This window comes from Dipodomys merriami, unplaced genomic scaffold, assembly GCF_024711535.1.
Source record: "Dipodomys merriami isolate MVZ:Mamm:240054 unplaced genomic scaffold, mDipMer1.0.p SCAF_669, whole genome shotgun sequence".
Classification (NCBI taxonomy): Eukaryota; Metazoa; Chordata; class Mammalia; order Rodentia; family Heteromyidae; genus Dipodomys; species Dipodomys merriami.
Window position 1 is genome coordinate 117,672 of NW_027206256.1, and position 72,089 is coordinate 189,760.

General features: G+C 39.2%; 1 protein-coding gene and 1 non-coding gene across 2 annotated transcripts; one reads left to right on the plus strand and one right to left on the minus strand.

Moving 5' to 3' along the window:
- Positions 1-9,990: 9,990 nt before the first annotated feature.
- LOC138815776 (U6 spliceosomal RNA) lies at positions 9,991-10,097 on the plus strand. Its single transcript, XR_011368465.1, has one exon. It is a non-coding gene; the product is annotated as a U6 spliceosomal RNA (small nuclear RNA).
- Positions 10,098-13,622: 3,525 nt separating this feature from the next.
- Positions 13,623-27,296, minus strand: LOC138815773 (putative uncharacterized protein DDB_G0286901). Its single transcript, XM_070005147.1, has 4 exons — positions 27,265-27,296; positions 15,871-15,997; positions 14,380-14,751; positions 13,623-14,240 (listed from the first exon to the last, which is right to left on the minus strand). Exons 1-4 carry the CDS (start codon positions 27,294-27,296, stop codon positions 13,623-13,625), a joined length of 1,149 nt encoding a protein of 382 aa, XP_069861248.1.
- Positions 27,297-72,089: the final 44,793 nt, after the last annotated feature.

Genomic DNA, 72,089 nt, shown 5'->3' on the forward strand with positions numbered 1-72,089 from the left:
ACCGGCAGAATGCTTGACAATATACAGCAAGGAACAGCACCGTCCAATTCAAGTTCCAGAATCCCCTGGATCTACCAGCTAGACCACAAATCCTCAGATATTTGCATTAACTAAAGACTTTTTTAGATCAAGGTTATCAATTTCTTTTTTTTTTGGGGGGGGGTCTGGTTGTAGGGCTTGAACTCTGGGCCTGGGCGCTGTCCCTCAGATCTTCAGCTCAAGGCAAGCGCTCTACCACTGAGCCACCTTCCCAGCACCAAGGTTACCAATTTCTTAAGTGACCAGTAATCACACAACTGTCAATTATCACTCATAGAAATATTTTAACACCAAAAAGAATATAGAGGACCTCTCCTCAGTAGACAGGGCTTGTTGAGAAGGGTAGTATACAATATAGAGCTCTAAGGAACACTAACTCCATCACTAAGCAGGCCAGTTCACAGAAACCTCCTCTGTTCCCTTGCTCATCTGCATTAGGACATCACTGCAGAATGGCTCCAGACATGGAGGGGAAGGAGATAAGAAGAGGAGTTGAAGACAAAGCCAGGGAGAGGTCTGGTAGAGCAGTCATTGCAGAGGTATGCAGGACAGCACAGGTTCCCTCCCCTCCTTCAGGCCCAGAGACCTAGTCTCAACTGGGACTGAGCCCACCCACCCCACCCCCAGCCCTAGAATCTGGACTCCTCCAGGGGGCCTTCCCACTTTGTAAGCATTCCCAAGAACTTGAAGTTAAACAGAACTTAAATCAGGGCAAACACGTAGATGGAATCACTGCACAGTACACAAATGGCTCCAAAGGCTGATGTGGTGAAAAGCCCAGTCCTGCTTCTCCACCTGGTTTTCTCACAGTGCTGATGGGGACCTATGGTTACAACATATCCTCCTCATGAAAGAGAAAGACACACTGATGCTCCTCCTCCCAGTGTGTCCAAGAATGTCATCAGCATCCACTAGTCCATGAGTGGGAGCACAATGTTGAGCACTCAACCAAGAGGAAAGCAGTCACTAAGAGAGGATACGCACCAGGAGGCGAGCACTCACTCACCAGGAAAAGGGCACTCATGAGGAAAAGAGCACTCACCAGGGTGAGGAAACCGTTGTAACAATGGTTTACAGGATTCCCTGGCCTCCTATAATCACCCCAAATATGTCAGCATACCAGGATGAGAACTGGAGGACAGATAGCTGCCTCAATGACATAGTATGGGAACAAGCCCTACTTAGGTCAAAGTGTCTCCCTAGACATCACCCTTACCAGCCTATCCTTCTGGGCTGCTTACCTGAGCTATTCAGGACTTGACCAGGCCTCTCTGCGCCCAGGTATCTACCAGACACCTCACAAGGCACATACAGTTCACCTGCCTGTTCTGCTGCTACTGCATCTGTAGAGAACTTCTGGAACAGAAGTAGAAAAGTCCTTCCACTGTCTAAGAAATGAAGTTCAAGTCCTCATGTTGGAAAAGATGGTAGTGTTTATCCCCAAGTTTTCCATGGCCAACATCTTTCTCGAAGGCAAGGAAAGTTCAGAGCCAACCTCCCACACCCCATCAACTCTTGAAGACAACAGAGTTTTGCATAAACTCTTCCCCTAAACCCCGTGTGAGCCCACAGGCACAATCTGCAGTTATTTGAGCCAGAACTGTTTCCAAAGAGAAATGGGGCATATGAGCATGCCACCAAGTCCATGTGAGAGCTGGCCTGCACCCAAGCACAGAACGAGCCTGGTGGCACAACCCCCACAGGAACACCCACAAAAAGTATGGCCTCTGCGAATCAGAAACAAGACATTCAAAGGCAGGACAAGGGCAGCGGTTAAACATGAACAATAGCCAGTCCACCACTCCTTCTGACTTACAGCTACATATCCACGATCAACAAGCCTCAAAAAAACTAAACCTCAGATGAAGATTAAGGTAATTCTAGAACATAAGGAAGACTTCAAGATTCAGGCATTGGAACAGTGAAATGTTCCAAATCCAACAACGATCAAAGCAAAGGAATCCCTGCTTCTGACTCACTGAATGGTATTAACACTTAAGTGGTATGACATCCTAAAAATGGCCACAACAAAGAAAAAATTGACACAAATATCAATCTTTGCGAGAAAAGTGATCTTTGTTATCGCTGTTGAGGTCAAAGGCAAACTTCCATGCCTAATTTATGGCTCTGTCTTAAAAGAAATGGAAAAAGCCAATCTAGGGCATAATTCAAGCTCAAAGCAGGCTAAAGAGAGGTAGATGTAGAGAAGAAAGAAGAGAGCTAAGTTCAGATGTATAAGATCTTGCAGCCATTGTAGGATCTGGTTATTCCTTCTGGCTTTGTCTGATAAATTAATGAAAACAATCAGAAAGCAAAAGAAGGTAGGCTAATCAGCAAGCTTAGAGTAAAATACAAAGAATCTCGTCCTAAAATCTTCTTTCACAAGGAAATTTCAAAAGATTTTAAAAATTGGACTCCTTTGAGTATGATAGCTCATTCCTGTAATCTGATGTCCTTGGAAGATATAGGTAGAAGGAAGGGGGAAGTGAGAACCTATCAGAAAAATAAAGCAAAAAGAGCCAAGGTGGAAGGTGTGGCTCAGAGATTGAAGTGCCTGTATACCAAGAGCAATGCCCTGGGTTCAAACCCCAGTACTGCCAAAAATTAAAATAAATGAGCCAGGCACCCCATAATCCAAGCACTCGGGAAGAAGATGCAGGAGGAAAGCTAGTCCAAAGCCCAGCCTAAAGCACACAGCAAGACCTGTTCTCAAGGTACTTAAGAGAAAAATGTTTATTTACCTCTGAATTCCCATTTAACAAGGGCTATAGCATCAGTTCCCTATACACAACACAAAGAAATAAATGGGGTGGGAAGAGAGGATGGACACATGAACACATGTATGTGGTCAGAGGCAACTGAACTCTGTCAACCTACCCCCACTTCTAAGCCTAAATCCATTCAGTTGTCAAGACCGGATGAGAAGCAAATTTTCAGTCCTCCCCTCCTACATAATGTTGACACCTGCCTGGGGTAACCCACCAGAACATAACACTGTGCATGTTAAAATTCTGGGAACCTGATGCCTTCAGTCTAGCAACAAAGTGCCAGGGCAGGCTGCACACCCACTTCATCAACTTACAGGCATTTTGGCTGCTCCTGTCCACTGCCAACTACCAAGGCATTTCCTCAGCAACACACTGGGAGTTAGGCACAGGGCCCCTCTAACATGGCAAAGAAATTACCCCAATGTGGCAGTGACCTCAGGAGGAAAGTAAGTTGAAGGATGGCCTGGGCTTGATTAAGACACTGTTTCATTTCTCACAAAATAAAACAAAATGTCCTTTTGAGAAGACATCTACACATTGCTAGGAAGCCTGCCACCCAAAAGCCTGGCCACACCAGTACCCTCATGAGTCTACCTACTAGAGAGAAGCTCCTAGTGGGCCACCCTGAGCCCCAAGGGAAACCCTTCAAGGTGGAGTGCACAGCTCAGAACATGCTGAGCCTCTAAGGGGGGGGGGATTGCAAATGGCAGGGTGTCTGGGCAGACCAGGTCTAGGGGCAGAGGGCCGGACATGTTCTGGGTGAGGGGCCAAGAGCCAGCTGGCTGAGGCTGGGAAAATCCCGGGGCGAGGGACCAAAGGTTGGCCAGCCCTGGTGATAAGGAGGTCAGGTGCCAAGTGCCACACAGGGTCTCAAGGCAACCTGGACAGAGGGGCTGGGGTCCACATAGGGTCTTGGGCCACCCAGGGTGAGTGGCCCAGGGCTGGCGGGCAGGATCTGCAGGCATATCGAGATGAGTGGCCAGGGCCAACAGGGGTCCCTGGGCAGCTGTAATGAGGGGCTGAGGGCTGGGCCGGGGTCTCAGGCAGCCGGGACAAGGTGACAGGGTTCCCAGAAAATCCATGAGGATGTGCACAGGTCCAGCACGTCTCAGGAACAGCCATGCTAGGTCCAACAGTCAGCCTTTTACTTTCCTTCCCAGGACCAGTACTCTACTGCATGCACATGCCATGTTATCCATGTACACTCCACTATGTGTCAATCCTCCACTGCATACACATGCCATGTTCTCTGTATACAGTCCACTATGTGTCAATACTCCACTGCATGTACATGTTGTGTTCTCCATGTACAGTCCACTCTGTGTAAATACTCTACTGTGTGCACCTGCTGTATTCCCATGTACAGTCCACAGTGTGTAAATACTACACTGCATTCACAAGCTGTGTTCTCCATGTACAATCCACTGTGTGTAAACACTCCACTATGTGCACAAATTGTGTTCCCTGTGTACAGTCCATTGTATGTAAATACTCCACTGTGTGCACATGCTGTGTTCCCATGTACAGTCCACTATGTGTAAATAGTCCACTGTGTGTGCATGCCATGTTCTCTGTGTACAGCCCACTATGTGTCAGTACCCTACTGTGTGCACATGTTGTAAATCCCATAGTGTGGAAATACTCCACTGCATATTCATGTGGTATTCTCTGTGTACAATCACCTGCCAAGAGGTCCTTAGGTTGCTTCTGGCTTCTTTGACTATGGTGCACAATGATTTATGAACATAGGTGGGTCTGTCCCTACCTTCTGTTGGCATACACTTGAGAACTAGAGGTGTGTACCATCTCCCCACGCCACCATTTGGGGACCAAGCCACTGCTCTGTAAACCTCTGAGACACTCTAAGCACATCACCTCTTAGAATATAGCACAATTAGTCCTTTTCATTTTTGTCACTTTAATAAGTTTGAAATTTATTTTGATCCACTTTTTCCTAATCACCAGTGTTGGGCATCTTCTCCTTGTACCTTTCATGATATCCACAGGGCCTTTTGTGACCCTGGATGCATTTTGCCCAATTTTGACAATGCGTGTTATTGTTACCTTCAAATAGTTTTACAGAAGAGTTTTGATTTAACGTGTCCATTTATGTGCACAGCATATCTTGTACAAGCATTCTCCCTCCATCAGTTTCACTTCCTCCAAATATCCCAAACCCACCTATATCATTCAATTTCCAAGTTCCATTTTCACATACATATATTGAGACTGATATGTGCATCCTCCCACCATTCTTCTCTCTATTCACTTCCCCTACCATTAGTATCCACATGCTCTAGTCAAGACACATTTCAGTTTCCTGATATTCATTTTTATTAAACTATTAGCTTTTTGATGGGGTTATGCCATGGAATCTCACTCCAGCCTATGCCATACTTTAGTCAGTTTGGTATGGCATACACACACCCACATCCACACACACACACATATATTTATATATATGTTTATGCTCTAGATATATGTCATGCTAGCTTATTCCATACTTTAGTCAGTTTGGTATGACCAGTATGTTTGTTTTAGGTATAAGATCCACATGTGTTCCATGGACTAGTGGCTCATGCCCATAATTCTAGTCACTTGGGAGACTGAGGACTGATTCTAGTTCAAAGCCAGTCAGGCAAGAAAATCTGTAATATTTTTATCTCCAATTAACCAAGCAAAAGCTAGGAATGGAGCTGTAGCTCAAGTGGTAGAGGGCTATCCTTCAGTGAAAACACTAATGGACAGCACCCTGAGTTCTAGACCCTGTACTGGCAACAAAAAAAAGTTAAAAAGATTTGCATATGAGAGGCGACATGAGCTCCTTATCTTTCTGAGCTTGGTTGCTTCACTTCAGATCCATCCACTGCCCAGCAACAACAAAAAATTCTTCTCTGTCTGTCTGTCTGTCTGTCTGTCTGTCTGTCTGTCTGTCTGTCTCTGTCTTTCTCTGTCTCTCTGTTTGTGTGTGTGTGTGGGGGGGTGTAATGGTCCCGGGGCTTACTCAAGGCCTGGATACTATCCCTGAGCTTTTATGCACAAGATTAGCATTCTACCACTTGACTCATCTCTGTTTCTGGCTTTTTAGTGGTTAATTGAAGAAAAGAGTCTCACTGAGTTTCCTGCCCAGGCTACCTTTGAATCACAAGCAGCATCAGATCTCAGCCTCCTGAGTAGCTAGTATTACAGATGTGAGCATCAGAACCCAGAAGAAGTATGTATGGTTTTACTTTGTCTTTTTTATTTTTTTTACAGGAGTCTAAAGTTCCCTGAGTCTTATAAAAGGCTTTACATTCAGACTCTTGACCATTGTTGGAACTTTTAAGACTTTGGAGAGTCTTAAGATTTTGCCTTTTGAGAGGAACATGATCCTGAAGGGTCCAGGGGCAGAATGTTATACCCTTAAAATGAAATGTCCCCCACCAGCTCATATTTTCAAGGCATACTGCCCAACTGATGCTGCTATTTTGTGAGAGTATGGAAACTTTGGGAGGGTAGACTGGCTGAAGGAAGTAGGTTAAGGGGGGGACTTTGAAGGTTATACAGGGTCTCCAGTTCCCTTTCCTTTCTCTGCTTCCTGGCCTTCGTGATGTGGGCTGCTCTACTCTACCCCACCCTCAACCATGATGAACTAACAGCTCTAATCCCATAAGCCAAAACAGACAATTCCTTCCTTTGTTCCTGCGAAGTATTTGGCTATAACTATACAAAAATGACCAATGCAGCTATCTCAGCAATACATGATGATTGGGCTTCCAAAAGATGGTACTGACAGATCCAAATGCTGACTTTGTTTTTTTTACTCTAGCTCAAAGCTTCTCAAGTTTTACAGACCACAGGAATTTCCTAGGGATGCTATAAAGTATAAATTCATATTTAGCAGCTCTAAGGCAGGCCTGAAGTTCTGCTGGTCAACAAATCATCCTTGGAGGAGGAAGGTATTAGCTTACTTCTGAATTCAAATTTGAAATAGAAGTAGATTGGCAGCCATATTTCAGCATCTTAGACAACCCAGCTTTATCAGATATCAAAACAAAATTTTGGAGGATCTATGTATCTTGTCTGTCCCCACTAGCTCCTTTATATAATTTGGATTACTGATAGAATTATAGATCTATACAGAATTCTGCTTCGAAAGTGTTTCTGAAAACCAGTACCTCCAGCTAACAACATTGTTAGTTCCTTGCTTACATAGTTCTTCTTCCTCCTTCTCCTTCTTCTCCTTTTCCTCCTCCTGCTCTAGCCCCTTCTCCTCCTCCTGCTCCTGCTCCTCCTCCTCCTCCTCCTCCTCCTCCTGCTCTAGCCCCTTCTCCTCCTCCTGCTCCTGCTCCTCCTCCTCCTCCTCCTCCTCCTCTTCCTCCTCTTCCTCCTCTTCCTCCTTCTTTTCTATTTTTATTTTTTGGTTGGTTGTGGGGCTTTACCTTTTTTTTCAAGGTGGTATTCTAACACTTGAGCCATACTTCGTTTTCTGTTTTTTTTTTTTTTATGGTTAATTGGAGATAAGAGATTCATGGACTTGTCTGCACAAGCTGGCTTCGAACTGCAATCCTCAGATCTCAGCCTCCTAAGTAGCTAGGAATACAGGCTTGACCACTGGGTCCCACTATTACTGTAAATAGGTCTTTAAGAAGAGATTGCCCTACTAAAACCCCAACTTTTAGCTCAGTGCTTATCACTAAAGCACCAGGTTAGGAGAACAGACTCAGGACACTCTTCCTGGACTGACAGACCTAGCTCTTCCTCTTAGAACACTCATGCCACTGAACATGGGGAAATGAAGGCATGCATGCCATTAAGGAGATACATGGATTACACAAGCACGTCACAAGGGCAACTGGCACTTAGTAGGCACTGTTTAAGATTGAGCTGCAATAACGAGTAAAAATAAACAGTATCATATCCACTTGATCTTGTGACATATCTTGTTTGTCATATATTAATTTGTTGAATTTTTATGTTCTTTTTGCCTGTCCTTGTGTTTCAACTCAGGATCTGGGTGCTGTCCCTGAGCTTTTGTGCTCAAGACTAGTGCTCTACCACTTGAGCCACAACTCCATTTTTGGCTTTTTGTGGTTAATCGGAGATAAGAATCTCATGGCCATTCCTGCATGGGCTAGCTTTGAACCTTAAACCTCAGATCTCAGCCTACTTTGTAACTAGGATTACAGGAATGTGTCACAGGCACCTAACCATTTATATAATTTTAACACATTAAAAATATTTGCCTTGAGCAAAGACACACAAACAAGAAATTGTTCATCCAGACAATAAATAATTACAGAATGAAAGGTGACTTTCAAGGTAATGAAGCTGCTCTTCTTTGGCTTCACCAAGATGTAATCGAAAGGAGTAATTACTGAGAGTTGAACTTTCAATTGAATTAAATTCTAAGTCTATCTGAAGATTATGGCACCCAGGGTTGAATGTAGGGCCTTGGCACTGTCCCTAAGCTTTTCAGTATAAGACTTGAGCCATGGCTCCCTTGGGGCATTTTTGGTGGTTGATTGGAAATGAGAGTCTCAGATACTTTCTGCCATTGGCTGGCTTTGAAATAAAATCCTTAGATCTCAGCTTCCTGAATAGCTATGACTATAGGCATGAGGCACTGGTACTTGGCAATTTTACATTATATTTAATGAAACTCTTGAAACTCAAAGCATTTTACATTGTGTGTACAGTTTAGCTTCACTGTACATCCATTGGTGGTAATAACCACTGGGATATGTATATAATATTACATATATATTTTGTACATTATGGGGATGTGTGTATTTACTTATTAGTATTACTAAAGATCATTTTCACATCTTGAGTTATTTGATGTTTGCAAAATTAATCACATCAAGCAGTGTTTTAAATAACTCATGCTAATGCAGTCTGATTGTATTTCATGAATGTATTTAAGATTGCAACCTCTTAGCAGATAAATGATCAGTAAAATATGTGAGACCTCTTATTATAAGGTCTACAGTAAATTCAGAAAAAAGTGACTAGATAATATCAGCAAGAGACAACTTATCTCCATTTCAGTGATCCTAAATCTGTTCTTAATCCTGAAGTAAATAGCATGGGTTTACTTACAGTTATAATGGTCCTTTGTGATTTGGAAATTAAGATGCGATGCTCATAGGACAAGACCTAATAACTTGTATGCTAACTTTGCTGGAAGGAGAATAGGAATAACGTGGGGAAGTGGTCTGAGTCCAGAAGTCCAATGGGAAGACAATAGCCTCTTCTCTTAAGTGGATTGTTTTATGGTGGTACAGTGGCAGAGACAACATTGGCTTACCACTGTGCTTCACAATGTATGGTCTCTTGTATAGATATTAATGTTGTTGAAAAAAGAATTTTCAGGCTGTCATGTAGCTCAGTGGCAAAGTGATTGTCTAGGAAGCACAATGTCCTGGGTTCAATTCCAACTACCAAAAAGAACAGACCAAAAAAAGAATCTTCTGTTGGCAGTGGTAGTTCACACCTGTGGTTCCACCTACTTAGGAGGCTGAGATCTGATGATCAAGGTTTGAGTCATGAGGTTATTATCTCCAATCAACCAGCAAAAAGCTAATAGTAGGGGTGTGGATCGAGTGGTAGAATGTAAAACTTGACAAAAAAAAAAAAGCCAAGCAGGAATGAGAGGACCTGAGTTCAAGCCTCAGTTTCAACACAATTAAAAAAAAAAATCTTCAGAATCCGGGCACTGGTGGCACACAACTGTAATACTAGCTACTCAGGAGGCTGACATCTGAGGATCGAGATTTGAAGTAGGCTGGTCATAAAAGTCCCTGTGAGATTCTTATCTCCAATTAGACCCTAAAAACTGGAAGTGGAGTTGTGGCTCAAGTGGTAGAACACTAACATTGAGCACAAAGAGGCCCAGGGACAGTGCTCAGGCTCTATAATCAAGCCCCAAAACAGAAACAAAAACAAATCTTCAGAAAATTTAAGATGACTCTGTCTCTATTAAGCCTGACTGAAAAGTATGTGATTGATGATGAATGACACTAATTACATTTAATTATAATACTTCTGATGAGGATTTATTCTGTGATGGCACTGTGCTGATCACTGTATATAAATTATTTAATTCCAACATAAAAGTAGCCCTTGGAGGTAGGGACTGTAATGTCTCCTTTTTACAGATGAGAAAACAAGGCCCAGAAATATGTGTCCAAAATCACAGAATGTGCTCACTTCGGCAGCACATATACTAAAATTGGAACGATACAGAGAAGATTAGCATGGCCCCTGTGCAAAATCACAGAGTTAATGGGTGGCAGGATCAGGGCTTAAATCTTGATCTGGGTACAAAGTACATTTTCTCCTTAAGTTGTGGTAAAAATATTTATTATTTTTCACAATGTGAAAATGTGTAAGTCAGTGACATTTAGCAATCCACAATTTTGTGTTACTATTGCATGATTTCTAGAGTATTTTTGTTTCCTCTAAAGAAGACCTATTAAGGAGTAATTCTCCAACATTATATTGCCTCTAACTCCTGGTAGTACTAATCTACTCTGTCCCTACAGATTTGACTATTCTATAGATATTTTATATCAGTGGAATCATACAATAAATGGCCTTTTATCTCTGCCTTCTTTTAGTTAGTACAGTGTTTGCAAAGTTAGCTTATATCAGTGCATGCATCAAAACCTTTTGTCCAACCAGGAGGCAGTGGCTCACTCCTGTAATCTTACTCAGAAGGCTGAGATCTGAAGAACACAGTTCAAAGCCAGCTGGGGCAGGAAAGTCTATGAGATTCTTATCTCCAATTAACCACCAGAAACCATGAGTGCCAGTATGGCTCATTCTGGTAGAGCACTAATCTTGAGGGTAAAAAGCTCATGGCAGCACTCAGGTCCTGCATTCAAGCCCTGCAACAACAAAAAGCAAGCAAACAAGAAAACAAACAAATAAACTGAAAAGTACCTTCTGGCCATATAATCTTTTTTTCCCGCTATATTTTATTGTTAAGTGTATTTAGTGACAAGAAGGGAGGTAGGGAGTTTCCCAAGTGAGTTAAGTTGGACGTTCGATACAATTCAGGATCTAGGTTTTCTCCATAATTATAGTTGCAATACAGGTTTAGTTAGAGAGAAGAGTTTTTCCCAGAGTTGTCTGCCAAGGCTGGTTTTGAACTATGATCCTGACATCTCAGACTTCTCAGTAGTTAGGATGCTAGGCATACCACCTGTACTCAGCTTCAATTTCTTTTTAGGTGTAAGAAAGGATTACCCTTAATTTTCCCCTCCAATCTGCTCTGCCAGATATTCAAGGCAACCTATTCTTCAGCAGTTGCTGGCAAAGGAATGAAAATACAATGAATCATGTAAGATTAATGAAGGTTGAGGCTGGAAGGGGCCCCATTTCCCCTGTGTCCTACAGTCACCTGATGCCTGAACAAAATCCAAAATGTAAGGGAAAGTGATGGCTGTAAGATGGGGCAGCCACCAGTTGTGTGGGCAAGATTCCCCTTTATCTCTGAGCTCAGGCCTTAACTGGATATTTGAAATGACAAACAAAACCATCCAAATCACCAACTTCAACATGCACAAGATGGAGCTCATGGTCCCTTCCCACTGTTGCATTTAGTTGTGACGAACATTCCCATTTCAGATGCCTATGCCAGCAAAAGAATTTTCACATCAGTTTTATCATCCATACCAAGCACTGTCCAAGTCCTGCTGATCTAGTCACTCTTACTTATATCTACTGCTACCATCTTAAATCCAAGTGACCTCATCAGTTCTTCCCTGGATACTCCAGCCTAGATTTTCACAGCACAGCTAGAGTGCGCCTTTCAAATATAAATTAGTTGTGTTTAAGACACTGCTCCTGGAATGAGGACTAAAATTTGGTCTTTGTTCAATCATTCTCGTCCCAGTCACACTGCTTTCCTTTGAGCTTAATAAGGTTTACACTTCATCCCACCTCAAGACATCTGCATCTGCCCCTTGTCACCTTTCCCATTCACCTTAACCTTCATTTCCAAAGGAAAGCTTTCCCACACATAATCATGGTCAGACCCTTGCACTAGGAGTCACATCATTAAGGTCAGATCCTTGCACTATAAGTCACGTCCTCATGGCCAGATCCTTGCTCTGGGAGTCATGTCCTCATGGTCACATTCTTGCACCAGGAGTCATGTCCTCATGGCCGGACCCTTACACTGGGAGTCACATCCTAATGACCAGATCCTTGCACTTGGAGTCATGTCCTCATGGCCATTTCCTTGCACTAGGAGTCATGTCTTCAGGTTAGACACTTGCACTGGGAGTTAGAAGAGGACTCTGTCTTTCTTTTTTCTCAGTATGCAGAATGAGATCTAAGCTTCATAACAAGAAGCAGCTGGTGCCTCCTCAACCACACACTAAATGCCAAGTACAGGGCTGTTGAATGGCTAAGTGAATGAGTAACCTTCACAGAACTCTAGCAGACAAGAACATACCCCAAGCTCCAAGGGATTACAGGATGGCTGTGTCCAATGGGTCTGCAGCCCAGGTCACCTGCGCCCATCTGAGGTGGTTCTGCCCCTGGCCCGCCTCTCACAAACAGGCCGTGGGTGGGGCACGGAGGTCCCATGATGTAACAGCCTCCCAGCATGTGATTGGGCTCTAGGGCACGCAGGCTGGGGAATGGGCGTGTCTCTGTGTGCTGATTGGCTGTCTCGCTGCGGTTGGGCAGGCAGTGGTAGTGGCAGCACAGGGAGGGACTAGAACGGGCCTGGCAGGGAGGGCAGAGGCAGCCAGCATGGGTCCTCACCACAGGCTCCCCTGAGCCTTGCTTGGTTGGACTGCCCATGGTGGGCCCGTAGTAACCTCGGCAGGATAAGGGCACCCTGGGGTGCCCTATGGTTGCCATCTGCACCGCAATGCAGGAGAGCTTCGGCTGGGTGGTGGCAAACTGCTTCCACCAGCTGCTGGAGGAAGAGTGGGACCCATTCAATCTCTTGGGCTAGGCCAAGCTCTGGTACCAGCAGCAGCTGCAGCGCCTCATGCATGACCAGGTGGTAGTGACGGCTCCTGGTGGCTGGGGTGGCCGAGTGCGGCCAGGCCGGAATCTCAGTCGCCAGGCTGGGCATGGGCGGCTGCTGCAGGGAGTCCCAGAAGGAGCTCAAGAGCAACCCAGCGCCTGGTGTGCCATGGTCAGACTGCCCTGGCTGGGTATGCAGGTAGTAGAGGAGTGGCGTGGGGCTCAAAGCCACCTGGCCAGCAGCCTGTACCCTCCACGCAAGTCTGTGGCACTGTGCACAGCAAGGGTGGGCGCCCTGGAGGCATTGCAAGGGTCAAGAGCATTCATGGCCGCAAAGATTGCGCCTCAGGTGGCCCTGGAGTTAGGCAAAGTTCGGGGGTCATGGGGCCTGTGCACAAGTCCAGAGCGGGCTGGTGCTGCCGTCACCACCATCCCAGCCAGTGCACAGTGTGGAAGGGGACCGGCAAAAAGGGAAGGGGGTGACCTGGAAAGGGGGAAAAGTGGAGGGTGGGGCGCGGGGACATGAAGGGTGCAGGAGGCGAGAGGCAGAGGACATGGGCAGTTCTCCAGCTGGTGCTGGCCTGGCAACACTTGCAGTCCTGAATACCCCTGATTGCTCTAAAAGGGCATTCCTAACCCTTTTACCTCGAAGCTTCTAGATGTCTCCTGCCTCATCAGACCACAGCCTGGTGCAGGAAGGGGAAGGGCGCCTCAGAAAGCACTTCTACCTTACCAGCCCTGGCCTATGGCGCCTGCACCTGCCTCCCCCTTCTTCCCGATTGCTGAGTGAGGTGTGCTATTGTCATGAGGTTACATGTGTAGTTGTCACTTTTGTGAGTGTTGAGGTTAGTTGTTACTGTTTTGAGTAGTGAGGTGAGGTGTGCAGTACTCATTGTTCAAACTGTTCTGAGTGTTGAGGTTAGGTCTGTGGTTATCACTGTTGTGATTACTGAGGTTAGATGTGTAGTTGTCACTGCAATGAATGTTGAAATTAGGTGTGTGGTTGCCAATGTTATGAATATTAAGGTTAGGTATGCGGTTGTCAGGGTTCTGGGTGTTGAGGTGAGGTGTCCAGTTGTCACTGTTGTGAGTACTGAGGTTTGATGTGCAGTTGTTGCTGTTGTTAGTGTTGAGGTTAAGTGTATAGTTGTCACTGTCCTGAGTATGGAGGTTAGGTGTGCTGTTGTCACTGTTCAGACTGTTCTCAGTGTTTACATTAGGTGTGTGGTTGTCACTGTTATGAGTATTGAGGCTAGTTGTAAAGTTGTCACTGTTCTGAGTATTGAGGTGAGGTGTGAAGTAGTCACTCTTCAGACTGTTCTGAGTGTTGAAGATAGGTATGTGTTTGTCACTGTTCTGAGTACTGAGGTTAGTTGTGCAGTTGTCACTGTTCGGAGTGTTGAGGTTCGGTGTGTCTTTGTCACTCTTCTGAATATTGAGGTTAGATGTGAAGTTGTCACTGTTCTGAGTGTTGAAGTTAGGTGTTTGGTGTCAGTGTTAGGAGTATTAAGGTTAGGTGAGCTGCTGTCACTTTTCTGAGTGTTGAGGTTAAGTGTGTAGTTATCACTGTTCTGAGTATTGTGGTTAGGTGTGCAGTTGTCACTGTTCTGAGTATTGAGGTTATGTGGAAGTTGTCACTATTCTGAGTACTGAGGTTAGGTATGTGGTTGTCACTGTTTTGAGTATTGATTTTAGGTGTGCATTTGTCACTGTTCTGAATGTTGTGGTTTAGTGTATAGTTGGCAATGTTCTTAGTACTGAGGTTAGGTGTGTAGCTGTCACTGTTCTGAGTATTGAAATTAGGTGTGCAGTCGTCACTGTTCTGAGTGTTGAGATTAGGTGTGTAGTTGTCACTGTTCTGAGTATTGAGGTTATGTGAGTAGTTGTTGCAGTTCTTAGTAATGAGGTTAGGTGTGCATTTGCCACTATTCTGACTCTTCTGAATATTGATGTTAGGTGTGCAGTTGTACTTCTTCTGAGTATTGAGGTTAGGTGTGTGGTGTCACTTTTATGAGTGTTGAGGTTAGGTGTGTAGTTGTCACTCTTCTGAGTATTGAGGTTAGGTGTGTAGTTGTCACTGTTCTTAGTACTGAGGTTAAGTATGTAGTTGTCACTCTTCTGAATGATGCGGTATGGTGTGCTGTTGTGTGTTCTGAGTATTGAAGTTAGCAGTGTGGTTGTCAATGATCTGAGTATTGAGGTTAGGTGTGCAGTTTTCACTGTTCTGAGTACTGATCTTAGGTGTGTAGTTGTCACTGTTCTGAATACCGAGGTTAGGTGTGCACTTGTCACTAATCTGAGTATTGAGCTTAGGTATGTAGTCACTGTTCTGAGTACTGAGGTTAGATATGCAATTGTCACTTTTCTGAGTATTTACATTAGCTGTGTGTTGGCACTGTCCTGAATATTTAAGTTAGGTGTGTAGTTGTCACTTTTCTGAGTACTGTGGTTAGATGTGTAGTTGTCACTATTCTGAGTACTAAGGTTAGGTGTGTGGTTGTCACTATTCTGAGTATTGAGGTTAGGTGTGTGGTTATCACTGTTCTTAATGTTGAGTTTAGGTGTGCAGTTGTCATTGTTTTGAGTACTGAGGTTAGGTGTGTGGTTGTCACTGTTCTGAGTACTGAAGTTATTTGTGCTGTTGTCACTATTCTGAGTATTGAGGTTAGGTGTGTAGTTATCACCGTTCTGAGTACTGAGGTTAGGTATGTAGTTGTCACCATTCTGAGTACTGCGGTCAGGTGTGTGGTTGTCACTGTTGTGAATGTTGAGGTTAGGTGTGTAGTTATCACCATTCTGAGTGCTGAGGTTAGATATATAGTTGTCACCATTCTGAGTACTGAGGTTAGGTGTGTGATTCTCACTGTTGTGAGTGTTGAGGTTAAGTGGTTTATTTGTCACTGTCCTGAGTATTGATGTGAGGTGTGCAGTTGTCACTGTTCTCACTGCTCTGAGTATTGAGGTTATGTGTGTTGTCACTGTTCTGACTGTTCTGAGTGTTGAGGTTAGATATGTGGTTGTGAATGTTCTGAGTACTGAGGTTAGGTATGTAGTTGGCATTGTTCATAGTAGTGAGGTTAGGTGTGCAGTTCACCCTGTTCTGATTGTTCTGAGTGTTGAGGTTAGGTGTGTAGTTGTTGCTCTTTTTACTGTTCTGGGTATTCAGGTTAGGTGTATAATTGTTACTGTTCTGAGTATTGAGGTCAGGTTTGTAGTTGTCACTATTATGAGTAGTGATGTTATATATGTAGTTGTCATCATTAGCAGAGCTTATTTGGCCTGTTCCTGGCTTGGTCAATACTTGTGCACTGCTTCTGGGAAGCAGAGTCTCATGCCTCTTCACCTAGGTCCTCTGGAGGCTGAGATGGAATCTAGGTTTGAATACAACCTGGCAGTAAAGTCCAGGAGACTCCTACCTCCAGTTAACCATGGTGAGGCTGTGGTTCAATGGTGGAGTGCCAACCCTGAGCCTGAAGTCTTGAGATACAGAGCTCAGGCCTGAGCATGCACACAAACATGTGTGTGTGTGCAGACACACACACAAAGTGTGAGTTCCAGCCCTATCAGAAAATTTTAAGAACTGGCACCTTGACTTGTGCAAATCACCAATCTGCCTTTATCTGTGTAAAGTTGATTTGCTACTTGAGAATCAGAAGTCAGTAAAATAAATATGCTGAAAACCAAATGCTATTCCATATGTCAGTAAGTGGATGACCTTATTTAAACAAATGAGATAATAAACTTCTCACCTTACTTTTTCTCAAATTAGACAAATACAAAGTTAAACGAGGCAAAGCTTCTCCATTTATTTACTTATCTATGTATTTTTGGCTGTAATATTTGGAACTGAGGGCCTCATTATTTTTCAGACATAGATTTCTCCCTATGCTTCCTACATAGCTGAGATTAGAAGTGTGTGCCATCATGACTTCATGTCTAGCTTCATTTTTTTAAACAAATGAAAATGTTGTGTCCTTTAGAAGAGTGTGACACTGCAGCTAGTACTGCTAATAATCTGACTTTTCACTGTTTTATAATTTAAAATTATATTTTTGTCATGTTTTTTCTTATCATATTGTGGATCAAACATGGGCCTCAAGCAAGCCAAGCCAGAGGACTTTACCAATGAACTTCAGTCCTACCCTGAGTTAGAAATTTTAAACCTGTATGACATTGGATGAAGACCCTTTATTTTTCCTGCTGTCAGCAATGTGAATTTATATGCACAAATTTAATTACATATATGCATAGTGCTGTTGCTTTTTTCAAAACTTAAGTGATATAAAACTGGGATGCAGTTTTACTTCCTGCTTGACATTGTAATCCAGTGCACTTACCAATTTATCTGTTCAACTAGAGTCTAGGCAATCTGGCTTTTGAGATCTATATTTAAAAATCTTGAGTTAATTTTATAGTTAGAATATCATTGTAGTTCTTTTTCAAGTGCATAATAGCAGCAAGCACATTATTAATTTCCATTTATGTAGTTACTGTACTAAAATTATTTATAATGAGTGTTAAAGATCTTCACAAATTCCTGTTAGCCCTGTTATGAAGGTCTGTGTTTTTCTATACTCAAACATTTTAAATTTAGTCTGGATATTGAATGAATGCTTAGAATAGAGAAATGTCGAGCACTTCAGAATATGCTTTTTGACATACACCGGAAACATTAATCCTCCAAATGTGGAAATCAGAAGCTTGCCCAATGGAAATGGATGTTTTAATGTAACCACTGTCCAAATCTGTACACAAACCTTCGAGGGGACCTTTGCTCAGTATATTCTTGAACCATCAGAGGCTGTTTCAGCTTCCTTTCCTCAGCTTTCAGAGCCTAGGAAACACTTTGAGCCAAAATGAATCTATTTTATGAGAACTCTTGCTAGAAAATTTACTGTATTCTTTTTCTTCTCTATGCTTGTGTTTAGATCATTGATCAAAATCCTTATACCAGCCTTTAATTGGAAAGGTCTGGTGAAATGTAAGGTTTGCATCACCTACTTCAAACTGCTGTTCCAGCATGGAAAAGCAAGGTGGATTCAATTGCACTCTTGACCTCTTTCAACTGATTTCTGGGGGAAAATGTCTGTCACTATTAGCTTTGGTCTTTGGAAATTTAGAGAGAGAATGCAATGTTTTCAGGATATTTATTATTATCCTAATAAGTAGCCAATTCTATTTAACACTTTTCCATTTACATACAGAAATGATGGAAGTGACTTTACTATAAAGCAAGTTTAATCGATATAGTTAAAAGTGGGGTAGCAGAAAGAAGATAGAATAAGCACTGAAGTAATTCTGTAGTTGAATGGTGACACTATAATAGTAAAACTCAAACGCTTATCGGTTACAAATAGAAAATCTAAAGCAAATCTTTTAATTTTTCAGTTTGTTAACTATATTTATTTAGGTGCCAGTTCTAGAGCTTGAATCCAAGGCCTGGTTCTGTCTCTTAGCTTTTTCTTTTTGCTTAAGGCTACTGCTCTACCACTTGAAGCCACAGATCCACTTCTGGTTTTCTAGGAGATAATGTAACTTTTATGCCCAGGTTGGCTTTGAACTGTGATCTTCAGATCCCAGCCTTATAAGTAGCTAGGACTACAGGAATGAGCCACCAGTTCCCAGCTTCAACTTGTTAATTTTTTGGGGGGGGAAGGTGGCTCAGTGGTAGAGCACTTGCCTTGCATGCCTGAGGAATATATATACATACACACATAATATCTACATGTGTGTATGTAGAAGTGGCTGTGCCATTTGTGGGGCTTCCAAGAGTGGTGTTAGGAAGACATGGTTTGTGGCATTCATTTTGGTTTTGTTTGTGACTAATTTAGGTGATGATAGTTTATACATAAGTCTTAGAGTAAGATATTTTTGTGTGTGCAGGGTTTGGGGCTTGAACTTAGGGCCTGGGTACTGACCCTGAGCTTTTATGCTTAAGGCTAGCACTTTACTTGAACCATGTATGTCTTCACTTCTGGCTTTTGAGAGATAAGAGTCTTATTGATTTCCCTGCCCATCCCATTTACAATTTTCTTTTTTTGAAAAGAAATGCCAAAGTACTGATGATTAATTTTGTTTTTCATATAAAAGACTATTCCAAATAAATTCTCTACATTGGTTTTTTACCCTCTAACGAAATCCAAAACAATTTTAAAACAGAAATCTTTTTTCTGATTTAAAATTATATTATTTTCCAATTTTCTTTATTAGCATTTAATATAGTTTTGAGAAAAAAATAGAAATTATTTTTAACCTATCAAAATCCCTTAGGGAAATTGGACTAGACATCAAAATACAGGAAAAAAAAATCATGCCACATTATGAATTGTTAGAATATAGTCCAAAGGGTAATAATGTTTTAAATAGGTTTTATTGAGATTAAGTGATTACATGAAATTCACAAATTCCTAACTATTGTGGAATAGTAATACTTAGTTAAAGTCATATACACATTTTAACCTTCACAATGCAAAATTTTTTCCAAGTCTTTCCATTTCCTAACAAATGGGACAATGTCATAAGATTATTTCTTTGTTGCTTTGTATGTATCTCCCCCACAGTATAACCCCTGCTTTCAATGTATTTGATGTGGTATAATTTGTGGGGGGGAAGGGGAAAACAAGTCGTTTAAATAAGGATACAAGTGGGCCCGTTGCAACAGTGAGAAGTACAAGTTGTCATGTCGAAACTTTGCAACTTTGGTGGGGGTGGAGAATTGGGTGGGGGGATGGGGGAGGCTGGGAAGGGATCGGAAGGGTAAACAATGGAGGAAGCTACAATGCTTGATAAGAAATGTACTCACTATCTTGCCCATGTAATTCTAACCCCTCTGTACCTTATTTTTACAATAAAAAAGAAAAAAAAAGAAAGTGTGTGAGATCCTTATCTCTAACCACCAAAAAGCTGGAAATGCAGTTGTGTTTAAAGTGGTAGAATCCTAGCTTTGGGAAAAAATACCTCAGGGGCAGTAGCTAGGCCCTGAGTTCAGGCCCAGGACCTGCAAATACAAATGAAAAGAAAAACATCTTGTTCATAAAGTAAAAGAGCACATATCTGTAGCCAACTGATATTTGACAAAGGAGCCAAAAGACACACACTGGAGAAAAAAAAAAAAAAACTCTCCAATAAATGGTGTTAGGAAAACGGGTCATCCATTTAGGATACTGAAAATGGGCCTTTCCTCACCTTCTAAAAACAAAAACAAAAACAAAAACCCCAATAGGTACAGAGAGCTCAAAATGAGAACTGAAGTTTTAAATCTACTACAGAAAAATATATGAAAACTTATGAAACACAGGCAATTATTTTCTGAATAGGACTCCAGAGAATGGAAACAAACATGGGTTAATGGGACAGTATCAAATTAAGTTTTTCAAAGCAAAAGAAGTGACCAGAATCAAGAGTCAACTCAAATAATAAGAGAATAATCTTTGCCAGCTATCCAACAAATAAAAGATTGATATCCATACTATACAGAGGACTGAAAATAGACATAAAAAACCCACAAATAATGTAATTACATAGTTTAAAGAAGAAGAAAGGGATCTCTAATAAAGTCATCAGGAAATGTCCAACAGCCTTAGTTATAATAAAGAACATGCAAATTAAAACTGCAATAAGATTCCATCTACTTCAGTTAGAATGACAACCACCAAGAAAATGCTGGCAACATGTATTAGAAAAGGAATCTTTATTGTCTTTTTGTGGGAATGTAAACTAGTGTAATCATTATGGATATCAGCCTAAAAATAAACCCTCCCAAAGACTCCACTATACTAGTATGAGGCAAATGCCAATAGAATAAATCAGTATACCAGAAAGATGTCAGAATAACTCATGTTTATTACAGCATTGTGTACAATAGCCAAATAATGGAATCAGACAGCTGGAATCTTCTTTTTTATTTTGGTCAGTCGTGGGCCTTGAACTCTGGGCTTGGGTGCTGTCCCTCAGCTCTTCAGCTTAGGGTAAGTGCTCTACCGCTTGAGCCACAGCATCACTTCTGGTTTTCTAGTGGTTTATTGGAGATCAGAGTCTCACGGAATTTCCTGCCTGCCTGGCTTTGAACCATGATCCTCAGATCTCAGCCTCCTCAGTAGCTAGGATTACAGGCATGAGCCGCAGGCACCCAGTATTGGAATCTTCTTGAATGATAAAGAAGAAGTGGTATTGATGCACCATGGAATGTTACACAGCCATGAAGGAAAATGAAATCAAGTCGCTTTCAGAAAAATGGATATAATTAGAAGACATCATAATGAGCTAAGCTAAACAACAACAAAAAAAACCCCACAAGATATATGTTTTTTTCTCCTATATAAAAGCTAGACCTAAAAATCATATGTATTTGTAGACATGATTCTACTTTTATTATTATGGGCAGACATACAATTTGAGTCTACAAGTCTATTTAAGAGGAGAAGGGGAAGGGGAAAAGAATGAATAATATTGAAATGCATTCTAACTATATATGAAAATTACATGAAAGCTGTTGATCAATATCAAGTTGGGGGAGAGAGAGAGGCTAGGGTGGAGTACTAGTAAGAGGGTTGACTAACTAAGGGGAAATAGAATGAATATGGTTTAAGTAGAATTTTGTCAAACCTGTTGAAATTGTTTTGAGAAGAGGGAGGGTAACATTATGTGGAAATATCACAACTATAACTATTTTATGATATTTTTTTAAATGCCAGGGACTTGTTGCTTAAATCTATAGTCCTAGCTACTTAGGAGGTTGAGATCTGAGAACTAAAGTTTGAAACCAGCTCAGGCAGATGAACCTGAGATAGATATTCTGATCTCTAGTTAAACAGTAAAAAAAAAAAGGCTGGAAGTGAAGGTATACCTCCAGTGGTAGAGCGCCAGCCTTGAGAGAAAAAGCTGACAGAGGGGGGAGAGAGAGAGAGAGAGACCCTGAGCTCAAGACTCAGGAACCTGTACAACAAAAGAAAAAGCAAAACCAAAGTGGAAGTTAATCAAAATTTATGGCAAAAAGAAACTGTGAGATTAAAAAAAATGGTTAGTAATTTTTCTTTGTTGATAATGGGGCCTGAACCCTTAGCCTAGGCTCTGTCCCTCAGCTATTCAGCTTTGAGCCAAAACACCACTTCCAAATTTTTCTTCTTATGTGGTGCTGAGTAATCGAGCCCAGGGCCTCATGCATGCTAGACAAGGACTCTACCACTTAGTTAATTTCCCAATCCCTGTTACTAATTATTAAAGAGATGTACAGAGGGGTCACCATTTCATAAGCAGATAATGAATATATTTATTTGGTGGCAATTTCACCCCTTCCTTTGCTCTCACCATTTCCCTCTCCAATCTCTACCTACAAATTGTATAGTTGTACAGTTCATTTTCCTGATAGTGTCTACTGAGTATCACTGCTGCATTTGTTTACCCTTGGTTCTTCCATTTCTTTGCCTCCTCTTACCCCCCAAAGACAGTTAAAGGAACAAACACACAAAAAAACAAGAAATAAAGACCAAAAAGAAAAAAAACCAACACCATCTTCATCAACAATGGAAAAAATATTAAAAACTTGTTGCCATTTACTGTCATTCATGTTGATAAATATTATTTTACAGGTTCACTGGCACAGAGCCATTCATTCCACCTTTGGGTCCCTTCCTTAAGAGTACATCCTTTAATTGTAAGGGTCTTTTCAAACTGATTGCAGTTTCTACGTGTTTAAAACACACAATATTTAAGTTGAGATGTATTTTATTAATGCAGCTTAATTTATATGTACTTTAAAACCTTAAAAAGCCATCATGGAAAACTTATTTTTCTGCACTAGGATGAAAAAAATGCTGGATTCTGTATATGACTGTAATATTTTCCCAGCAATATTGGGAATTGAGCTTGGCTTGTTAGACCAAGCCTGTGTCACTTGAGCCATACATCCAATTCTACATTTTAACAGTTTACTAAAAGTAATATTTCTTTGTCTGGGCCTTCATAAAATGTAATGTTCAAATAGTATTAATGTCAATACAGAAAGGAAAAGAATGAGGTCATGTGAATTAAAATTCAAATTTTCGTTGTGCTGTATTTCGTCTGTAGATGGTATATTAAAATGAAATAAAATATAAATTAATTCAAAGTCTTGTTTTGCTGGATTAGTTATTACCAGCTTATTTATAATCATATGTGATCCTTTTTTTAAAATTTATTTCTACCTTATTGCCATTTTCTGAGTTTGTTCGGTGGTCTTTTTCTTCCTCTTGGGAGTACTAGGTTTGAACTCAGGGTCCTTGCACTAGCCATGCAGAGGCTCAATCACTTGAGATATGTACCCAATCCTTTTTCATTATTTTTTGAATAAAGTAGCTTTTTACCCAGGCTAGCCTGACCACAGCCTGCCAAGTAATAGCTCCCATGTCTGTATAGTTCTTGTGGCAGGTGTAAACACTACACCAGCATTTTGTTGGTCTCTTACCCCAACCACACTCTGTGGTGCCAGGCCCAACATAGTCTTATTTTTATTGGGAGTATTTTTTAATGCTTGTAGTTTAAGAATATTTATGTTTGCCGGGCGCTGGTGGCTCACGCCTGTAATCCTAGCTACTCAGGAGGCTGAGATCTGAGGATCGCGGTTCAAAGCCAGCCCGGGCAGGAGAGACCGTGAGACTCCTATCTCCAATAAACCACCAGAAAACCGGAAGTGGCGCTGTAGCTCAAGTGGTAGAGCCCTCGCCTTGAGCTGAAGAGCTGAGGGACAGCGCCCAGGCCCAGAGTTCAAGCCCCACGACCGACAAAAAAAAAAAAAAAAAAAAAAAAAAAAAAAAAGAATATTTATGTTTGAGGCTGAGAATGTGCCTTAATGTTAGAGTACTCTCCTAGCAAGCATGAAGCCCTGTGTTGGATTACTTAGTATCACATAAACAGAAAAGGCCAGAAGTGGCACTGTATTTCAAGTGATAGAGTACTAGCCTTGAGTAAAAGAAGCTCAGGAGAAGTGCCAGGCCCTGAGTTCAAGTCCCAAGACTGACAAAAAGAAAAAAGAAAAAAAGAATATCTTCCATTCTTTCTGTCTCTCTTTCTGTCTCTCATGCTGATCATGGTGCTTGAACTCAGGACCTGGTCATGTAAGCCCAGTGCTCTACCATTTGAGCTAATGCACTAAAGCTAGTGCTTTACCACAGCTCCATTTCTGATTTTCTGGTGATTAACTGGAGATAAGACTGTCACATACTTTCCTGCCTAGGCTTGCTTTGGACTGTGATTCTTGATTTCAGCCTCCTGAGTAGCTAGGAATATAGGCATGAGCCACTAGTGCCTGGCCTATATCCCATTCTTAATTTTAGATTTATTATGGAAATTTCTATTATAAAAAAACTTTTCACATTGTGGAAATTTATATGGATAAGAAATTCATTTTGGTGTGGCAGCTGTATGTGTACAGAACTCCTTGAAAAGCAAACCCTTAAGAAATAAGACACTAAACTTGAGCTCAGTGAATCCCACTTGTAATCTCTAAAGACTTGGGAGGATCATGGTTTGAGGCTATCTGGGAGAAAAGACTGAATATCAACAAGCCAGGTTGGGGGTATACATCTATAATCTCAGCTATGCAGAAAGCATAAGTAGGAAAATCTTGCTTCAATGCAATGCTCTTAAGTTCAAACCCTAATACTGCTTTTATTGGAAAAAGAAGAAATAGGTCATTGTTTTTTTGTGAGCTTATGTTTGTAAAAGCATTGGTGTAATTCATTCATATCACTGCAGAGCCTTTTGCTGTTGTTCAGTGGCATGGAGTTAACGGCCCCAAAGAAAGAAACTTGGAGGAAGTGACCCTGGGTGCCCTGGATGAGGAGTCCCAAGCCAAGTAGGGTGTTTTGCATATTTTACTCATTGGATTGTAATCTTTTCATACATCTTCTTAATGTATTAATAAGAAGCAATGCAGTTCAAGCTTTCTAATGAGTAATTTTTTTTTTAACTTAGTCAACTTACTTGGGGTCTGAAACTTACATTCCCATTTTTTTCTTGCTAGCAGTAGATGGCATTGTGTCTTGCCTTATGACCATAGTCATTCCCTGCTTGCTTTTTAAAAATATTTTTGTTATCTTTAGGTATTTGTACAGAGCAGTTTATGAATATTGTGTGTCTTGATCAATGTTATCCTTTCAGCATTCTCCCCCAATCCTCCAAGCCATCCTTCCCTTTACTTATATTAATCCTAGGTTATGTGTTGAATGTTTTGCAATTTAATAAAGCAATTTATGTGTACTCTGCATCATGATTTGTGTCACCACATCAACATCTTTACACACTCCCTTTTGAAACACCCTTTCCCTTAATGTTTCTCAATTCTGTGGTATGGATTCTTGCCTGCATTCTCCACCCTTCCCCCTTAATCTACCCTTCTCCCCTTGCTCCCTTAGCCTTCCCCTCTTGCTAGCACCAATATCCTGGTTCTTGTTTTGCTGGGCTTTGACTTAAAGTCTACACAATTGCTAATGAGTGATTTAATTTTTTTTAGGTACTGTGGTTTGAATTGGAGCCTTGAGCTCTTGCTCAGCTTGCTGACATCTAGTGCTGCACCACTTGGTTGCTGCTGGTTATTTTGGAGATGGAGTCTACGACTTTTTGCCTGGGCTGGCTTCAAACTGCAATCCTCTGGATCTCAGTCTTCTGAAGAGCTAACATGCAGCATGACCCACTTGTGTCCCCTTCTAACATGTTTTCATAAAATTAATGGGTTAAATTCAAATATTCTGTTTTTGCCCACCTCTTTCCATCAACTCATTTCTTCTGTTACTCTCGCCAAGTCTCTCTTTTCTCGCTTTTCTTCTTGTAGCTTAGGTGCCTGGTCTATATCTAGCAGGTTTATACCTTAAGTCCACTTGTCTTTTCGAGTTCGTGTGGGATCTTGCTTAACCAAACCCAAGCTCGATGTCTCCTCACAGTTGTCCACCCTACCTGAACCCATAGGCAGGCATTGTAATCATTTGAAACCTCTGCATGTCTTGACTCCCAGTATTCTGAAATGAGCCCTCAGTTCCACCTAGCAATCTGTTTCAGGGTTTCACTTTTACCACCTTTAAAGCTTAGACCTTCTTGTCTGCTCAGAACTCTGACACTACACTTTCCTTCTCACCCCACACCTCCTCTTTCATTCTCCCTGTGCAGCTTTGTGTCTTAAACAAGGTGGGAGTCATCAGATGGGAACTTCACAGTTTTCTCACTGTCAAAGGTACAAACCTGTTTATAGCCACTCACCTCCTAGCTTCCTGCCTTCCTGGTAAAAGACTATCTTCTCACAGCTCTTCAAGTTTTTTATCTTTTCTCTCTCTAATTCATAGAAGCTTCATAGTTACGGCTTTTCTCTTCTGAATTCATCTTCTTTCTCCCAAATCTGGTCTTGGAATCAACATTTTAAATATGGTCATTCTCATGCTGGCGCTGGGACTTGAACGCTGGGACTCTCACTTGACTTTTTTGCTCACGACTGGCATCATTAGCTAAAGCCATGCCTCCAGTTATGTTTTTTCTGGATAAGTGGAGATAAGAGTCTGAAGGATTTGTGTACCCACGCTGGCTTCAAACTGTGGTTCTCAGATCTCTGCCTGCTGAATAGCTAGGATTACAGGTGTGAGCCACAGGTGTTTAGCACTCAGAAATCTGCTGAACCTTCTCTTGAAACTCCATTCTCTCATGCTTCCATCTTTCTGAGTTGTGTTCCCTCTTTCTTCATTTCCATAACCCATCCTCATTCCTCACTTCACTCCTGCCCTCTTGTCCTTCTGGAAGCTGTCACCATGTCTCATGTAATGGTTGTTTCAACATGAGTCTTCTTTGTTCTCAGAAGCATTGTACTTTATTGCTTTCTTAAACATGTCCTCTCACTGGCTTCTGACATTACTGTACTGGTTTACCTTCTGCCTCTCCGTATCTCTGTTGTAGGCTCATCCTTATCTTCTTGGTCTTTTAAAATGCCATTTCCTTCAGCGTCTCTTCTTCTAGAGCCTGTATGTGGGATCTTATGTATCCTGTAGCTTAAACTGTCAGGTTTATCTCCAGAATTTATCTCTGAGTCCTTCCTTCAGTATACTTCTGGACACCTCCCCTGATCCCATATATTCCTTGTATTCCACATATCCAGGATTTAGCAAATTACTTTCATTACAAGCCTCTGAGCCTCCTTAGTCGTTTCCACAAACTAGAAGCCTAGGAATCACCCATGGAACTCCTTTTGAGACTACCTCTCCCAAATTCAATCCTTCCCTCTGCCCTGTGTGATTTGTACCCTACCTCCAACAGCACAGTCATCTGGCTGTCACATGGCTCCTTGCATTCTCACCTTGTATGCCAAAATGGCATTCAGACTACTGTGCCCTCTTGCTCACGGAATCCTGTTCTTCTTTAAGTTTCTGATCTGACCTGCCCATTCCTACATGGTCTGGCCTCCACAGGACCCCTGGCTCTAACTGTGCCTTCCCTGGGTTCACTTCATGTCTCTTATTTTTAATCTCAGACATACCTGTTCTCTATTACTGTCCTCACATCTGACATGCTTTCGCAAGTATTGATTTCCTATTCTCTATATTTCCATTCATCCTCACCTTCAAACCATTAGAACTTTTACTCATTCTTCACCTGCCCATGGCAGCATGTCTAAAGAGCATAGACATGAACCCAGAGTGGTGAGTACAAATTCTAGCTCCACCACTCACCAGACTGGACAAGTTATTTAATCTTTCTTCTTTGGTTCTGTTTTCTTCATCTATAAAATGGTAACAATATAGTACTTGTGCTAAAGTGTTGTTGTAAGGAGTGTGTGTATATGTAAGGGAGAGAATGTACACATAGTGCCTAGCATCTGGTTAGCACTATAGAAATATCACTGTGAAAATCTATATCTATGTAGATATAGAAATATCAATATTATCAGTGTGACTTATCCTAAGAGTAAAAAGGCCATAATTATTGGTGATTATCAAAATAATTAATTTGCTATTCAAAGCTGATGAGAACCTGCTTTGTTCTCATAACTCCACGTTGCTTCCATGGACTCTCACCTCCCACCCCTCCCACCCCCGGGTCCTTCCTGGTTCTCAGGAATAATTCATTCCTGACCTCATCTGAAGTGCAGGACCAAAGCCGGGCGCTGATGGCTCACTCCTGTCATCCCAGTTACTCAGGAGGCTAAGATCTGATGATCACAGTTCAAAGCCATCTCAGGCAGGAATGTCTTTGAGACTCTTATCTCCAATTAACCACCAGAAAGCCAGAAGTGGCCTGTGGCTCAAGTGGTAGAGCAGTAGCCTTGAGCTGAAGAGCTGAGGGACAGCACCTAGGCCTAGAATTAAAGCCCCATGGCCTACAAAAAAAAAAAAAAAAGGAAAGTTCAGGACTAGGATGATACCTCTGCTAGAAACTCCCAAATGGAATATAAATTCCGAACAGGACAGTTTGGATAATAAATCCCCAATAGGACCAGACAAAGAATGTCCAAAGAAGAGTCTAACAACTCCTGGTTTCTTCTTCCAGCCCAATCCTTTTATCTATCCAAAGACCCTATATGAAAGACTTACCTCTCCCCTCTTGTCCCAATCTTCTTATGTATCTAAAGATGGAATATGAAGGAATGACCGCCGCCCTACTGTCTCAGGCACATATGGACCAGGCAAAGCCCAGGTATGTGTGGACTTGATGTGCAGGCAGGGCAGTCTGACCCAAGCCTGGCCTTAAACATTCCACTGTGAGCTGATTGAAAGTCCCTACCTTTCTCTGCCCTAATAGGCTTTTGATAACCTCTGCCCCCTGGCTCAGACCCCACAAAACCCACCTCCAAATCCAGCTCCTTGTAGCCTCCACTCCTGCCGGATGGTTGGTTGCCACTTGCTGATTCTCAGTAAGTAGACCTGTCGAAATGGAGAGTCCAACCTGTTCCTATTCCTTTTTCTATTTTTCTTAACAAAAACTGCAAAATACGTTGGAAAAATAAGATTAATAGTTAATATGACGACTTAAGCAGTGACTTGCCTAAATAAAGACATGTAAATTTATATGAATGTTGGAAAATACATTAACTGGATACCTCTGGGAACACATAATATTCTTTCTGAACCAATGAACATTTATATATAGTTGGGTGATATAAGGTTGAGTAACAGAATAAAATATAGCATCATTCTAATCTTCATACTTATGGAGATACTGTAGCATTCATAAAAGACAAAGTGATTCTCTGATCTCTCTAAGAGATGGCAATCTCCATGAGGGCTAGTCAACAAATCTCCACTGGCCATAGCTGTTACTAAGCATCTGGTTGAACTGCTGGTGCTGCCCTGTAGAGCAGCCAGGTTGGCCAACCATGCTGAGAAATCCTTGTTTTTGTTCTCTCTTGTCAAGCTTTTGAAAGTTGGAAAAACTATATCAAATGACAGTGACACTGGCTGGTCTCAGCCTTGTCTAAATAGTGATGTAACATTGCTGCTTTCAATAATATACAATGTGTACTTCTCAGTTATAGAAATTCTAGATGAATGAATTCAATACTATATAACCAATAATGTTTTCTTTTTACAGACAATCACAACTGCTCTTCTTTTTGATGTTGCTTCCTTAGATGAATGTGAAATGATCCCATGTGTTTTAATATGTGAGGATAACTGTCACAACTTGTATTTTGTTATAAAAATAGCATTTCTGAAGTATTACTGTGTGCCAAAATCTGCTCTTTATAGAACTGTGTATTAATTCACTGAACTCTGAACTTCTCTGAGCAGTTAACTCTTAACTTTTCACATGGAAGCACAGGGGTTAAACAACTTATTAGTAAATACATGGCTAAAATTATAGTCCAACTGTGCACCAGACAGAAAATGATAAGAATGGTTAATTGGCATTCAGATGACCATCCTGTTAGGGACTTCCCTTAGCTGGGAATAGGTTGCTCAGTCCTATAATCTTAGCTCCTCAGGATGCAGAGATCTGAGGATTGAGGTTCAAAAGCCAGCCCAAGCAGGAAAAGTCCATGAGACGCTTATCTTCAAGTAACCACCAGAACTGAAAGTGGCAATGTGGTTAAAATTGGTAAAGCGCTAGCATTGGCAAAAATGCTCAGGAAGAGTCCCCAGATTCTGAATTCAAGCCCCACAATGGACACACACACACACACACACACACACACACACACACACACACACACACACACACACACAGAAAAGAGAGAGAGAGAGAGAGAGAGAGAGAGAGAGAGAGAGAGAGAGAGAGAGAGATTCTCCTAAAAAGAGAAGATACTGGTTCTGTCAGCTTGAGGATTGCCAGAAAGATCACTGATGATTTCCCTAGATAGAATTGATGGAACAACCACCCCATTCCTTCCCTTCATGAAAAGAAAATGTTGAGGGTATGTTTGCTTGCTTGTTATCTTGTACAAGGGGTTGAACTGAAGGATTCAGCTTGCTTGCTTGTCACTCTCCCACTTAAGTTATGCCTCAAACCTTGTTGGTCATGGGGCTTGACCTCTGGGCCTGGGCTCTGTCCCTGAGCTCTTCAGGTCAAGGTGAGCACTTGAGCCACAGCACCACTTCCAGTTTTCTAGTGGTTAATTGGAGATGAGTCTAACAGACTTTTCTTCCTGGGCTGGCTTTGAACCACGATCCTCAGATCTCAGCCTCATGAGAAACTAGGATTACAGGCATGAACCACCAGCACATGATTTAGCCAAGCTTTTGCTGGTTATTTGGGAAAAGTCATATTGCAGACTTGTTATTCACAAGAGCTCAATTCTCCTCTATAAGACTGTAGTTATGAGCCAAGGTGGTCTAGCTGAGTAAGAATTAATACAAGGTATCTATCTTCTATTGCACTTTGTTTCCAAGTGTATTTGTATAAACAAAGAGTATTTTGCATATTTGTGTGTTAGGCTAAATTTGCTTGCCTCACTCATGTCTGATTAGTAAGTTTTACTTAGTCCTAGGGCCCAGTTTCTTTGGTTCACTGTATTTTTGCCTAGGTTCAGGTAGAAAGTCGAAATGTGTATGTGTGGACTGGTGTTTTAGATATTCTCTTGGAATATCACGACTCTTTTTATAAGCTCCATTGCCCCCTTTCTCCCTAAATCTCAATGTAGTACAAAGGTGAAGGTTTTATAGATGCAATGCATCAGCCTTGTGGTACATTGGAGTCCCTCAGAGTCATCACATGGACCTCTGATGGGTCTACGTGTGCTGGGTATGAGGGTCTTTCCAGGATGCACATTTAGAAGTGCCACTTCTTTCTTGGTAACGGAAGCAACTGGTGCCACATATAATTTCTACTCTCTAATATTTTCCTTCAGTGATATAAACAGGACAAGAACATAGAAATACTATGTTTTATTACAACAATATACATAGCCTATGTTATTTCAACCTTTAAAAACATTGTAGTATTTTGTGTACAGTAAGTATTCTTTCTGTAATTCCTTTTTATTACTTTTGAATGTAACTGAATTAATATAGTTTGTGCATATTTTACCATTCTAGTATAACTTCATTTGCAGTACTTACATGCAACTATTTTTCAAATTCTGAGATTTAATACTATGTTTCTGGATAACAATTTTATTGTACTTCTATTTCAGTTTGCCATTATGGCCTTATAAATACAAAAAATAAAATCCATTCTTGCTAGTATGGAGTTCAATGTCCTTTGGAAACTACAGACTCAGGATATAACATTGTGCATACACTAATGTGTATCACCTTATTTACAACTGCTCAATAAAATTAGTAGTTCAGATGTCAGCTTCTTTATTTGGCACACTGGGCCAACTGGGCATGCTGGGGCCTCTGGTGAAGTAAAAGCCTAGCTGCAGCCCTTCCACCTTCTGCACTACCTTCTTCTTCTCTGGCAGGCTAGGGCAGTCCTCAGTGGGTGCCACAGCACAGAGCCAGCTGCAGTCGCTGGAAGCTCTACCTGGGCATGGCTTACATGGCATGGTGCCACTGAAGCACTCTAGCAACTGCTTGCAGGTCCAGGGCCTGAATGACCCTTCCCTGGGATCTCACACTGCATTTCATAATGGGGCTGACAGAATCGGAGCCATTCGCCAGATCTTGGAGCAGGGGATGACTCTGCTGCGTTCTGAGGAGAAAGACAGGCCCAGAGGTCGTTACTCCAACTTTTGTACCCAGGTCAGTGTGGAAGCTTCCTTCCCTGCATCCTCCCGCTGGCTCAGGCTGCCCCGCTCCTTGTCAATGGAAGAGCAACCATTGACACTCATGTCAGGTACTAATGGTTGCTCTTTTGGGTTCGTTAATTTATGTAAAGAGAGCCCCTCCCTCAGACAACAAGTTATATTCAGGGTTTTGTAAACATTCTGTATCTGAGCATTCCCAATGTTTGGCTTTTGTATTCTTTCTTGTAAATTCTAGTGAAATTTTTATTTTAGGTGTTGAGGTATGGGGAAGAGCAGCCAGATTATGAACATAGTTTCCTACAAGCTTTTTAGCTAAAAAGGAAAACATATTCTCCTCTAAAACTGCCTATCAGTCAACAAAGTAGAGGGGAACAAGGCTGTTTTCTCCTAAGATCAAAATATGCTAGTTTTATATGCATGCTTTATGTGTTCAAAATACAATTAAGTCAGCCTGGGTGGCTCAGTGGTAGAGCGCTTGCTTTGCATGCCTGAGGGCCTGGGATTGATTCCTCAGCACCACATAAGCAAAAAGCCAGAAGTGGTGCTGTGGCTCAAGTGGTAGAGTGCTAGCCTTGAGCTCAAGAGCTGAGGGACAGCGCCCAGGCCCAGAGTTCAGGCCCCAGGGCCGGACCCCCCCAAAATACAATTAAGTCATTCTCTATCGTGGATAGGATTGGGAAAACCTAAGAGTTATGTGTCCTGGGAGCTAGAGGCAGGATTTTTGTGAGCTTTGTCCAAAGTGGGGGAGAGGGGAGAGGGGGAAGGTGTTAAAATCCGTATATTATTTTGTAGAATCAAAGTAATACAAAATGTGGATGACAAAAAATCTGTCTGGTCTAGATCTCACGTGCTGCCCTTGACATGGCACTTTTTGCCGTTTCTGGCTGTGGTTAGGTCCACCTGCCTGGTGGGTAACTTGTCTTCAAGGCATCTTGGTCCTGAAGTGGGACCTGGACTACCTAGTGGCAGTTGGAACCAGTCCAAGTACAGGACAAAGACCACTTCCAATGCATGGCTCCATAATTCCTCATGCACGTAGGATTACCAGTGAAATTTCTCTGAATTTGACTCCAGAAAACAATCACTGAACCAAAAGGACAGGCCATCTAACACCTTTCCTATTCCTCCATTCCCTCCTTCCTTGGTAAAGTGCAAAATAGTTTTGCAGGTTTTGGCTCACAAACAAATCACCCACCCTCCCCTGGTAAACTAAGTTGCAAGTGACTAAGTCATGTAAATGCATAGTGCCACATTCTTTATTCTGGACAACATCTTCAGGTTGTTTGATGCTTTAATCTTTTTTTTTATTTCTTTTTGTCAGTTGTGGGGCTTGAACTCTGGGCCTGAGTGTTAACCTGTTCCTGAACTCCTTAGATCAAGGGGAGCCCTCTACTACTTGAGCCACAGCAACACTTCCTCTTTTCTGGTGGTTAAGTGGAGATAACAGTCTCACAAACTTTCCTGCCAGGGTTTGCTTTGGACCATGAATTTTTAAATTACATTTCTATATATTTTTGCTAATTTCAGGAGACTTGGTTCTCCTTTCTCTTTAATTTTCTCCTGTATCTTCTTGTTTTGGAACAAATGTCATGGACTCTCCATCCATTTAAAACTAAGCTTATTTCATTAATTTAATAGAAAAGTAATCACGCCTGCCTGCATCTCAGGGCAGCTTCGCAAATAATGTTAATCTGATAATTCACATCATGAATTTTCAAATTCATGTTGATATTTTTTTTGTAAACCATTTACTAAAGAGTTCCCAAAAAGCAAGAATAAATAATAATGTTCTGATTTCTAACAAGGTTAAAAAAACTAGTAATTCAACAAAACACATTGTATTCTTCCCAGATTCCATGTATAGAAGCCGTTAACACTAACCCCCTCCTTTCAAACTTGTAGCTTTATTCAGTTTAACTGTGCTGGCTTTCATTTTGGTACTAGCATCAATAATTTTCCTGTAGTATTTGACAGTGAAATTCCATTTGTTAATAGCTCAATTCTTATTGACAATGGTAAACTCATAAGTTAACTATCACAGAGCATAAAATATTGAATAGCATTAATTATATGCAACTATTCCATAAATTAATAAAGTACCATGTATATGCATGTTCATATAATTTTTAAAACGCAAAATTATATATCTGTGTCTAGTCACCTCTGTATAACCTCTTTCCTTTCCACATCCAGTTGGTCACTCATGTTAAATATCTGAAGAATAACTTGTCCCAATGTGACTTCAAGAGGCCAGGGGTATCCAAGTCTACTGGCTATGCCCAATCTGCCCTTGTTTTCTTAGGCAATGCAGTATCAGTGTCACGGGTGTCAGGGATCAGGTGCCTGGAACCATAGTACTATGAATTATGTAGAACACAGTAGCAGAGGCTAGGATACCAGGGAAAGAAGAATTGTGACTGAAATTGTTGAGTTGTAAAGGCCAGGTGTAGGAAGCATGTCTCGAGTTCACTGCTCTTGCTGCTCCGAGCCCAGGGAAGCGGGGAAGGTTCCAGCTCTGGATCAGGATCAGGCTTTGTGGACAAGCCTGGGTGATGAATCTGGGGACCTGCACAGTGACCACCTTGTGCAGCCTGGGAACTTCCTTAGCGTGGCCTAGTCTTCTCCACAGAAAGGCACATTCACTCCTGTGCCTCTCCTGCCTTCAGGATTCTTGCTGTCCTCTTGTCTTCTGCCATGTCCAACTACAGGTATCAACTTCTCCACAGCGCTGAGAGGCCATCACAGAGATGCTCACAGGGATTCTCATGCCTGGTTCACCAAGCATGCAGGACTCCGGGGTGCCATCCTCCAGGCAAAGTGTACCTCCATTTCAGCTTGGCCGCCCCTGCCTAGGGGACCACAAACTGCATTTTTACACAGGAAGCCAGGGGTACACAAGGCCATCCTGCAGTCTATGTCATCCTTTCTCTCCTTCTACTCAGGTGTGGGGAGGCTGTGGAGTCAACCAAAACATCACATTTGATTATCTAGAAGGAAGAGGAAAAAAGTTTCATTGTTCCAGATATAATTGCCCCTGGGATTCTCTGTGTACACGAGGTGTGTGTGTGTGTGTGTGTGTGTGTGTGTGTGTGTGTGTGTGTGTGTGTGTGTGTGTGTGTGTGTTGTGTGTGTGTGTGTAGTGTAAGAGAGTCAGACACAGCTGAGGTTTGGGGTAAAACACTTCTTCCCTTCAGCACTGAGTTTTGGTATCTAATGGTTTTCCCCCCATCCCAATTCTGAGTCAACGTTCTAAAGTTGTCCTTCTGTATACTTTTATCCTTTGATCTTCTTGATGTTCAGATTCCTATGGTCTGCTTGTGAACTTTACCATTTACTGTTGAAGGTGGTGCTGTTTTAAAAATAACTTATGAAGCCCTTTGATCACTTTAAATGCTATTTTACTGTGTTAGTGCATTTTACTTAGCCCAACTCAGGGCCTCGGCTGTGACTTTTAATTCTGAGATTAGCTTAAGGCTAATATGAGATACTATCCTTTCAATCTATCTTTCAAGTGAAAGATGTTCGGCATCTTTATTGAAATAATTGCCTGGTTGTAAAAAAAAAAACAGTGTTATAAATGTACAATCGGTTGATTTTAGTAAATTGTGCACCTTTGTAGTGATATTTATTTTTTACTAAGGTAAATTGTTGGAATGGGAGAAATCACAAATTCTTTTTTTATTGTGAAAAAATGTACGGAGGGGTTACAATTACATCGGCAAGATAGTGAGTACATTTCTTATCAAGCATTGTAGCCTCCTCCTTTGTTTACCCTTCCCATCCCTTCCCATCCTCCCTCTCCCCCAACCTGATCCTCCCCCCCAATTATAAAATTCGTTTTTGACATGACAACTTGTACTTCTCATTGTTGCAACAGGTCCAACTGTATCCTTATTTAAACGACTTGTTGGAAAATCACAAATTCTATAACTTAAAAATTGATCAAATAACAAAAAAAGAAAGAAACACTGATTAGGAATCATGTACAAATGTAAATGTTTAATAAATAAATGAAATGTTTGAAATTCTTATCCACAAAGGAAATATACATCAAAAAGTCACAAATTCCATCTTACACATCAGAATACTTATCAGAACTCAAACAAATAAAAACAAATGCTGGAGAGGTTGAAATAAATCAGGAACTATATATAGTTGTGTGGCATTATAAACTAGTGCAACCCATATGGAGATCAGAATGGCAGTTTAGACAATGCCAAAAAAGACACATATTTTAATGAGCTTTACAGCAACTTGGGTACATATGGAAGAAATATGATTCAACATGAATATCCATGTTCATGGGAGGAGTATTCATAGCAATCAAGCTCTGCAGTCAACCTGGGTGCAGAAAGAGGGAATAAAGAAAATGTGATATTCATAGCTATAAACATATACTGGGATATAAGAGAAATGAATGCGTCTACTATTTCTTTTCAAAATATTTTTGGATATACACAATCCTAATTTCACTGGGCTTTATGGCATTGAGTTTTGCTTTCTTGATGAACCTCCATAATGATTTTCAGAGCAGTTAAAAAGGTTAAAGATATCCTATAATAAGTGGATGGGGGACTGAAATTTAAATATATCAGTGAACACATACAGGACAATCATATATAGTTCTAATTTGAAGCAATTTTAAGAAGGCCACAATTAGGGGAAAGACAATGTTAGAAGATTAATAACAAATTTTGTTGAAAAGTTGAATAAAGAGGTATAAAATGAAATTTATCAAAAGCTGTTGAATGATAGAAGATGGATGGAGGTTAGAAAAACAGATTCATCTGCATGGTCAACTCGACTGAGGTATATGCATATTTGGTGTACACTCATGAAACTCATTCCAAAACATAAAATATCCTTAAAATATTTATGAGAAGATAGAACAGGATCTGTCTTGAGTATATGTAATAGCAAGAATTCACTGGAGGATCAGAAATGTGAATGAGAGAGAATATCACCAAAATAGTTTATGTGATTCTGTGAAGATGCACAATGAATCTGTGTTTGGGAAAAAAAGAAAGAAGATGATGAAAACATATGAGGTGTTTTCAAGATATATCTTACACATATACAGAGATGGACAAACAGGAAAAAATGTGCAACTAATTAGTGCTAATTTAACAAAACATTTTGCTCATTTAAAAAAATGAAACTACGAAAATAATATTTAATATCATCAAATAAATATGCCATGGAAGAAAATGTACATAGACAGATTTTCCCCAAAATTTGTTTTATTTGATAACAAATGGATTAAATTAAAATGTAATTATGTCTGAAGATGTTAACACTTTCAAATGTCATTGTTAGAACCACCAAAGGAAAATAACAGAGAAGTAGAGAGTAAGAACAATCTCTGTTTTGGATGAAGATACTCAGTAGAAATTTGTGACGAAAGAATGTGCTCTGTTTTCCTCATCAATATAGAGGTAGGACACCTACCTTTTGACAGAACACTTGTAGTAAGTGCAATTAAGTTACTAATTTAGGTAGTAATTCATTACATTTATTCCCTAATTTTATGATCTGACTCCCAAATTGTATGAGTGGTCCTAGGAGATTTTCTGAGCTATTTCACCCAGAGTTTCTAATTGCTTCACCTGTCAATGTTTCTTCTGCTACTTTCATTTCTCCTTGTTTCTCAAGTCAATTCCTGTGACCTTTTGATTCATGAGAAAAGGCTGGAGAAATGTGAGGATGGCCTGGAGTCTGAGCTAACATCCACTACAGCTAAGAGGATCTGGTGAAGGACCTCCACCTGGGCCTCAGAATCAGATATTAATTGACCTCTTCATAAATGGGGAAACTCACTTCATCAGGAAGACTCTGTCATTCCTTGGCTTTCTCTGAAAAGATTTGGTACTAGGGCACAATTGAGAATGAGCTTTCTCTCCACCAGCCACAGCCTTAGCAGGAGGAACAGATTCAAATCTGAAAATTTTCTCAGTTCCCACAGGGCCAGTCAGAAGACAGGAGAACATACTTTCCTGCTCATCAGGGACCTTCTGGTAGGATTAGAGTCTGGACAAAGTCAAAGATGGTGATAAACTTAGACTGGGTGTAAGGGGGACCTCCTAGAATGGTTCTTGGTACTAAAGAATTGAAGCTACAGAATGAGCAACCAGGAAGTTGTGATTTCCTGAAGATGAATGTTTATATTGTAGTTTGTATACTGTTGAAAATAAGACAGTTAAGATAGGGATGTTTAATTGAAGTTATACCTTGCATTCTCTCGGACCACAAGGGATAAAATTAGAACTCAACACCAAAAGCCACCAAAGAAAGTCCGGTATCACATGGAGGCTGAACAACACACTGCTGAATCATGAGTGGGTCATGGAAGAGATTAGAAAGGAAATTCAAATGTTCATGCTATTCAACAAAAATGAACACACAAATTACCAGCTCCTCTGGGACACAGCAAAGGCAGTACGCAGAGGCAAGTTTATCGCTCTGAGCTCCTACATCAACAAATTGGAGAGATCTGAAACTAACAATTTAATGACACATCTAAACCTCCTTGAAAAAGAGCAGCAAGATAAACCCCAATCCAGTAGACCGAAAGAAATAATCAAAATTAAATCAGAATTAAATGAATTAGAATCCAAATAAACTATAGAAAGAATCAACAAAACAAAGAGTTGGTTCTTCGAAAAACATAACAAAATTGACAGACCATTAGCAAACCTTATCAGAAAAAGGAGAGAACACACCCAAATTAATAAACTCAGAGATGAGAATGGAAACATCACCACGGAAACAACCAAGATTCAGAACATTATAAGGGAATACTTCTCAAAACTTTATGCTAATAAGTTTGAGCACTTGACAGAAATGGACCTTTTCCTACCAAATATTGACATGCCAAAACTAAACCAAGATGAGTTAAACCAGTTTAACAGGCCCATATCAAGCATTGAAATAGAAACAGCAATAAGAGACCTCCCAGCTAAGAAAAGTCCAGGACCAGATGGTTTTACAGAGGAATTTTACAAGGCCTTCAAAGCAGAGCTCACACCAATACTCCTCCAACTCTTCAATGAAATTGAAAGAGAAAGCTCACTACCGAACACATTCTATGAAGCCATCATAACCCTCATCCCAAAACCAGGCAGGGACTCATCAAAGAAAGAGAACTAGAGACCCATTTCTTTGATGAACATTCATGCAAAACTTCTCAACAAAATTTTGGCCAATCGACTTCAACAATTCATCCAAAAAATCATACACCATGATCAAACAGGATTCATTTCAGGGATGCAAAGCTGGTTCAATATACGCAAATCAATTAATATTATTCATCACATCAACAGGAGCAAGAATAATAACCACGTGGTTATCTCAATAGATGCAGAAAAAGCATTCGACAAGATCCAACACCCCTTTATGATGAAGGTTCTGGAAAAATTAGGAATCCATGGAACATTCCTCAATACAATAAAGGCTGTATATGACAAACCTACAGCCAGCATTATACTCAATGGTGAAAAACTAAAGCCATTTCGTCTTAAATCAGGAACAAGACAAGGATGCCCACTCTCTCAGTATTAGAATGCCTAGCTACAGCAATAAGACAAGATGCAGACATAAAGGGGATCCAAATAGGGAAAGAAGAAATAAAACTCTCCCTCTTTGCAGATGACATGATCTTGTATTTAAAGAATCCCATAGACTCCACTCCCAAATTACTCAAGCTGATTCAAAACTTTGGCAAAGTAGCAGGTTATAAAATTAACCCCCAAAAATCAATGGCTTTTCTATATGCCAACAATGAGAAAAGTGTGGCAGAAATTAGGAAAGCAACTCCATTTGTAATAGCCCCACAAAAAATAAAATACCTAGAAATTAACTTAACCAAAGAAGTGAAGGACCTCTATGTTGAAAAGTTTAAAATCTTGAAAAAGGAAATCAACACAGAACTTAAAAAATGGCAAAACCTCCCATGCTCCTGGATTGGCAAGATTAACATTGTGAAAATGGCAATACTTCCCAAGGCTATCTACAAATTCAATGCGATACCTATCAAAATTCCACCCTCATTCTTCAAGGAAATAGAAGAGGCAATCCAAAAATTCATATGGAACAATAAAAGACCCCGAATAGCAAAAACGCTCCTCAACGGAAAGAACACTGCTGGAGGAATAACAATACCAAATTTCAAACTCTACTATAAAGCCATAGTAATCAAAACAGCTTGGTATTGGCATAAGAACAGACCTCAGGACCAATGGAATAGAATTGAAAACCCAGAAATGAACCTACAGACCTATAGCCATCAAATCTTCGATAAGGAAGCTAAAACAATAGAATGGAAGAAAGACAGCCTGTTCAGTAAATGGTGCTGGCAAAATTGGTTAACTAAATGTAGAAAACTAAAGCTAGATCCTTATATATCACCCTGCACCAGAATCAACTCCAAATGGATCAAAGACCTTGAACTCAAAGCAGACACTCTGAAAACATTACAGGATGGAATAGGAGAAACCCAGGTCTCCTTGGCTCAGGCCGAAATTTTCTGAATAGAGACCCGGAAACACAACAATTCAAAGAAAGGTTGGACAAATGGGATTGCATAAGATTGCAGAGCTTCTGCAGGACAAATGACATAGCTGGCAAGATCAATAGAAAGCCCACCGATTGGGAGAAGATCTTTACTAGCCATACAACGGACAAGGGTCTCATATCTAAAATATACTTGGAACTCAAAAAATTAAACCACCCAACAACAAATCGTCAAAGAAACAACTGCCCAATAAATAAGTGGGCGAAAGACTTAAAGAGAAGCTTCTTTGAAGAAGAAAGAAGGATGGCCAATAGACACATGAACAAATGTTCAACATCCCTAGTCATAAAAGAAATGCAAATCAAAACAACATTAAGATACCACCTCATCCCAGTTAGAACGGCAAAAATCAAGAACTTTAACAACAACAGATGCTGGAGGGGATGTGGACAGAAAGGAACCTTACTTCATTGTTGGTGGGAATGTAAACTTGTTCAACCACTTTGGAAAGCAGTATGGAGGTTCCTCAAAAGACTTCACATAGATCTCCCCTATGACCCAGCAATCCCACTTTTGGGCATTTACCCAAATGTTTACAAACAAGACCACACTAAAGCTACCAGCACAACTATGTTTATTGCAGCATTATTTACCATAGCTAAGATATGGAACCAACCCAGATGCCCCTCAGTAGATGAATGGATCAAGAAAATATGGTATATATACACAATGTAATTCTATGCCTCCATCAGAAAGAATGACATTTCCCCATTTGTTAGGAAATGGAAAGGTTTGGAAAAAATTATATTAAGTGAAGTAAGCCAGGCCCAAAGAAGCATAGGTCCCGTGGTTTCCCTTATTTGCAATATCTAGTATAGGTATGAGTCAAGCGGAAAAGGTCAGATAATGTGATGTTAGGAAAATGATAATGTCGGTGTGGGGGGGATGGGGGTATAATTGGGTGGGGGGAGTGGGGTATAATTCTGTGGGGGGAGGGGGGAGGCGGGGAAGGGAGGTGAAGGGTAAACAAAGGAGGAGGCTGCAATGCTTGGTAAGAATTGTATGCATTATCCTGCCCATGTAATTGTAGCCCCTCTGTACAGTATGTCCTCAAATAAAAAATTAAATTAAAAAAAAAAGATAGGGATGTTTATGCAATTTTTCTGCTTGTAAAACAGTTAGACTAGCAATACCTTTGAAAATTGATAGTAAAGTAAGAGTCCTTACAATTTCTTTTGCAACATAATATTTTACATATTAAGTAGTTGTTTATTCTGAATTGGTTTAGAAATGAAATATCATAATATAGTGAATACTCAATAATAATGACTTAAGAATATGCCAAGGACAGTCACAGTTGCTTAGGAGGTGGAGATCTGAAGATAGCTGTTTAAAGCTAGGCCAAACAGAAAATTACTGTGAGACAGTTATTAGCCAAGAAAAAAATGTAAGAAGTTTTTCTGGGTTCAAGTTTTAAACTGCTAGCCCTGAGCAAAATAGCTCAAGGACAACACCAGGCCTAGTTCAAATCTCAGTACTGGCACAAAAATACATTATGCAAATAAAACATACAAATATGTTTATTAAAATAAAGTCGTCATTCCTTGTATCCTTCACAATATAATAATAAACTAATTTTATAATTTATATAATTTATAGCAGTTATAGAATATCAGTAATTATACATATATCATTTATGTTATAATAACATTATATATACTATACACAGATTATAGTAATAACAATGATATCCATTAATTAATACATGTTTTAGTATAAGGAATGGATTTCTTTGGTACAACAAAGTACCTTATCACAAAAAATTATTCCTTTTGGATTATATATCACTATCAAACTATTCCATGTGTATTCAAGCTACTTAAAAGCCTGTGTTCGTAAGTACAGGTGTTGTTGACATGGATTGTTACTCCTTAAACAATTACTCTAATTACTTCCACAAACAGTGAAAGCTGAATGATGTTCATCCAGGTTTGTTTAGAAATTAAACCGATCTTTATTGATACAAAGATCACTTACAAAGTCATTACCCATACCCTTTTCATTTAAAATTATTTACATTCTGTAGCAATTTTACTGCCATTATAACCATAATGAAGAAGATAATGTGGGTTTATCTGCTCCATAGTTCTTAAAAGGTATTGAATCTGACATTTACATAATATCCTTAGAAATGCCTGGTGTAAAACTAGATTTGAATTATGGGTATGCAAGTGGTCAGTCTTAGATAGTTGGGAAATTTGCTTGGCCTTGTTGCCTAGGTCTTTTTTAGTGAAATATTTAATTCCTGTCCTAAATTACAGTACTGTTATGAGCACTAAAACTACTTTAGTGAAGGTGCAATGCTTGGAATGGTTTCTGCACCTTGTGTAGTAGGTCCCAGATAAATATGCTTCTATCACCATGGTCACAGCATCCTTCCTGAAGGCCTTCAGAAATATTTACCAAGTGGAGTTCCGGAAAGATAGAGGAGGAGAAGCTGGAGGCTAAACAAGCTCTCACATAAAAAGCAGTATTAGAGTTCCAGTGAACAGTCCTAAGCCAGAGAATCACACCAAGTGTGCCATCACAGGACAGAGAGTTAGGCCAGAGAGGGAAAATCCAGGCAAGGAGACAGATCTGAGCAATTGCCAGCAGCCGCCATACCTGCAAAACAGAGAGTCAGGAACAAAGGAGCCAGGCACAGTGGGTGAGCGGATTCTACTCAACACCAGCAAGAACTCACAAGGAGCAGATATCTTCATCCTGCAGTTCGCAGACCAGAGATGACCCAGGAACCAAGACTCAGCTAGAGTAGAAGCCTAACGTCCTCACTCCTTCTCAGGGAGCAGAGGAGGGAAGGCCTCCCCTCCCCCCTCCAGTACCAGAGATCTCCATCTTGGATACTGACAATGTTCGGTGGTGCTGCTAGCTCCAACTCAGGACTTGGAAGAAAACTAGGGTCATTTAGCAGGTCACAGGAACCTAAACTTACATGCCAGACTCAGCTCCACCCAGGGAAAAGACACCCAGCTCAGGTGCCAGCCCCAGGAGTGGCTTTCTTCACTGGGTAATCAGAGCCAGAGGCTGCCCCTCCTTTTAGCAGCCTTGACAATCAGTTGAAATTCAGTAAACATAAACCCTCAGAGTGGCTACAGCCTGGGCTCTGTGAGTTTCTCACAAACTAGCCCCCAGGAAAAGCTACTGTTTGCTGAAAGGCCTCAACTCTACCCAGAACATAGCCTCATCACAGTATCTCCAAACTTGAGGAAAAAGCCATCTCCCTCTTTTGTGAAACTCAAAGCAGATCTCCCTCCCATTGAACTATTCTGGGAAGAGGATCATAAAATCCTGGGTAAGGCAGACCATTTTTCTGCCTGTTCAAACAAACTGACTTAAAAACCAACCAAGCCACAGGACAAAAAAACACCATAAGCAGACCAGAGACTCCAACAAGGGGCTGGTTATGGACACAAGGGAGATACAGGATTTTTCCTACCCCTCCCAAAAAAATCAAAGAACATTTTTTTCTATTGTTTTTGTACCTTTTATAATTTTTTTTTCTAAAACTGTTTTTTAATTTTCAATTTTTTCCTTTATTGAAAAAAATTGTTTTCTAGTAACTTTTTTTTCCCTCTTATACTTTTTATTTTTCGGGTATGTGTCTGTGTGTGCGTTGTTCTTTCTTTTTTTTTCATTAAAAAAATTATTTTGTTTTTGTTTAGTTCTACTGAACTTCGGATCTTTTTTTGTTTCTTTCTTATCCTTTTCACCTTTTCTTCTCTTTCATTCTTCTTTATGTGACTTAATTGTCGTTCTGCACATCCTCAGATAAACCCATAGTCGAATATTAGACCTTATACCATACTGTGTACACACTTAATCCACAAATTTATTACTCAATTCAAAACCTTTGAGACTTAAATTCCTTAATAGCAGTACTACCTCTTTATACTTACATAATATTTTAAGTATTTTTATTTTTAAGTTTTTCACATCTCCTTTATATCCCTCCTCTTCTCTCATTATATTCAGGTTCTTCTCTGAATATTTTGTTTTCGATATTGCATAATATTTTTCATTTTTACTTTTCTATTTTTTCTGGCCTCTTTTTTCCCTTTCTCTTTCTTTTTTTCTCTCTCTCTACTTTCATCCTATCCAACCTATTTCCTGCTTTGAGATTAGGACTTAGTTAAGTTAACTCTTCCATTACTTTCCCACATCACTCTATTCCTATTTTTTAGCCACATCTCTCCCTAAACCTAATAATTTCTGATTTACCAAATTCTTCTTTGCGGTTTGTAGTCCATTAATATATAGCTGTTTGATGTTGAATAGATTTATGTGTTGAACTAGATTGTATCTGCAGACTATTGACTGTGCAAATACAGATTTTGGTTGGTGTTTGCCTTAAGTTCGTGTTTTAGCATAAAACTGGTATTAATTTCATCCCAAATGGGCAGATAGGCCGGAAAAACACAAGAAATATTGCAATTCCGGGTATCTCAAGTCCCACTCATGATAACCAGGGGACAGAACAGATAAGGAGTAATCCAGAGGAGAGTTCCCAAATAGCTCTGCAAACATTGCTGGCAAATATGATAAATGAAAAGATTGAAAACTTACAAAGGAGTCTTAATGAACATGATAGGGAGAGAGGAGGCAAACAAAAGGTCAAAGCAGGAAAAGATTGAAAACCTCCAAAGGACTCTGTATGAGCGTGATAGGGAGAGAGAGGAGGTAATCCAAAGGTTGATAAAGGAATTTCAGGAGCGTGAGGAAGCTACTCAAAAACTGATACAAGATTTGCTTGAGCAGCTAGAGAATACTCAAAGAGAAAGGCAGGAATGGCATGAGCCGGCTAGGATTTGAGAGAACATGATGAGAATACACAAAGATCACTAAAGGCATTCATGGAATACATGAACAAAGAGCTGAAGGAAGTCAGGGATACCACAAAGGGAATGCTGAATGGAACCCAACAGAAGAAATGGGAGTCCAAGGAAACCATAACCAATCAACTATGTGATTTGAGAATAAACACTGAACACCAAATTAAAGAAGTAAAAGGTTCATACAAGATCTAAACCAAAGCTTCAACAAAGAATTTGAAGCCAACAAAGATGACCAATTAGAACGAAAAGAAATGAAAAAACAAAGTAAAAAGTCTATACACAAGGTTAGACCATGCAGAAGATCGAATTTCGGGGATTGAAAACAGCTTAAACATTATAGAGAAAGAACATACAACCATCCAAGACAAGTCCAAGAAATATGATAGATCTATCCAGCACTTGGAAGACACCATCAGAAAGCCTAATCTAAGGATAATGGGTGTAGAGGAGCACCTAGAAACAGAAGTTAATGGTCTAGGAAATTTGTTTAACAGGATCCTAGCAGAGAACTTCCCAAACATGCAAAAAGATAGGCCTATTCAGATACAAGTAGCTTTTAGAACTCCAAATAGACTGAATCAGAATAGAACATCCCATCATCACATTATAATCCACAAAGGATCAATTCAGACCAAGGAAAAGATCCATAAAGCTGTCCAGGAGAAAAGATTAATCACCTATAAAGGGAAACCAATTAGAATCGTCTCAGATTTCTCAGCAGAGACAATCAATGCAAGAAGAGCCAGGAATGATGTATGCCACACCCTAAAACAAACTATCATCCAAGAATATTGTTCCCAGCTAAATTCTCCTTGATAACTGAAGGCCAAATAGAAACCTTCCATAGAAAAGCAAAATTGAAACAATACATCTCCACCAAACAAGCCCTACAAAAGATTCTTAAAGGTGTTCTACACATAGAAAACCAACAAGATGACAATAGAGGCCAGGAAACCACATCCAAACTGAGAATCCAATTACCATAGGAAGAACCCAGTTTTCATAGCCACAAAGAAGGTGGATAACATTGCAGGAACTCCCAAATACCTCTCAGTCCTATCTCTCAACATTAACTCTCCAATTAAGCGACATAGACTGTCTAGTTGGATTAAAAAACAAGATCCGTCTATCTGCTGCCTTCAGGAGTCACACCTTTCCCATAAAAACAAACACATTTTCAATGTTAAAGGCTGGAACAAAATCGACGAAGCAAACGGCCTTCATAAACATTCGGGAGTTGCAAACCTAATATCAAATAAAATAGACATCAAATTAAAATTGATGACAAGAGATAAAGAAGGTCGCTACATACTAATTAATGGATCTCTCCATCAGGAGGATATTACAATTCTAAATATCTATTCGCCAAACAACGGAGTTCCCAAATTTTTCCAAGAAACACTACTTTCCCTCAAATTCCACATAGATCCAAAGACATTAATTGTCGGGGATTTTAACACACTACTCTCCCCACTAGATAGCTCAACTCTGCAAAAACTCAACAGAGAAATTGCAGATCTAAACAGCTGCAAAGATCAACTAGATTTAACAGACATCTACCGAATATTTCTCCCAGCAGCATCAGAATACACGTTTTTCTCAGCAGCACAGTGAACATTTTCTAAAATAGACCACATTTTACGCCACAAAGCAAACTTGTCCAAATTCAGAAACATTGAAGTTATACCTTGCATTCTCTCTGAACACAAGGGAATAAAATTAGAACTCAACACCAAAAGCCACCAAAGAAAGTCCGGTATCTCATGGAGGCTGAACAACACACTGCTGAATCAAAAGTGGGTCATGGAAGAAATTAGAAAGGAAATTCAAATGTTCATGCTATTCAACAAAAATGAACACACAAATTACCAGTTCCTCTGGGACACAGAAAAGGCAGTACTCAGAGGCAAGTTTATAGCTCTGAGATCCTACATCAAAAAATTGGAGAGATCTGAAACCAACAATTGAATGGGACATCTGAACTTCCTTGAGAAAGAGCAGCAAGATAAACCCCAATCCAGTAGATGGAACGAAATCATTAAATTTTAATCAGAATTAAATGAATTAGAATGTAAAAAAACTATAGAAAGAATCAACAAAACAAAGAATTCTTTCTTCGAAAAAACTTAACAAAATTGACACACCCTTAGCAAATCTTATCAGAAAAAGAAGAGAACACACCCAAATAAATAAACTCAGAGATGAGCATGGAAACATCACCACAGAAACAAACAAGATTCATAACATTATAAGGGCATACTTCTCAAAACTTTATGCTAATAAGTTTGAGAACTTGGCAGAAATGGACCTTTTCCTAGCAAATATTGACATGCCAAAACTAAACCAAGATGAGTTAAACCATCTTAACAGGCCCATATCAAGCATTGAAATCGATACAGCAATAAGAGAGCTCCCAGCTAAGAAAAGTTCAGGACCAAATGATTTTACAGCAGATTTCTACAAGGCCTTCAAAGCCGAGCTCACACCAATACCCCTCCAACACTTCAATGAAATTGAAAGAGAAAGTTCACTACCGAATACATTCTATGAAGCCATCATAACCCTCATCCCAAAACCAGGCAGGGACTCATCAAAGAAAGAGAACTAGAGACCCATTTTTTTGATGAACATTCATGCAAAACTTCTCAACAAAATTTTGGCCAATTGACTTCAACAATTCATCCAAAAAATCATACACCACGATCATGCAGGATTCATTTCAGGGATGCAAAGCTGGTTCAATATACGCAAATCACTTAATATTATTCATCACAAAAACAGTAGTACGGATAAGAACCATTTGGTTATCTCAATAGCTGCAGAAAAAGCATTCGACAAGATCCAACACCCCTTCATGATGAAGGTTTAGAAAATTAGGAATCCATGGGAACATTCCTCAATACAATAAAGGCTGAATATGACAACTTACAGCCAGCATTATACTTAATGGTGAAAAACTAAAGCTATTTCCTCTTAACTCAGGAACTAGACAAGGATGTCCACTCTCTCCACTTCTCTTCAATATAGTATTAGAATGCCTAGCTATAGCAATAAGAGAAGATGCAGGATGCAAATAGGGAAAGAAGAAATAAAACTCTCCCTTTTTGCAAATGATATGATATTGTATTTAAAGAATCCCATAGACTCCACTCCCAAATTACTTAACCTGATACAAAACTCTGGCAAAGTAGCAAGGTATAAAATTAACCCCCCCAAAATCAATGGCTTTTCTGAATGCCAACAATGAGAAAAGTGTGGCTGAAATTAGGAAAGCAACTCCATTTGTAATAGCCAAACAAAAAATACAATACGTAGGAATTATCCAAAGAAGTGAAATACCTGTATGATGAAAACGTTAAAAACTTGTAAAAGGAAATCAAAACAGAATTTAGAAAAGTGCAAAAACTCCCATGCTCCTGGATTGGAAAGATTAACATCGTGAAAATGGCAATATTTTCCAATGCTCTCTACAAATTCAATGTTATACCTATCAAAATTCTAACCTCATTCTTCATGAAATGAGAAGAGGCAATCCTAAAATTCATATGGAACAGTAAATGACCCCTAATAGCAAAAAAAGCTCCTCAACGGAAAGAACACTGCTGTAGGAATATCAATACCAAATTACAAACTCTACTATAAAGCCATAGTAATCAAAACCGCTTGGTACTGGCACATGAACAGAACTCAGGACAATGGAATAGAATTGAAAACACAGAAATCAACCTACAGACCTATAGCCATCAAATCTCCGATAAGGGATCCAAAAAAATAGAATGGAAGAAAGACAGCTTCTTCAGTAAATGGTGCTGGCAAAATTGGTTAACTACCTGTAGAAAACTAAAGCTAGATCCTTATATATCACCCTCCATCAGAATCAACTCCAAAATGGATCAAAGACCTCGGAGTCAAAGCTGACACTCTGAAAACATTACAGGATGGAATAGGAGAAACCCTAGGTCTCCTTGGAGCAGGCCGAAATTTTCTTAATAAAGACGTGGAAACACAACAAATCAAAGAAAGTTTGGAGAAATGGGATTGCATGAAGTTGCAGAGCTTCTGCATGGCAAAGGATATAGCTAGCAAGATCAATAGAAAAACTATGGATTGGGAGACGATCTTCACTAGCCATACAATGGACAAGGGTCTAAAATATACTTAGAACTCCAAAAATAAAATCCCCCAACAACAAATCCTCAACGAAATAGCTGTCCAATAAATAAGTGGGCTAAAGACTTAAAGAGAAATTTCTCTGAATAAGAAAGAAGGATGGCCAATAAACACATGAAGAAATGCTCAACCTCCCTAGTCATAAAAGAAATGCAAATCAAAACAACATTAAGATACCACCTCATCCCAGTTAGAATGGCAAAAATCAAGGCCTCTAATAACAACAGATCCTGGAGGAGATGTGGACAGAAGGGAACCTTACTTCATTGTTGGTGGGAGTGTAAACTTTTTCAACCACTTTGGAAATTAGTATGGAGTTTCCTCAAAGACTCCACATAGAGCTCCTCTATGACCCAGCAATCCCACTTTTCGGCATTTACCCAAATGTTTACAAACAAGACCACACTAAAGCTACCAACACAACTATGTTTATTGCAGCATTATTTATCATAGCTAAGATATGGAACCAACCCAGATGCCCCTCAGTAGAAGAATGGATCAAGAAAAGGGGGTATATATACACAGTGGAATTCTATGCCTCCATCAGAAAGAATGACATCGTCACATTTGTTAGGAAATGTAAAGACTTGGAAAAAATTATATTAAGTGAAGTAAGCCAAGCCCAAAGAAATATAGGTCCCATGATTTCCCTTATTTGCAATATCTAGTATATGTCTGAGTCAGGGCGAAAAGATCATATAAGGTGATGTTAGGAAAATGAACCCTAAGATATATATTTAAATGTTTTTTTTTTCTTTCAAGCAGTTGTTTCTAACGCATTTATAAGATTATTACTTTGTTGCTATATATGTCCCTCCCCCACAGTATAACCCCTGCTTTCACTGTATTTGTTGTCGGTACAATTTGTGGAGGGGAAGGGCAAAAACAAGTCGTTTAAATAAGGGTACAGGTGGACCTATTGCAACAATGAGAACTACAAGTTGTCCTGTCAAAAACGAACTTTACAAATTTGGTGTGGGAGGGGAGGAATGGGTGGGGTGGCGTGGGGAGGCTGGGAAGGGATTGGAAGGGGAAACAAAGGAGGAGGCTACAATACTTGATAAGAAATGTACTCATTATTTTGCCCATGTAATTTTAACCCTTCTGTACAATATTTTCACAATAAAAAGATATGAAAAAAAATATTTACCAAGTGATGTTACCATCTGTGAAAATTTGTCTTTACTAAAATAAAAAGTTCTAGGGCCTGGGAAGGTGGCTCATTTGTAGACCTCTTGCCTTGCATGCCTGAGGCCCTAGGTGCGATTTCTCAACACTACATAAACAAAAAGAAAAAAAGCCGGAAGTGGCGCTGTGGCTCAAGTGGTAGAGTGCTAGCCTTGAGCTGAAGAGCTGAGGGACAGCGCCCAGGCCCAGAGTTCAGGCCCCACGACCGGAACCCTCCCAAAAAGAAAAAGTTCTATTCTTCCCATGAAATTATAAAAACAGTGTTGGGGCTGTCCTGTGGCTTTTACTCTAAAGAAGTTTTGCCTGAATTTCACTTACTATATTAGTGCTACCAGTAGCATTCTTTTTTTTTTTTTTTTTTTTTTTTTTTTTTTTGTCGGTCGTGGGGCTTGAACTCTGGGCTTGGGAGCTGTCCCACAGCTCTTCAGCTCAAGGCGAGCGCTCTACCACTTGAGCTACAGCGACACTTCCGGTTTTCTGGTGGTTTATTGGAGATAGGAGTCTCACGGTCTCTCCTGCCCGGGCTGGCTTTGACCCACGATCCTCAGATCTCAGCCTCCTGAGTAGCTAGGATTACAGGCATGAGCCACCAGCGCCCGGCTACCAGTAGCATTCTTTAGTGCTGCCATTCATGTTTCTACTCTGGGTTTCATCTGCAATATAATCATAGCAGTTTATAATCTTCATTGCCAGAATAAAAAATACAAGTTTCTTTTCAATGACAAGACAATTTTAGGCATACATTGCATATTATATGCTTAATAATTGCCTGAAATATATTTCTGATTTCTTTAAATCCATAAAGGACAGCTCAGACCAGGGAAAGAGTATTGTAAGGAATAATAAAAAATACTTTTGTGGTGGTCTTAATGGCAAAGTGTAAGTGATATGTAACAACACTGAGTGTTGGTTAACTTTCTATTTTTGCTATTGTCTCTCCCTTCTTTGTAGAAAGGTTCTCATTATGAAGTGACAAATGTTCTCGACCTTTCATTCCTTGTCTCAGTGACAGAAGTGATGAGATTAAGGATATGTGCTGCCATGAACTGCCTTTAAGGAAGTTAACAATAAAGCAATGCCAACACATATAAAGAAACTTTGTGATGTGTATTCACTTCCACAATTGCCAAAATTAAATTCATATGTCAAAACATCAAATTATTTACATTATATTACATGCAGTTCAACTGGAATCACTAACACCTCCACAAATCAAATGCAATCTAAAAGCTCGATCTCAAAACCCAACATCTGCAGTATCTGAAATCCCAAAGATACACAATAAACTTAAAGAGTGAGACCTTTTGCACTGGTAATGAGCATTGGTAACTGGATTTCAAACCAGGGCTTAAAAAGATAAGATGTCACTAAATACATATTTTAAATTGAAGAATTTACCTTGGTCTCAATATTAGATGTACAATTCAAAAGCAGCTAAGGTTGCTGCAGTATTGTTGCTGCAGATACAGTGTGACCCTCCCTAATAATGGTAACGTACAGAGTACAAGCTAAGTCAGTAAAAGGTATAGGATGGATTCTCCACTGAGAAAAATTGCAGGGGTTATCATCACTGTTGCCTTGAAAATGTACAGCCCATCTCATTTTACTTTAGGCTCTAGCATATTTCTGATCTGAACACAATTATAACACAGTTGTGGGCAATGAGTGTCGAGCAGTGAGTAGTGTAGGTATTACTCTAATACACGTAAAAACCTTAGAGGTATGGGATGACCACACCCTCACACTTCATTCTATGTTGTTGAGTTTCATGGAGAAATGTTCATAATTATGCAATTCAGACTAATCTAAGTCTGATTCAGGTAACTGAGATAAACGTTAGGGTCATCCACTCCAGTCATGTGGTTTGTCACCTATGAAATAAATCATATTATTTTACAATGTATATATGTTTGTGAAAACTTATGCAATACCACATACCAAATGTACGAAAGGGACAAGTATCCATCTTTTATACTAGCAGAAGTAAAGATACTCCAGAAATGTACTTCCTTGCTAGTGTATCACAGTATGACTGCTTTGGTGTCTTCACAGATGCTCATATAATTTTCTGTATCTTCTTTGGGGAAAAGTGGATCCACAGGCAGAAAATTATGTCCCTGTCTTCACTTGACTGTTTGTCCTTTCCAGGGCATAGCTGTCAGCCTTCTGAGTGCTATTTGAGATGGTTTTCCTCTCTCTTGTCCCGTTCCAGGTCTCATGGCTCAGCTGCAGAATCCCTCACATGTATGCTTACAGATATATTGTTTTGAAAAGGGTATTTTTTTCTAGGATAGGTTCACTTTATAAATTAATATTCCCTTTCTCTCCCTCTGCGTCTGTCTCTCTGTCCCTCTTCCTTTCCTTCTCTCTCTCCATCTCTCTCCCTCTCCCTCCCCCTCCTCTGTCTCTCTCTCTCTGTAGTAATGAGACTCCAAGCCTCAAGCTCTGTGTTCTATGTGTGTGTGTGTGTGTGTGTGTGTGTGTGTGTGTGTGTGTGTGTATAGTAATGAAATTAGACTCCAAGCCTCAAAATCTTGCTTGTTTTTTTGTCACTCATGACTGAGATTATCCTACTTGAGCCAAGGTTTCACTCTGCCTTTGACTGTACAAGTGAACACAAATGTCTCATGAATTGCTACTGCAGCAAGCTGTGAACCGTGATCTTCCAATCTTAACCTCCTGTTTATATAGGAATAGGGATGGGATACTGGCATCCACCTCTATTATCAAGTGTTTATGTTTTGTTTTGTTTCTTGCTGTTGTTTTTTTCATTGAAAATCTGTAAGAAAAGCAAATTATTCATAAACAGGAGTCTTCAAATAAAATATGTGTTTTTGAAAGATTACCTTAATTATGTTATCTTTCTGCATGATTTTTATTACTTGGGCTATCCTGTGGCTTTTATACTCAAGGAGTTTTGCCTAAATTTATTAACTATATTAGTGGTACCAGTAGCATTCTTTAGTGCTGCCCTTCATGTTTCTAGTCTGTGTTCCATTTGGAATACAATTATAACTTCGTTTATAATCTTTGTTACCAGAGTAAAAATACAAGTGTTTTTTCAATAACAAGACAATTTTAGGCATACATTGCATATTATATGTAATACTTTCCTGAAATATATTTCTGATTTCTTTTAGAACCATAAAGGACAGATCAGAACAAGGAAAGAGTATTTAAGGAATAATAAAAAATGCTATAATGGTAGGATTAATGTCAAAGGGTAAAGAATATGTAACAAAACTGATGGTAGGTTAATTTGCTCTTTTTGCTATTCTCTCCCCCTTCATTGCAGAAAGGTTCTCACTATGAAGTGACAAATGATCAAGACCTTTCAAGCCTTATCTCAGTGACAGAAGTGATGGGATTAAGGATATGTGCTGCTAAGACTGCCTTTAAGGAAGTTCACAAGAAAGCAATACCAACACATATGAGAAACTTTTGTGAGTGATGTGTATTCACTTCCTCCTATGCCAAAATTAAATTCATATGTCAAAACATCAAATTATTTACCTTACATTATATGCAGTTCAACTAAAATCACTAACACCTCCACAAATGAAATGCAAACTAAAAGCTCGATTTCAAAAACCAATATCTAGCCGGGCGCTGGTGGCTCACGCCTGTAATCCTAGCTACTCAGGAGGCTGAGATCTGAGGATCGCGGTTCAAAGCCAGCCCGGGCAGGAAAGACCGCGAGACTCCTATCTCCAATAAACCACCAGAAAACCGGAAGTGGCGCTGTAGCTCAAGTGGTAGAGCGCTCGCCTTGAGCTGAAGAGCTGAGGGACAGCGCCCAGGCCCAGAGTTCAAGTCCCACGACCGACAAAAAAAAAAAAAAAAAAAAAAAAAAAAAAAAAAAAAAAAACCAATATCTAATGCAGTATCTGAAATACAAAAAATCCTAAAGGAGTGAGACCTTTCACACTGGTAAGAGCATTGAGACCTGGATTTTAAACCAGGGCTTGAAAAGATCTGATGTCACTAAATATGTGATTAAATTGCCAAATTGACCTTGGTCTCAACATTGTAGGGACAATTCAAAGGCAGCTAAGGTTGCTGCAGAATTGTTGCTGTAGATACAGAGTGGCCCTCCCTAATAATGCTAAAGTACAGAGTAGAAGCTAAGTCAGTAAAAGGTATAGAAAAGATTCTCCAGAGAAAAATAGCAGGGGTGATCCTCACTCTTGCATTAGGCTCTAGCATATGTCTGATCTGAAGACAATTATAATACATCTGTGAGTAGTGAGAAGTGTAGGTGTGTATTACTCTAATACACATTCACACCTTAGAGGTATGGGATGATATGACCCTTAAACTTCATTCTATGTTGTTGAGTTTCATGAAGAAATATTGATAATTAGGCAATTCAGACTAATCTAAGTCTGATTCAGGCAACTGAGATAAGACTTTAGGGTCATCCACTCGAGTCATGTGGTTTGTGACCTATATTATTTCACAATGTATATATGTTTGTGAAAATTTATGCAATACCACATACCAAATGTACAAAAGGGTGAACTATCCATCTAATATGTTAGCAGAAGTAAAGATCCTCCAGAAATGTACATCCTTGCTAGTGTATCACAGGATGACAGGTTTGGTTTCTTTCCAGATGCTCATATAATTTTATGTATCTTCTTTGGGAAAAAGTCTATCAACAGTTTGTTTAGAGGTGTTATATCAGTACTGTCACTAACTACAACAATACAACAGCACAGATGATGGGATACCTGGACAAAGAACTGAGAAATCACAGAGTGCTATAGGAACGAAGACACCAGGGAAACAGAAGGCTCATTATTCTGGATCCCAAAATCCTTCTTAATATTCTATATATTCATTTTAATACAGGGTTTCGGTCAGTGGTTATGGGTATGTGCACAAACTATGGCATCAATCTAGTCATTAACATGAGTTATTGTTTGTATACATAGTGACCCTTGTTGTTAGAGTGCAGAAGGGAGCAATAATCAGATCAACCATAACACAGACAACAATATTATCTCCAAAATCTTAATTTTTTAGTGTCCTAACAGCTCTAACTTAAATAAATTTAAGGTAGAAAATTATGTCCCAGTTTTCACTTGACTGTTTGCCCTTCCCAGGGCATACCTTTCGGCCTTCTGAGTGCTGTTTGAGATGGCTTTTCTATCTCTTATCCCTTTCCAGGGTTTCATGACTCAACTGTAGAAATCCTTACATGTATGCTTACAGATGTATTATTTTGATAAGGATATTTTTTCCCTAATAGATTCAGTTTATAAATTTAATACTCCCTTTCTCTCCCTCTGCCTCTCTCTCTCCTTCTCCCTCTTCCTTTCCTTCTCTCTCTTTCTCCCTCTCCCTCTTCCTTTCCTTCTCTTTTCTTCCCCCCTCTCTATTCTCTGTAGTAATGAGAAACTCCAAGACTCAATCTCTCTCTCTCTCTCTCTCTCTCTCTCTCTCTCTCTCTCTCTCTCTCTCTCTCTCTCCCCTCTCTCTCTCTCTTTCTCTCTCTCTCTCTCTCTCTCTCTCTCTCTCTCTCTCTCTCTCTCTCTCTCTCTCTCTCTCTCTCTCTCTCTCTCTCTCTCTCTCTCTCTCTCTCTCTCTCTCTCTCTCTCTCTCTCTCTCTCTCTCTCTCTCTCTCTCTCTCTCTCTCTCTCTCTCTCTCTCTGTAGTAATGAGATTAGATTACAAGCCTCAAACTCTTGCTTGGTTTTTTCACTCATGACTGAGGCTATACTACTTGAGTCAAGGTTTCACTCTGTCTTTTACTGCACAAGGGAACATAAATGTCTCATGGATTGCTACTGCAAAAAGCTGTGAACCATGATCTTTAAATCTTAGCCTCCTGTTTATATAGGAATATTGATGGCATACTGGCATCTACCTCCATTATCAAGTATTTTTGTTTTGTTTTGTTTCTTGCTGTTGTTTTGTTCATTCAAAAATCTGTAAGGAAAGCAAATTATTCATAAACAGGACTCTTCAAATAAAATATGTATTGTTGAAATATTACCTTAATTATGTTATTCTTCTGGATGATTTTATTATTTGACATGTACATTATGTATTTTGATTTTTTGAATTCTATTATTTCACACAATCGAGTCATATATATATATATATATATATAATTTCATTGTCCTTGTGTTGGTTTATAATGTGTTGTTTCACAACAGAGTTTATTAAAGTTTAACTCTGTACTACTGAAGCAAGACCTTTATGATTATTCAATGTTCTGTAAATCATGTTAATCTCTTCTTGTGGCACCGTGTGAGCACCACAGGTAGTTTCCTGTAATCATTCCACATGTTTTCAAAGTCACTGCCAGACAGTTTTCTGAACACATATGAGTTCACTGTTCTGCCAAATATGCAAGGGTATCCTTCATAATTCTCCTTGGATTTTCATTGTTGTAAGTCCTGTGATGGTCAGGTTGATTTTCTCCCCTGTTTCTTTCATCACTGTATCTTGGGAACTACTGATATTTACTATTTTACTTCACTCCATTCTCCTTGTGCCTTGGCCTGTACCCCTCGCACAGCAGAGGGCCAGATATTGGGAATATTTAATTTACTCTTTATTTCAGACATATAACTTTACTTTCTAGCAATACATTCATTGAATTCATTCTGTACATTTTAATGTCTTAATAATGATTACAGTATTTTTGCGGCTTTGCCTGTTATTTGCCTTCAGAGAAGAACATAGCTCAGTAACTGTACCCTAGGTAAATGAAGATCACAATCATGCCTCAGTAGATGTTGTTCATTGGATAATGTTTACTTCATGGTCTGCCTGCCTGATTGCTTTACATTATTTTTCAATATAGACCTTTCTTCTGGAAAATATTTGTGGCCTTGTGAAGATCAATTCCTAGTTTAAGTAGTCATTAATTTTATTCCAAAATCATTTCATGGTACCTCAGAGTTTCTTCAGGGTCTGCATAGTAGTGCTTCACATTCTTGGATATGTTATAAGTATTGAGGCATCCAATGATAATTGCTTAAGTCACCATTTGGATGATTGAAAAGAAAATCATACTGCAATCTCACCATATGACAATTTTCTACTTTTAAATTCTTTTAGATTAAAATGGAGGGGGGAGGTGGGGAAGATTGGGGGGGCGGGGAGACGATGGGAAGGAATGGGAAGGGGAAACAAAGGAGGAGGCTAGAATGCTTGATAAGAAATGTACACATTATTTTGCCCATGTAATTGTAACCCCTCTCTACAGTATTTTCACAATATAAAATTAATGATGGAAGATGGAACATTCTGTATATTTTATATTTTGCTAAGTATTTAGTTTTAGTTTAGGTTCCAATATAGAAGCATAAAGTTAAAGCATTTTTATTTACTTAGTTTTAGTATTTCTAAAATGTTCAGAGGAAAGATTCCATTAATTCACAATTTTAAGACAATAGAGTGCCCATTACGACTAAGGGAGACAGTTTATAATTTTTGTGTTCCAATGCTGGTGCTGGGGAATCTAGTACAGTGCTTCATTTGTCTTAATCTACTGTGTTCCTCTGAGCCTGATGTGATCTTTGGTTTTATTCTCACTCAAATGGAATAAACAAAAAGTTCACTAGGAAGGAATTACTTGGTTTATTTATCCAGTATTTCTCGCATACATAAAAGTAATTTAATTCTACACTGACAGAAAATGGTATTCTTATGTTGCATATATTAGTAGTAACCATTTTTTCTAGCCCTTCTCTTCACTATCAATGTCTTGCCCGTTTCTTATCGTCCCCTCCCAGAAAACTTGACTTGATCCACTGGAAATACACTTCCACTCTGCTTCCTCCTTAGAAAGCCCACCCTAAACTAACCTACCCTCTGGTAGCCCTTCTATAAATTCTCAAAGCCCTGACTGCAACCAGACCCCTTCCTGAAAGCCCTGCTCTGCTACAGGGAAATCCCTCTTCCACTCCACCACTTCTTGGAAGCGTGTTCGGCACTACCAGAAATCAGTCCACATCCCTATCTCCTCCCTTTATGTACTGCCTTGCTTCACCAAGAATCCCTCCCTTATCCACTGGTTACACCCCCCTAACTACCCTAGCCCCTCCCAGTCTTGCCCCTCCCATATAATTGTCCCTCCAAGCCGCTCCTTTCCTTCTCACACCCTGGCCCCAACCAGCCTTCCCCCTGGAGTCCCTCCCAGTTTCAAAGGAAACCCTGCCTATTACTAGCCTACTTCTAAGTGGCCTAATTTCTCACAGTCTAGTCCTGAACCTACCTCCTCCCACAAAGCCCACCATGCTACTCCAAAAATTATCCACCTCCCTATACCTGCCCTTGAAGCTCTGCCTTGCTAAACCAGAAGTTGCTTGCACAGCTCACCATCTCCCGGGAAAGCTCCTCCTATTCCCCCACATGCCTCTCCACCTCCCACATATACTCCCTCTATGTCATGACTTGCTTCCCAGATAAACCCGCCTTTTGGGCTCCTCTCTCGGATCCACACTCTGCTCTATCAAATGTGATGCCCATAATTATATTGTACCCATGTCGTGGTTCCACTCCTTCCCAAAGCCCCATCTCCAGCTTGCCCCAATGCTTCAAGCCCTACTCGGCTCCTCTATAAAATACCAATCACCCTATCCCATCTCTCAACACCCATATTGCTCCACCTAAAACCACTGCACCAGTTGGCTTCCTTCTGGCATTCTTGCCAGGCTCAACTGGAAATCCCTGTCCCTCCCTAGTCCCTTCTTTGAAAGTTGCATTGCCCTACTGGAAACCCAACCACAGTAGGCTTGGTACTGCCTTGCGATACCGAAATCCCCACCCAACCATATTCCCTGTCTGGAATTCGTGGCTGGGTTTACTGAAAACCCCGTCCTAATTAGTCATGTCCATTGGATTCTTTCTCAGTTCTCACAAAGCCTTGGTCCTAATAGGGTTTGTCAACTGCCACCACATCCTGCTCCACAAGAAACATCACTTCCACCTTATCACATGCCTCAAAGTCCTGGCATGCTCCACCAGAAACCCCGCCCCTTACTAGCCCACTCATTCCTAGAACTGCCCTTCCCTCCCAAAGCCACACCCCTAAAAGCCTCTCACTTATAGCCCTACCTTCCTCCACCAGAAACCCTGCCTTCTCTCAGCTTCTTCCCTCAATTCCCTACCCTGCTCTATGGGAAACCCCACCCTGCCTATCCAGTGAAGGCTCACAGTGCACCAGAAACCCTCCTCCCTTGTAGCCTTATTCTTACATTTCAAAGTCCTGTCTTCAAATAACAAGCTCCCCTCTAACCCCACTTTCTTACACTGACAACCATGCTACCTGTCAGCCTCCTTACTAAAGCCCAGCCCTGTTCCCCCGGATACCCTGCCCCTAACAATTCTAGTCCTTCCTGTCCTCTCCTCGCTGTCTCGTTGCCCTACCCATACTGACCTCTACCCTCAAAGCCCCGCCCAGCTCCACCACAGATCCTTTGTAAATACCAACTTCTCCCTTGAATCTGGCAGGGCTTCACCAGCATCCCCACACCACCTGATCCAGGAAGGTCTCAACTAGTAACTGTTTTATTCCAAATGAGATTTTATATTGGTCATAGAATTTACACTAATCCATAGGATAAGATAGCAGTGTTACAAACAGGAAACATAAAAATGTGATAGCTATTAGATGTCTATGTCTAGTTTGGGGTTCTGGTACCAGGCAGATATGTATTGTGTGAAAATTGGTGAAGGTGATTTCTTATATTGGAAAGTGTTCTTTGAAGTATCAGTAAGGTTTCATAACTGATCATTTTATTTCTAGAAACTTCATGCACACTTGTGCCCATTAACTTCAAAAATATTAGTTATTTTAAATCCTCTGGTTTAGTTGAGGTAAGAGTATTAATATATAAAAATATGACTTTTAATTGATGTCTAATGCATAATTTTGGAGTTGCTTAACAAACTATGTACTGGAGTTTATAGTAACAGAAATTCTCTACCAGAATCAACTTTGAATTTCCTTCTTCCACTAAAGTGCCCTATGGAAAAGATGAAGTGAGATTATACAGGTAAAATTCCAGAAATAAAAAAAGTATTTGAGATCATGACAAAATTATGACTGGGGAAGACACACCCCCATAATCCCCAATGTGCTTTTCATTTTCAAACAAAAGGATCTTAAGCATATGTAAGTGCATGCTTTCTGAAGACACATAAGAAATGCCCTGTGTATTTCTGAAAACAAACCCAAAACAAGGAAAGACAACATAATGAAGCAGAAGGGAATTATGAACTTTGTACATGTGGTATAGAATTGGAGAGGGTAAAAAATACACTGAATCAGGTAAAAAATATTTTTGGTCATGATGTCTGGTTATTCAGTAAATGATGTTCCTTATTAACACATGATTTAATATAGGTTTCAGCGGGGATCTGCCCAGGAAATTATGTATTTAGGCAATTTCATCATTGCAAGGTCATCAGGATGATGTACTGCAGCATACCTTAACACACCTACAACAGCACTAGACATGAAACCATTTTGGCCCAACACTGTATGACAGAACTGAGTTTTACCAAAGCTTTGTATGTGGTATTCTATTGTTTATTTAGGCTTCACACAAAATGTTTCTGCCAAAAGAAATAAATGATGGCTCAAATGGTTTAGTGTCATTATTAATATCTAACACATGCTGAGATTTTTATTTATACCTCTTTTTCTCCCTTCCTCTCTTTCCCTCTCTTCTATCTTCCTCCCTCCCTCCTTTCTTTTCTTTCTCTTTCTTCATTCTTCTTTTTCCTTTTCTTCGTTAGAACATGAGTATGAATTTAGATATTTTGTTTGCAAAACAACATTCCTTTTTCGATTTACTTTGCTCATAGTTTATCAATTTTGCTGAGGGCCAAACAGAGTCTAAGTTCCTCACCTCTGTAGGCGGATTGGAGAGATCACAAGTGCATCCCCACATTCCTGGCTTTAGATGTGGAGATCTTATTACTTTCCTTACTGACTGATTCTGAACTGTGATCATCTCAATGTGAACTCCAATAGCTTGCTCTCAGTATAGATTGTCTAAATGTGTGATTGAAGGAAATTTGATTCTAATCTCTTTTTTGCCAGTCCTTGGCTTGAAATTTGAAACTTTCTGTCCATAGGATGCTTTGGCTCAGGCACTTGAGCAAGAGTGACATTTCTGTTTTTTTTCTGTGATTATTTGGGGACAAGAGACTCACAGACTTTCCGGCTCAGGATGGGTTTGAACCATGTTCCTCAGGTCTCAGCCTCCCAAATAACTAGGATTACAGATGTAAGGCACTGTTGCATGACTACCATTTGAGTTTAATCACTGGCATGAATATTAAAATAAGTTTGTTTGTTGCTATTAAAATATAAGGTAAGTTTGAAAATATAGTTTCACTAATCAGATATTTTGGAGGGTAATTTGTTTCACATTAGAAACATCTCTACCAGACTTACAGAGTTATTTTTGCTATTTATCATATTGTATGTAATTTTGGAAAATAAACTTTATTTATTGAAAATGGGATAAAACACTTTGAATGGCCTGATATGCTATCGCACATCTATGATCACTTTTTGTCAGAAGTCAGAGATCTAGAGCATCACAATGTGAACATAGCCTCACCAAAATGTATGCATAGCAATCTCAACAAGTAAGTGAAGCATGAGGACTCATAACATTAATCTCAGCAAGAATAGAGGCATAGGTAAGAGTAACATGGTCCATGCATTGCCTACATAACAGAGATTGAAAGATAATGTAAAAGTACAAAAGGCAAGAGGCATACAAAGATTAGTTATAAAAATAAATGCATCTAAAATTAAATGCATTTTAAATAATTTTAATTATGAATTTGATTTTATATCTGTATTTCTCCACCCTTTATGTGCTCATTAATATGTCTTTCTGCTCTTGATTCCACCCCCACAAATGAATACTCAATTCTGGGTGCTTATTTTGTTGGGCTATGAGTTAGCTTTTCTAAAAAAATTACACCTTTTAAGTTCTACTAAGACTCTAGCATATTTTAGTTTTTACACTTATGTACACCAAATGTACACACTTCTATATGTCATATTTATAATAAGATTAACTATATCTTTCTCATTTGAGGGTAAACATGTATACTTCGTTTCCTTTGGCTTAACTTAATTCACTTAACCTGGTTTTTAAGAGGCTTTACCATTTCTTTAAAATGATGCAGTGTCACACTTTCTAATGGATGGGTATAATTCCATTGTGTATATAAACCAACTTTTTCTGATTTATAATTCAACTAAGTGTAAATGCCTAAATCTCATTTCTTGTATTTAGTGTGATCAATCCCTCAATGATGTAGCATTTTAGTTTGCATCGCTTTTGTCTTTCTGTGTTTCCATGTGTTTGATGTTGTGATTTTGTTTTTATTCTTTATGCCATTTCTGGCGTTTGCATTCAGGGCCTTGCACTCTCCCTTAACATTTTTCAGTCAAAGCCTACATTCTACCACTTGAACCTCAACTCTATTGAGGCTTTTTCTGATTAATTGCAGGTGAGAGCCTTGTGATCATTCGTCCAGGCTGGCTGCACAATTCAATTCTGAATAGCTAGGATTATATGCAAGTGTAAGCAACACCTGGGAGATTCTTCGTTTTATGCTTTTGTTGTGAATATGCTAGGAAACAACTTGGCCTTATTTACCTAATATTATGCATGCAATCTTTTCTCTAATAAAAAGAACTTTTGTCTCAGAAGGCCAGGGGAAGGAAGAGGAGATAGCAGGGGGGTGGGGTGGGTGTGGGGAAATGGGAAGGAATGGGAAGGGGAAAAAAAGGAAGAGGCAACCATGCTTGATAAGAAATGTACTCATTATCTTGCCCATGTAATTGTAACCCCTCTGTATGGTATTTTCCCAATTAAAAAAAAAAGAAAAAGAAACAACTTTTATTCGCTCCCTAGCCTGGTTGTTTACATTTTTACATTATGTCAATATATGAATGACATAGGCTGAAAATTCATACGAACGTTATTTAGAGAGAAGGAATGAACGTTTGCTTGTATTTAGATGACACTTTTTAATATATATGAATATTATTTTGCTCTATATCATATATATTTTTTATACTCTATATCAGGTATATTATTTATTATATACTTGTGCATATTATTAGTAGTATCAAATTTATAATGTATTTAATATATATATGAATTAATACACCATAATAGAATATATAAAATACATAAATTAATAAACATATAATAAATATACATAATGTAATATATAATGTAAATACAGACAAATGTATAATACATAAATGTTTATTGAATTTCCATATATCAAATTATATAAACCATATTTTTATGACAGTTCCTAAAATATTAATTCTATCGATCTATATTTATTTAATTATATCTATCTATATTTATTTAATTATTATTTAGTAGCCTTGGGATTTGAACTTGAGGGCATGTCTGCTTTCTTTTAAGGTATTACTGCCCAGAAATATGGAAATATTTGAACAGTTTCTGTTTAAATTCATACATAGTAATTCATACATTCACAGGGAGACTTTTAAAATTTCAGAATTTCTTCTATGTTTCTTCAGGGTCTGTTTTGTTTTAACTGTAATTCTTGGATAAGTAGTTAATCCATACATTCAATTGGAAAAGCATATTAAATCAATATTTTAATGATTGAATAGAAGTATAACACCCTGAAATATAACTATATGGAACAGTTCGCTGGTGTATTTTTTTAAATTAGAATCAGATGATAAAAGATGAACACTATATATAAATAATTTTATATTTTACTAATTGTTTACCTTCAATAATTGTTCCAATATAGGATGATAAAGTTAAAGTAATAGTGTTTAAATACTATTTCTAAAGCATTGAAAAATAAGTTATTATTTATATACACTTCCTCATAACATGGAATTTTTTTTAAAAAAAACATGAGATAGTTTTAAAATTTATAGTTTTGCTTTTTTTTTTGTCGGTGGTGGGGCCTGAACTCAGGGTCTGGAGCCTGTCCCTCAGTTCAAGTCTAGACCTCTACTGCTTGAGCCACAGTACCACTTTCATCTTTTTCTGCTTATACGGTGCTTAGGAATTAAACCCAAGGCTTCATGCGTGCAAGGCAAATACTCTACACTGAGCCACCTTCCAATCCCTAGTTTTGCTTATAGAGAGCTCTTGGATCAAATAGAGTGATACATAAGTCTGTGATTCTGAGCATGACATGAAACAATGGTGCTATTCATACTCAACAGGAATGAAAGGAAAAGTTCATTCTATAGGAATTAGCTTAATCCAATCCCTAAATTATTTCAAATGTATGTAGAAAGAAAATGCTACTGTTTTATTATAATTCCCAAGGCTATCTAAAATTGAATGCAATACCTATCAATATTCCAATCTCATTCTTCCAGGAAATAGAACAAGCAATCTAAAAATTCATATGGAACAATTAAAGACCCCCAAAAGCAAAACCAATCATTAACAGAAATAACAGTGCTGGAGGAATATCAATACCAAATTTCAAACTCTACTACAAAGCCATAGTCATCAAAACGGCTTGGTACTGGCACAAAAACAGACCTCAAGACCAATGAAATAGAATTGAAAACCCCAGAAATGAACCACAGAACTATATCCATCTAATCTTCGATAAGGGAGCTATAAAAAATAGAATGGAAAAAGACTGCCTCTTCCATAAATGGTGCTGCAAAAATTGGTTCATCACTTGTAGAAAACGAAATCTAGATCCATATATATCACCCTGCACCAGAATCATCTCCAAACGGAACAAACACCTCAGAGACAAAGCAAACACTCTGAAAATATTACAGGATGGAAGAGAAGAAACCCTAGGTCTCCTTGGCACAGGCCCAGATTTTCTTAAAAGAGACCCCGAACCACAACAAATCAAAGAATGGTTGGACAAATGGGACTGCATGAAATTTCAGAGCTTCTGGGTGGCAAAGGATATACCTAGCAAGATTAATAGACAAGCCCATGGATTGGGAAAATATCTTCAGTAGCCATACAATGGACAAAGCTCTCACATCTAAAATATACCTGGAAATCAAAAATTTAAATCCCCCCAACAACAAATCCTCAACGAAACAACTGTCCAATAAATAAGTGGGCTAAAGACTTAAAGAGAATCTTCTCTGAAGAGGAAAGAAGGATGGCCAATAGACATATGAAGAAATGCTCAACCTCCTTAGCCATAAAAGAAATGCAAACCAAAACACCATTTAGATACCACCTTACCCCAGTTAGAATAGCTATAATCAAGAACTCTAATAACAACAGATGCTGGAGGGGATGTGGACAGAAGGGAACCTTACTGCATTGTTGGTGGGAGTGTGAAATTGTTCAGCCACTTTAGAAAGTAGTATGGAGGTTCCTCAAAAGACTGCACATAGAGCTCCCCTATGACCTAGCAATCCCACTTTTGGGCATTTACCCAAATGATCACAAACAAGATCATCCTAAAGCTACCAGCACAATTATGTTTATTGCAGCATTGTTTACCATAGCTAAGATATTGAACCTAACCAAATGCCTCTCAACCGATGTATGTTTCTGGTACATGTTTTATCCCAAATTTTATATTTGTCATAGATATCATACTAATTACCAAGACAAGTAAACAGTATTAGGCAAAGGAATATATAATATGGTAGCAGATATTAGATTTCTTATCCTGGTTTTGGGTTATGATACTAGCAGATATATGTTGTGTGAAAATTTGTGAAGTTGCTGCCTTACACTGCAAATGATTACTCGCATTATCAGCTTGGTATGGTATTATAAGGTATAGTTATATTTCTAGACAATTTTTGTGTATATGTGAATATTAGCCTTCAAATGATACTTTCCCCTTTTTTTTTTACTTTTTTCTTTTTGTCAGTCATGGATCTTGAACTCTCGGTGTGGGTGCTGTCCCTGAGTTCTTCAGATCAAGGCTAGAGCTTGACCACTTGAGCCACACTGCCACTTCTGGTTTTCTGGTGGTTACTCGGAGGTAAGAATCTTACTGATTTCTTACCAGGATTAGTTTTGATCCACCATCCTCAGATCTCAGCCTCCTGAATACCTAGGATTATAGTTATGAGCCACTGGTGACCAGCTAAAATGTTACTTATTTTAAATTCTGTGATTTAGTTGAATGAGGAGCATGAATGTGTAGAAAGGTAACTTTCAAGTCATCTCTCTAAATAAATTCAGAGTTCCATTTTCATAATCCTTATTACAGTGACTAATAACAGAAGCTCCCAATGTAACAGTATGATCCTTCATTTTCTCCTACCAATAAGGTACTATTGAAAGAGAATGAGTGAGATGTACAGGTATAAGTCTGAGAATATATACTAGAAAGAAAAAAAATGATGACACAGGAAGGCACAACCTGACTTTCAATTTCTAAGGAAAGGAATTTCATAAAAGTATATTTAATGGCAGGGCTTTTTCATCTGAAAAACAAAGAAAAACAATATCATAAAAAAGTTGAAAGGGATCAGAAACTACGTTAAGTGTGATATAGCATTGGAGACTTTAAGAAATGAATTGATTTAGGTAAAATAAGTCTTTGGGAAAACTATCTGTTTTTTAAATTTATTCATTGCAAATTTTATTTTTGCTTACATGTCACTAAATATACATATGTATATAAACATGTATGTAAATATGTGTGTACATATATACATATATGTATATATATAGGTATGTACATATATATACCTATATATATATATATATACATATATATATATGTATATGTATATTAGCAGGATCTGTCCAGTGAACTGTATGTTTAGGCAATTTCATCATGGCAAGTTCATCAGAAGAATGGACTTCTACAAACCTCCACACAGCTTCAATACTACTGCACATGCAAACTTAAATGCTCACCATTGTAAACAAGAACTGTGTCTTACTAAAGCTTTGTATATAGTGTGTTATAATTTCATTTAGGCCTGACTCAAAACGTGCCTGTCCCTAGAGATCAATGATGGCATTTACTACTACAATAATGTAGTGTAAATCTTTACATTGAACACATACTCATTATGAGTAGTTCTTTCTTTCCTTTCTTTTTCTTATTTTAACTTTAGGAAGTTGATTTGCATTTTGATGTTGTGTTTGCTAGACAGGTACTCCACCACTTGAGTCACTCCACCAATCCTTTTTTGTTTGAGATACTTTACTCATAGATTAGCAGTTTTTGAACCCTGTACAATAGAGTTTATACTCCTAATTACTTATGTCTGCCATGTAGCCCGAATCATGATTGCATTACAATATCCCTAGCTAGTAGGGTGATATGGGTGATACTTTTCTTCCTAGACTGATTTTGAACTGAGATGCTCTCAAATTCTACCTTTAGTTATTGTTGTGAGCTCCAGTTCTGCCTACTTCTAGAATATATGACAGAAATAAATGATATAGGGCAATTTGAATTAAGCTCTGGCATAAATGCTAATATAGGTGATTTGACATTAAAATGTAGGGTAAGTTTGAAAGTATAATTGTCCTAGTCAGATATTTTGATTACTAATTTTGTTTCACATTAAAAACACCTCTTGAACTGAATTAAGGACTTACTTTTGCTGTCTGTCAACTTGTATGTCATTTGGGAAAACAAACCATGTCTTGCATGTAGGATAAAGGACTTTGAATGGTTTGATGTACTGACTCACATCTATAGTCACTGTCAGCAATCAGAAATAAATAGATCACAATTTCAACATATCCTAACAAAAATTTATGTAGTCTCAATCTCAACAAACAAGTAGATTGTGGTGAAACATGCTATTAATCTCAGCAACACAAGAGGCTAAGTCTCTGCCCTGAAAGATAGAATGAAAGACAAAGAAAGAAAGACAGAAAGAGAAATAAAAAAGAGAGAGATAAAGAAAGAAAAAGAAAGAAAGACAAGAAAAAAAAGAAAGAAAGGAAGGAAGGAGGAAAGAAAGAAAGAAAGAAAGAAAGAAAGAAAGAAAGAAAGAAAGAAAGAAAGAAAGAAAGAAAGAAGAAAGAAAGAAAGAAAGAAAGAAAGAAAGAAAGAAAGAAAGAAAAAGAAAGAAAGAAAGTTACTGAGAATGAATAGTTTCGATTGAGGAGTCACTTGGTAGAGGTAGGATCTGTATTTGGTAATAGGTCTGCCTGCAGCCATTGAGGCCCTCCCTACATCTTGGCTAAGTTTTCACAGTTTATCCGTGTTACCTAGGTATCTGACCAGAGGAGAGTCCCCGGCCCTGTGGTCACATCCAGATCCAATGTGGCCATATTTTTCCCCCGCCTGGCCACACCTCATCCAGTCCCTGGCCTAGATAAGTCCTGGGAAGAGGTTGGGTCACCCCTTTTTCTGGCCACGTCTCTCCACCATGCATGGGAGGGGCAGCAGTTTGGTAAATAAAATACATTACCTGACTGAGTACTGCGTGGTATTCTCTTCATCGGCTCCCTAATTAAACCTATCTAATTAATATATTTGACACTTTGGAGTTTCTAGTTATGAATCCGTGGATATTTTTTCCCGTGGATATTTTTATGACACATATGTCTTCAGTATCTACAAAGAATATCTGCTCACACATCATTTAACAGTATAATTCTTGGAATCTGTAGTTAACCTTAATCTTTAATTAACTTTAAAGTCTATTTTCTTCCTTTCTTTCTTTCTTTTTTTTTTTTTTGCTTAAAGTCATAGAAGATTTGGTGGGACAATCTGAAAGGATCTCTGGCTTCATATTTCTCATCAAGCTGGGCAATTAAACCTGTGTGCCACCAAGTCAGATGATGGGACTTTCAAATTCTGGAAAGCAGATGCACCTCATCATGTACCATGACTTCCTGATTTCTCAGATATTTTTTAAATGTAATTGTTACTAAGATGTGTACAGAGAGGTGATCATTTCACAATTCATGTAATACGTACATTTGTCTTGTACACAATTCCATCCTTTCCTGAGCTTTCTCCCAATTTCTGTTTTTTGTTATTGTTGATGATTGTTTTTGTTTATGTGCCTGACCTTCAGCTTGAAATCAGGGCTTGGGTGCTGCCCCTGAGTTTTTGTAATGCAGGCTACTCTACCTCTTGAACCACAGCTCCCTTGATGGTTTTTTGGTTGTTAATTGGAGAGAAGAGTCTTACAGATTTTGTCATTCATCTGGCTTTAAACTGTGATCATCAGCCTCCTGAGTAGCTAGGATTATAGGCCTGAGCCCCCAGTTTCCATTTACTAAAATGTTGGTTTCATACTTCCTGTTGTGTCACAATTTTCTTCAACTCTTGGCACTAACACTACATATTGCCTGGCTCAAATCTGAATTGGTGGAACATGCTTCTTTTTGAGGAAGGCAGGTATAAGGACACAGAAGATAAACAAAATCATTTGGTACATGGCATACAGACATGTAGGTTTATTGCCAGTAGACTGTGTCCTGTCTGTCTTTGCTGTTAATTCTGCATGGCCTGTGAATGATGTAAATGGCCATTGGCAGAAATGAGGTTTCTCATCCTGTTCTTAAAACAAAACAAAAACCAACCAAAAATAGTAATATGAGTCCAGCAATTTCCTCTAATTAGAAAGCATTCTGCCCTAGTTAATGAAAAAGAGTCCTTTATTGAAGTGCTGCTACTTTTTCTAACTACAAATATAATGAAATCTGTAGTAGTCTGTAGAATTGCATACCACAGATGTCATTTTATAAATTCACAATAAATTTAGATATTTAAATGCTTATTTATTTATTTTTATTGGTTGTGGGGTCTGTGCACTCTCACTGAAACTCTGTTCAAGTTAGCACTCTACCACTTGAGCCACAGAGCCACTTCTGTTTTTAGTTGGACATTAGAGTCTTATGGGAACTTTTCTCCCTGGGCTGGCTATGAACAGCGATCCTCAGATCATAGCCTCATCAGTAGCTGGGATTACAGGCCTGAGACCCTGGCACCTGGTTTCAAATAGTCATTTTTAAAATGATGAATTGCTTAGTGCCTCTGGCTCACATACGTAATCCTAACTATAGTTAGAATTATAGGTAAGAGAAAAAAAAGTAGGTATGTGTTGTTTATGATGGTTTGTATTGGCATGCTTTAATATTGATTATTTCTGGTTCTACAATGCACTTATTTTTATTTTCCCCTAGGTGGGGTTGATAGGTGCTAACCAGTGTTGAACATTCGTTGGTTGAGATGAAGCCATGTGGAAGTTCTTGCCTAGAATGGCATGAAATTGAAATCCTCCTGCTCTCAGCCTGCCCATGGACCTGGGATGATAGATGTATTCCATCAAACATAGTCAGGGGTTGAGGAGTGTTGCAGGTAAAACAACACTCGTCTTGAACTGATGTCCCAAATAGCTAGCTTTACAGGCAAATGCCTTCAAAAATCTTTTTGTATTCTGTTTCACTTTGAAGTAGTGTTTGTACATACTTAGGGAGTACAATGATAACATACTACCTGTTTAGTATATAGAATAATCAGACCAATATAATTAGCATGTCTATCTCCTAAAACATTGAATAAAATGTACATTGGTAACCTCCTGACTCTGCTAGTTATTTTGGAATATACCATAAACATGAATTCATTGGTAATATGTACTAGAGTATTGGAAGTTGAAAGAGATAGGGACAACCTTAACTATGTGTATTAAATATATATTTATGTATTGCTGCTCTGAAGAACATTATTATATATTCACCATGACAGTACCAGACAATAATTTTCCTGCAATGTAAAATTTCCATTTCATAATCTGCCAACTTTTATCTTCTTTACATTCTCCTTATAAATATGAATGTTTTTCCTGTTCCTTTTAATGTTTTGAAATTAACATAAGATGGAATTAAAAAGTCATGGTCTACTAAAATTATCTCTTTTTGTTTGATTTTGAGATGCTAAATCATTAAGACCAAGGTTTCCTGAAAGTTATGGTAGCAGACTCTATCACTAAATTGTATTCTAATTATATCTTATTATTATATTTTTATATAGGGTTTTACTGTTGCTTTTTTTTTTATATAGAGTGTTGTGAAGCTGGACTGAAACTTGCTCTAGTAACAAAACTTTATCTCTCCACTGTCTCTGGTAAAATTTCTTTTTTCTGGAGGCTCATAATTATAACTCTAATTAGAAGGCTGAGACCTGAGATTTAATTCAGACATCCTGCATAGGAAATTTTATGAATATCTCCTCTCCAGTTCACTACAAAAACCTTAAAGAGTAGCAATGGAATTGTGGCACAATTGGTAGAACATTAGGTTCAAGGGCAAGATGCTCAGGATTGTCATATACCCCTTAGTTCAAGCCCTAAAACACACATATAAACAGACACACATTCACGCATATGCACACACACTCCCAGACACATTATACACGCACACAATCTCAGGCAATGTTGTATCTGAAATTCTTTGTTTTTAATGTAATTTTACTTTATTTGT

Bases quoted from the DNA above. Each gene is read 5' to 3' on its own strand.
- LOC138815773 (XM_070005147.1), bottom strand. From the start codon at position 27,296: ATGTCAGATGTGAGGACAGTAATAGAGAACAG. The intron at 15,998-27,264 runs GTATGTCTGAGA...TACTCATAATAG, and splicing joins AGGACAGTAATAGAGAACAG to TGACAACTACAAACCTGACC. The intron at 14,752-15,870 runs GTGAACTGCACA...CTCAATACTCAG, and splicing joins CTCAGAACAATCAGAACAGG to AAGAAGTACAACTGCACACC.